This window comes from Xenopus tropicalis, chromosome 5 (genome assembly GCF_000004195.4).
Source record: "Xenopus tropicalis strain Nigerian chromosome 5, UCB_Xtro_10.0, whole genome shotgun sequence".
NCBI lineage: Eukaryota > Metazoa > Chordata > Amphibia > Anura > Pipidae > Xenopus > Xenopus tropicalis.
In genome coordinates, this window is record NC_030681.2 from 52,964,888 (window position 1) to 53,032,660 (window position 67,773).

General features: G+C 37.7%; 2 protein-coding genes across 2 annotated transcripts; both read right to left on the reverse strand.

Moving 5' to 3' along the window:
• Nucleotides 1-2,417: 2,417 nt before the first annotated feature.
• On the reverse strand, nt 2,418-36,780 carry capn9 (calpain 9). The gene is made up of 20 exons (NM_001128011.1): nt 36,427-36,780; nt 30,179-30,248; nt 28,389-28,507; nt 27,943-28,076; nt 26,323-26,491; nt 24,227-24,310; nt 23,082-23,167; nt 22,335-22,412; nt 20,168-20,328; nt 18,287-18,444; nt 17,408-17,616; nt 14,058-14,094; nt 13,009-13,089; nt 11,094-11,151; nt 9,820-9,884; nt 8,498-8,566; nt 7,211-7,289; nt 5,499-5,615; nt 4,180-4,241; nt 2,418-2,773 (listed from the first exon to the last, which is right to left on the reverse strand). The coding sequence occupies exons 1-20, from the start codon at nt 36,637-36,639 to the stop codon at nt 2,747-2,749; spliced, it is 2,076 nt and encodes a 691-aa protein (NP_001121483.1). The 5' UTR covers nt 36,640-36,780; the 3' UTR covers nt 2,418-2,746.
• A 4,473-nt stretch (nt 36,781-41,253) lies between these two features.
• On the reverse strand, nt 41,254-51,122 carry LOC100493251 (Calmodulin-independent bovine brain adenylate cyclase like). The gene is made up of 8 exons (XM_018094073.2): nt 50,592-51,122; nt 48,994-49,175; nt 47,662-47,891; nt 47,431-47,562; nt 45,924-46,135; nt 45,685-45,820; nt 44,007-44,138; nt 41,254-42,063 (listed from the first exon to the last, which is right to left on the reverse strand). The coding sequence occupies exons 1-8, from the start codon at nt 50,709-50,711 to the stop codon at nt 41,804-41,806; spliced, it is 1,404 nt and encodes a 467-aa protein (XP_017949562.1). The 5' UTR covers nt 50,712-51,122; the 3' UTR covers nt 41,254-41,803.
• Nucleotides 51,123-67,773: the final 16,651 nt, after the last annotated feature.

Genomic DNA, 67,773 nt, shown 5'->3' on the forward strand with positions numbered 1-67,773 from the left:
TTTTAACATCACAGATGACCTTACATTTATCAACATTACATCTCATCTGCCACTTAGCTGCCCAGTTTGCAAGGATGCCACATCCTGGATGGAATTGACTGGGCTGCAGAGTTTTGTACCACCCTCTGTACCAGATCCTGTAGCCAGTTTTCTATCCATGTGCAAATTACTTCACTAAGACTAATAGACCTTAGTTTAAAAAGCAGTAGTTTGTAGTTTGTGGTGAACAGTATCAAAAGCTTTGGCAAAATCCAAATAGATTAAATCTACTGCATCCTCACTGTCCAGCTTCTTACTTCATCATAAAAGGCAATTAAATTTGTCTGACATGACCTGTCCTTCATAAAGCCATGCTGATTACTGCTCATAATGGCATGCTCCAGAACATAATTCTGAATGTGATCCCTTAACAAGCTTTCAAATAACTTGCCCACCACAGTTGTCAAGCTTACTGGTCTATGATGGCTTAGATTGTAATCCCTTTTTAAATAAAATAATTACATCAGCATTTCTTCAATCCATAGGTAAAATACTCAATGAAAGCGAGTCTGAGGATATCAGAAATAGAGGCCAGGCTAAAACGGAACTAAGCACTCTCAGTGCCTGAGAGTGTATTCCACCTGAGCTAAGCCAACAGTGCAGCTATTGGGTGGGTCCAGGCACTCTGGCTCCTCTATTGTATACACTGAAGAAAATAACTGGTTTAGCACATTTGCCTTTTCTGTATCGTTTATAACCATTTTGTTACCATAATTCAATGGAGCCACACTCTCAACCTGCATCTTTTTACTATTAATATACTTAATATTAATTTATTATTAATATAATTAAACGTTCTGGAGACACTCACAAAAATGCTATATAAGTGTAGATTTACTAAAACATTTCTCATTTTTTTACTTTTAAAAATTCCTTTCCACGAATCTCTGACATTTACTAAAACATCTGAACTAAAAAAGTCTGTACAGTAATTTTTTGAATTGTCGCACAAAAACCAGCGTCATGTTCAAACCCTTTAAAGTTTCGAGGCAAAAGAAATATCATTCAGAAAAGGGACATCTGCCATTGATTTCTACATGATCTTGGCATGTTTTAGCTGGCAAATTGTCGGATTTGGGTTTTTAGCCTTTTATGACACATAGTCATAACAAGCACTTTCCTCACTTTAGTTCTGTACAACTCGTCAGTTACATGGGCAGAGGCTGGTTTAAATACTAGGGCAGAGATCCCAAATCTTTTGTACTTGTGAGCAACATGCAGGTGTAAAAAGTATTGGGGAGCTACACAAGCATGAAAAAGTTCTTTGCGGATGCCAAATAAGGGCTGTGGTTGGCTATTTGGTAGCCCCATGCTAGCCTGCAGGAGGCTCTGCTTGGGGTAAAACGGTGTCTCTGCTTACAAAACTTGCCTCCAAGCCAGAGATTTAAAAATGGGCAACTACATTAAGGCCACTGGGAGCAACATCAAAGCGGGTTGTAAGCAAACTGGTTGGGGATCACTGCACTAGGGGATATCACTGTAAATTGAGATTGGAAGCAATTTAAGGTACAGTAGTTAGTAATTAATGTCTTATTTCAGCCAGTATGTACTTATGGTAGCTGCAACTGGTGCACACCTTTACTTTGCAGTTCCTGAGCAGATGAATTAAAGTAACCGAGACTATCTTGAAGATATATGTTCACTAATCTGAATTGTTTAAGTTCTAAGTAACTTATATGTACATTATTCTTATACAATCAAGAACTTATTATCTAGCCAAACAATAATGATGGCAAGATATAAGATGAAATGTGGAAGGAAACCTTGAATTGGCCATTTCTGCTAGATATCATATAAAGGGCCCCTTTTTAACACAGTATCTCTCACTCCTCATAGACTGGGCATGATATAGGGGTGCCACACCTATGCCCTACTTTTTAATGCTGGTTGCATTTCTTCTACTTTTGTCCAGTAATTTGAGGATTGTGGTGGGAACTCCCAAGTTACACTGGAAGTGTTTGGCTCCCCTAAATATATTGTTTCTTGCATTTAGTTGCCCTGCTAAATTTGAAGTGGTCTGAAAGGTATGGCTAAGGGCACAAGAGTTTGTGTAAACTGGCCCACCTTGTGCACCAAGTAGCCTTTCCAATCCCTGACTTTTTCTTCTTCTTTTTTTTCCTTTTTCTGCCTTTTGGGGTTATTTTTTTTGCATTGTTAGAATTAAAAACAAACACAAAATAAATGGATCTATTTAACAAATTGGACCTCAGAGATGTCCCTGGGCATGCAAAGGCTACATATTGCATAATCAATAAAAGTTCTTCCAAATGTATTCTCTTTGGTTACATTTGTAACCCCAATAACAATCTTGTCCTAGTGTCTGGCAGCAAACATAGAAGACTGACATTCTATTGATAAATGCACAATCATACAGATCATTAAAAAGTTCCTTGTACAATATTTATTACAAAAATTTTCACTAGGTGTGTTACAAAGGCAAAATAATGATAACATGCAAAGATAGATCAGATAGATCTCATATAGACCTCTAAACAAGCAGTGCTGCTACCATATATAAACACAAGATTTCCTTTCCCCTATTTGCATGCTTTACGTGTGCAGACATTTAAAGACACTTTTTGTAGTACCTCTAGAAACAAAGATGCTTTTGTTAAACAATTTTTGTGGTTTTATAAAGAAAAACAAAGACTAACAGAGGAAGATTTACACAACCAGGATCCATTATTTTGCTTGATGAACAGTTTCTTTAAATATTCATTGTCAGGGCAATAAACTGAAAAATTCAAAATAGAAACAGATTAGCATGGAATGCCTTTTTCATAAGGTAATTGTAAATTTCAAGGCAAACCGATTCCTTTCAGACATTAATCAAAAACTGTAATGAGAAAAATTCAGATACTGTAGAACACTAATTTAGGGGTATATTTCTTATGCTGTGTAAAAAGTTAATTGAAGCATCACCGGTGATGTTTCTCAGGGCAACAAACAAGCAATTAGATTGAACAGTTAGAAAACCATAGCATAGCATCTGATTGGCTGCTATGAGTAACCGGTAATGAGTTAGAAGACATGTTTCCTGTATGTCATAGTGGAATGTGATGCTATCTGAATGTGATGTGGTGCATCCTCCTGATTATCAGTATTACAAGGCTGGGTGCTAGAACGAATGCTGGGAACAATACAATCTACTTATCTATATAAAAAATGGGGCTCTCTTAAAAAGCCCCACATCTTTTTCTGATGTACTCATGACTGCAAATATTGCTTCATTTGAAGCCTATCAGATAGTATGGATGGTAACAAGCAGGAGCTGAAAACTGGCATAGAATTAGGCACTTATAATACCAGCCCGGTACTGCAGAAAGGCTACTGAGAATTGCCTCTGCTTAAACACACGTAGAGACAATTAGGGCTCTGGCACACGGGGAGATTAGTTGCCCGCGACAAAACTCCCTGTTCGCGGGCGACTAATCTCCCCGAGTTGCCTTCACCTGCCATCCCACCGGCCAAAATGTAAGTAGCTGGTGGGATGGCACACGCGGCGGCGCGATTTTGCGCAAATCGCCGAAAAAGCCTCGCGAGGCAACTTCTGCGTTTTGCGCGAAATTGCGCCGCCGCGTGTGCCATCCCACCGGCGACTTACATTTTCGCCGGTGGGATGGCAGGTGAAGGCAACTCGGGGAGATTAGTCGCCCGCGAACAGGGAGTTTTGTCGCGGGTGACTAATCTTACCATGTGCCAGAGCCCTTATCAGTAAATGATCAGCATTGTCTGTTTTTGTAGCCGTGACAAGTAGCTGCTACTAGTAGCTCCATGTGTCTTTACAGTTCAGCTATCAAATAAATGTTTAACTTAAATAAGATAAGTGGCAATGTTTGATCAGTTATGAATTTCAAACACTAAACTATAGAGAATTGTGGAATTACATTTTTAAAAACATTTGGTCTGCAGCTTACCAAATTGATTAGGATTTAGATTTATAATAAAAAATGACTTAATCATTCCTTTTAATCCAGGAACACTGCATTCAGCAGGGCAAAAGCTGATTTGCCAGAATCTGCTTATAATATGAGCAGGTAAATCTTTACTGATTCTAGGACACATAAGCAGTAAAAGTATTTCATTCATGCCACAAATAATAAACAGATATGGCATAAAGTTATATTTAATTTGTATTACCTCTGCTTGGTTTAATTGGATTGTTTCTGTTGTATCGCTTCGGTTTAGCTGCTTGAAGACCCCTAGAGAATGAGTTTATAACAACAATGTTAAAATAATGATATTGCACTCTTTTTCTCTCTTAGACTTTAAGAGTATTAATGATCATATAGGTCCCTGAAAATAGGATGGATTAAGTTGGTAAATGCATGATCCCTCAGACATGTAGAATAAAGTATTTTTACTAGACGGCCCTTTAGCAGTTGAATATGACACAGTTGCATGTGAATGTCCGTGGGATAATTTTCTCTCCCAATTAACATCGCCTCTCACTTGAGCACACACAGGGTTGCTTCCTATGAGTTATTTTTGAGTCCCCTTTGTCTGTTTTTCTCCACATCCAAACCACTGTCCTGTTGCCAAATACACCCTTACTGAAGCCACATATTGCTTACAGATATTCCAGTCTACTGTCTGTAACCACTTCAGTCTGTCCTAAATGCTTCACCTTTCCACTTAATCTTACTGTTCCATAGCTGCTGCTCGCCCAAGGAAATTCTTTCAATGACTCCTGATTTCCTCTTGGATTACAGAAAAACCTTAACTTTACACTTTTGTTTTATGGTCCCACCACTATATACTGTCTAATACATTTCCCTGATTTTACATTTTCTGAATTTTACACCATTTTTTCCCTGGTCCCCTGAAAAACATAAAATGGGGGTTCTACTGAAAGTTCAAACTATTCACATGTTTCTCAGCTCTTTTTATACACTCCATGCTCCCTACGCTCTTTGTCTCTTTTCTTCTCACTTCACTTCATCCTATTCCCGACTGCAAGACTTTTCTCATGGTTCTATTTCTAGACTTCACTAGCACAACCTACAGTATAAGAGGAGTACATCGTTTTTATTTCTACATAAGAGAGGAATGGTAAGCTGTACTTTCACTGTTTAACTCAAAACTATAATGGCTTTTATAACAGTCCTTTATTTTATTACTCCTTTATTTGTTATAATAGTTACTTACCCTTCTAATTAGAACTGGATATTAAGCTGGAGGGTAATGGTAATAATCAAAACTTCTTTATTGTGGAAACAATATGAGGGGGATGGGTTGCAACTGGATGTATTAAAACCATGTCATGCATGGCTAATAAGCAATAAATTAAATTGCAGGCTACAATTTCTGTGCATCCACGTAGCGAGCATCTCAATTCCTCAGGCATGCAGGAGTTAGCAACATAGTAATGGGGTCACAACACAGACAGGATCAGTCTAACATGTTTCTCATTAAGCATACTGCTGACAATTCCTGCTAAAAAGGAAAAATATACTTACTGTAAGAGTTCTCCAGACGAACCAAACAGTTAAGGAAGTCATCAAATTCTATTTGGAACTGATCATCTGCGTATCTCAGGACAATCAGTTGCAATACAATATTATTAAGATGAAAACCTTAAAAAAAAGAAAAAAAACCCAAGAGTTTTATTTTCATTAATAATACACCATGGAAACCTACTTGTAAATGTAAATGTCTCCCATCTTTAAATTGCATTTCTTCAGTTGTGTAGCCCATTTCATACATTGTGCAAATAAGGGGTTTATTTAATAACATTCAAGCAAAAGTGAAAAGCTGAAGACACAGATTTGGCAGGTATTTGGGTATTTGCAAGGAAATAGCTTCAGAAAAACAGCAGGACACTCTGAACTTCTGCTCCTTCTAACGTTTTATCTTAAAAGTTCTCTGGTAACTGCAGTTCCAGAGGGGGGATTGCTGAGCAGAGCGGACCTGAAAAAGTATGGCAGAGTGAAAAAAGTATCGCAGTTCTTCAGGACACAGAACTTCAGCTTACAAACTGGCCAATGAGGGAGGCACTTCAGGTTTACAGCGAATGGTGGAATGTGGTACTGCTTGTGGCTCCCTGATTTCCCAATTTGAGCAGTGACGTCTTCTGCGCAAGGACCTCTTAAGCTGGCTGCTTGAATGGCTGCTGATCCAGGGAATTCACAGGTTTTTTTTTGCCCCACGGGGATGGCAAACGGGGACAATTGCCACAGGGATCCCTGTTATTGGGGGGCGAATAGTAACCATACCCTAGAAAGCATGCAAAATTCTTTATTTATTGATTAAAGACACCACAATCTTCAAAGACCCTGGTGACTGGATCCTGGAAATGAAACTAATAACATATAAATTATCAAAAAATTATCCAGAAAGCTCCAAATTACGTGAAGGCCAGGGTCCGACTGGTCTCTGCACCCCCCCCAAAGGTTCCCCCACTGCACGCCCAATCCCCTTCCCCGATAGCACGTATGTTTTTACTTATCTTCGTTATGTCCGGGGGAGAAAGGTCAGACAGTGGGGAGTGTCACTGGGATTGGGTCTGGGTTGGTGGGGCCCACAAGGGCCTGGGACAACCAGGTTTTTAACCGGGGCCCTGTTGGCCCAGTCTGACCCTGGGGAAGGCCATCTCTCATTTTGTTTTCAGCAAACAATTAAAAATTTTAAAAGTCTCTGCAGTAATAACACAGTACCTTGTTCTTGATCCTAACTAACCTGCACAGATCCATATTGGCAGCAAAACAGTGCTATTGGGTTTAAATGATTTTAAATGATTTTTTTAGTAGAATGATCCCAAGCATTCTAGGTCCCACACAGTTTCTGCAGCTCTAATGAGCATCAATCAGTCCAGTTAGCTGGCAGTTATGCGAAGATGTTCTGGAGGCATGGCAGACCTGTATTACACTTTTGGGCTACTGATTTACATTTTATAATGGGCATCTAAGGGTCCAAATATTTCTGTATAGAGTGTTTTATATTACTTCAGTAACCTGTCTCTTTATGTGCAGCTTGAGTTGTTTTTTTTTTGTTTTTGACAGTTCTAATACATTGTTCTGTCGCACCAAACTATTTGACCTAGTTGTCAATCAAATTCTGACTCCATCCTGCAAGGAGACAGATTGCTAAAAATTAAACCTTAAAAGGAGAAGGAAAGGTTATGCACGTCTCATAAACCACATCTATAATAATAGTACTACATATTTTATACCTGCAGATTTCAACGCCAGTCGGAGTTCATATGAAGACATAGTGCCTGACTTGTCTAAATCATACTGCATGAAGATACCCTAAAGCAATAAATTGGAAATAAAGTTAAATCAATATAATATAAAATAGTTGCATATAATCTAAACAGCATGTATGTGTTATTGTAAGCAGACATAAAATATCATAGATAGCTTTTAATACAGCCTTAGAGATCTATGCTTGTCATATGATTCTCTCTGAAATTGGATTTCTATTTTACTTAGCTTATAGAGGGTAACAAAAAGGTTTGACTTATATATTGCATGTAATGTATATTTTTCACCAATAGATGGTAAAAGTTTTATTGTAAATATTAAAGGGTGTAATGAATACAAGTCACCACCAAAGGGAGCCTCCCTTGGGAAGACAGGTTCAATGGTAACATTTAAGGAAGCAAGTTAGGAGTAGGGTTGCTTTTTTTTTCTTTCCTTATACCGGCCCTCGAATCAGGTGGGCCATGATGTAACTTGGGGCGGGGCTATGATATATGGGGTGGGAAAATAGGTGGCCTGGGCAATGCCCAAGAAGGTTTTCAAAGGGATCCAGTAAAAAGCCCATGGTGGTACCATTGGGTTAATCCCTATGAAAAGGGGTATGAGAGTACCCCCAAGTAAAGATGGAGGGACTGAAGGCTGAAGGTGGAAGTGAGTAAATTAACACATGGAAGCATGTAAGTAAATGTGAGTAAATATTTGCAACTAACTGCAATTTGTAAAGTGTTCTCTTTAACTGGTTTGGGTGATAATTTACCAACTATAAAATCAGCATATTAATGCTGCCTTGTAAAGTATGTGATATTTGTGGGTGCTTGGGCAAAAGCTGAATAAAGGTTTGTGTGTGATGCAACTCCACGTTTTGCGGTGACCCTTGGAAAGATTGGACAACTTTATTCATGTGGGCACAGTTCATCTAAGTGCTTACAAACTCCTCAACAACAATTTTATGGTCCCTTAACCTATGAGGAAGAATATCTATTTCACAAAGACACAAACTCAATTTTAGTTTTAACATTTCTCTCTCTTCTTACATTGTTTCATTATGGTTATGTCTAGTTAATATGATCTGAAACAATACACAAACTTTCAAAAATACAGTTAACAGTTTTGCTAAAAATTATTAAGGACCACAGGTTCTAGGTTCTTATGTACAGAGAGCCATAGTTATATCTGTCATATTATTTCAGTCACTTACTTACTGATTAAATATATACAGATGCTTAAAGAGAAATTATTTTTATATCTGTACTTACAATCCAGGTCTTCAGTTTGTCCCAAAATATCTTGAATTCATCAAACCCAAGTTTTCCATTGCCGCTGGCCTATTTACTTAGGTTAAGGCTAACATACATCCCTTTCCTTTCCTTTGATTTATTTTTAAATAAATATGACCCCTGAACAGCCTCTTTTAAGACATGCACACAAAATCTATCCTTCATGTGTACTTTTGAAAAAGCTGTGTGTGCACTGGTATCATAAGCATCATAAGCGCACTGCTTAGGAGGAACATTAGGGAACATGTGACCAAGAATTATTATGCAGTGTTACACTGTGATTGTGGCTTTGGCAGATAATTATCTACTATTTGGGTGAAAGCCTGGCAGGCTGAGAATGAGGCAATGACAGATAAGCCGACAATTTAGGAACTGACAAAATAGGTCTGTGTGACTAGTAAAAAAAACAACAACTATTTATCATTAATTAGGGTAGTGTGTGTGCTTCATACACCAAAATTGTATTGTACAAGCTCAACATGGCAGAGACTCATTGGAGTTATTAGTAAAAAGACCCAAACAGCAATAGGGAGAAGCTGAACATACAGTAAGCCTAATATAGCAAGTTGCAAAACAACTCTGTTTTGAACCATGGAGATCCTGTCTATTGGTAATTGTCAGTTAATAGGCACTTGGTGAGGGCAGGGTATATAACCTCAGCCTCAGGGCATATAATATACCGTACTTTATTTTTAAACCAACTCTGTACAGACCTCACTTTGCACAGACCTCACTTTACACAGAGTGGCAGTTTAGAAAATGACAGTGAGTGTTTCAGTTGAAGTCCTGTAATTTTATAAAGGGTCTTGATACCTTTGGCCAGGGATCCCCAACCTTTTATACCCACATTTAAATGGAAAAAGTGTTGGGGAGCAACACAAGCATGAAAAAGGTTCTTGGGGGTAGCAATAACAGCTATAATTGGCTAATTATCCTTGGTTTTTATGCAACCAAAACTTGCCTCCTTACCAGAAATTAAAAAATGGGCACCTGCTTTGAGGCCACGGGGAGCAACATCCAAGGGGTTGGGGAGCAACATGTTGCTCACGAGCCACTGGTTGGGGACACTGCCTTTGACCATATATATAATATAGAGTAACCACAGTTACACACACAGACACACATAATGTGCAGTAGATTCAATTTTGATTTAGTACTAGTTGTCCAATTTTATTTAATTATGTTTATTAAATTTTTAGAATGTAAAACAAATTCTTACAAATAATATTTAAAATAACATATATAAAATAGAAACAATTACCTGAAGTAATACTAGAAAAAAAAACTTTTTGAAAGGATACATCCATTAGAGAAATGATGTTGTTACATGATAGAAGGCTCATTTCCTTGAATTTAATATTTTTTGCTGAAACAAAAACGTAAATTAAATGCAATCAATTCAGTCCTGCTGGCTGCATTCTTAAAACTAAACCTGATTTATTAGATAATTGGTCAGGTTATCATAACTAGAAAAGACTTGCTTTTTGCCGCCCTGGTAACCTGCGGGTGCAAATTTCTTAACTTGGCTGGAACGGTCGTGCCACTGAAATATGCTGCTTTTTCTGAGCAGGTTAATAATACAGGGCATTATATGAAGTCTGAAACAGTGTGGAGAAATGGAGAAAGCAGGCCTCTCCAGGGAGATTAACTTGTAGAAACTCCTTTTGTTCTCCTTCAAAACTCTTCAGTTATCCAAAGGCATTTGTTTTTCTAAAAACCAGAAGAAACTGTTCTTTTTCCCATGCCCAAGGTCAGTACCATTTCTGTCACGGGGCAACTTGAGAAAGGCCCCTGCAACTAGAGAACCTGATACCAAAAACTACTGAGCCATAAATGCTGAGAAGGAAAACTGGTTTGCCCTCGTTTGAGAGATGGTTATATGGGATGACAGTGTCATCATGCTGCCAGCTAAATATGTGATATTTGAGAATCAAAATGTAAATTAAAGATAATAATATTGAACTAATGCTCTTTAGCTGACACGCGTTCCATAGGAAGGGTCTGTTAGGATGGCAAGTTTAGAGAACATTTAGGAGAGTATTTCTGAGGTGGAGATAGTGGAAATGATTTACTAAGTGCAGGGCAGTTGCAAAATGCAAAAAATGAATACAGTGGAATGTCTTTTGCACTTGAATTGCACCTTTCCCTGCATTTCTGCAGGTCTTTGAGCTCCAAAATGGAGTGCCCCCTACGCTTCCCCAAACTTGTGTGTCATTTGGACGAGTTTTGTGAACAGGGCAACCTTGTGCTCATGTACCTAGTGTTGAGTTTCTAGTCCAGTGCTAGGGGATGGGCTTTTGCACATGGAAGTTATGGGGCCTTACACACAGGTATTTCTGCCATGTGGTGGATTTCTTCTGCATAGGAAAAAAACAAGCCTCCAATAACCGATGCAAATGACCCCCAATGCATGTACAGTGCTGCAGAATATGTTAGTTATGTACAAAAATAATTCTTAATGTAGTTCAAAATACTAGGTTAAAAACCCTTATAAATATAAATCTAACAGTTAGATTAGGCTTTTGCACCTTTATTGAACTTAAACCCCAAAGGACATGAAAAATGCTCCACTTACTTCTCCGAAGAACAGCATTTAGAACATATTGCAATTCCTCAGCTGATACTTCCAAGTCCTACAGGTAAATCAAGCAAATGATTAAATTACAAAGCATTATCATGTAGACATGATGTGTGATTAAATAATAAATAGGGTTCCCCTTATATATCTATGTACAGATGTACAATAAATGGGTGTATACAGTAAACATACAAAACAACCAATAACTAATACTTAAGCAAGTTTGCTCAGTTGAGAATAGATGCATTAAAGCGGACCTGTCACCTTAAGAAATAATTTCAAATTGTTTTCTATTGTGTTTGGCAAACAAAATAAATATTACTTACACTATATAAATTATTTGAATCTTATTTTCTTCAGCCTTGGAATTCACAATTGCAGCAAGCAGGCAGGGGCCATTTTGTGGACACTGTTATCAAAGCAGGCATTGCATCCTGCTAAAATCTTGTTTCTGTGCCAGTATGGGGGGACCTAATGCCCATGTCCATGCACTGGTTACATAATTACATGGTGAGGAGGGGGAATGTGAGGAGGGCAGCAACATCTAAGAAGTTCTGAATTGAAAGTGAAAGTAACTGTCTGCCCCACCCCTATGCCTAAGGCATAGAGGAGGGGCAGGCAATATATGATTGACAGCTGGGATTTTAAAATGCTTTTATAATGGGTATGGATGTGGTAATAAAAAAAAATATTTTGGGTTTCATGTTTAATTTGAAAAGGACTTTTATTATACAGCTTTTTATGTCTGGGTGACGGGTCCTCTTTAAGTAAATATGTCTGGGAAATGGGGATCTTGCCATTGTGGTAAAATATCTAAATCGTTTTTTACTAAGATTTAAGTCCATGTATCCCTGTCTATATCTTGATCTACTGACAAGCTGATTAGTGGAACAGAAAAGAGACTGCCTCAAGTATGCCTGTTTAAATTAAAGGTATTGAAAAGGGTTTAAAGCTTGAATGCATAATAGGTGGGTGGCAGGTAGTCAACACAGCATTTACTGCATATTTAGAGCATTACAAAATGTTGCTGTAAGTATGCAATAAAGGATAATGGGCAAAAAACATCTGTAGTTTAAAAAGAGTAATATAAATCCAACTTGATGCTAATATCTGCAACCTGATCTTTTACACTCACTATAACCAACATTTGTCACAGATGTGATATGTGAAAACAAATTGCTGATTGGTTGCCATTGGTAACTATACATCTATAATTCAGCACCTATGTTCATAAATCAGTCCCCATATACATAGATTAGTACATCATGCTAAACACAAACTGCAACATATGATTGGTTGCTATTGGATAGTAGATTCAGTGCAAGCCTCGACACATTTATTACATTACCCAATAAAAGTCCCTTTAATAATGAGGAAGTTATGTTATTGTCAATGGTAGAGAGCGCCCAACTACATAAGTCAAAGACTTGGGCATTTGGAACAAACATTTGCAGTATTCAATCTCAGAGGCCAGTTCAGAAATAGCTCCAGCTTTGAAAGAATTTAAATGTAATTTAGGTATGGGACCTCCAAAAAGATCAGTTTCCCAGATAAAGCTGTCTTTCCATAATCTTGGTCACCATACTTTGTTTACTAAAAATCATGTAAACATTAAATAAACCCAATAAGGATTAATTATATGTAAGTGAGGATCAAGTACAAAACAATGTTTTATTATTACAGAGAAAAAATAAATCATTTTTAGCATATTGAAGTATTTACAGTAATTAAAATGGGGTCTATGGGGGATGGACTTGGATTTGGAGCTTTCTGGATAATGGATTCCATATCTGTATTCTTATAGCATTTAAACACTCTACATTTTTTTGCTAATGAGGTGTCATTTGATTCACAACAATTTAGAATCTGTTTTATCTTTTCTGACATGTTAGCTATATTGTGTTGTACTTACTTGTCCAGAAATTTGTTCAAACAAAGTACGAAATTGTCTTTCTTCTTCGGTTTCTTTGTGAGGAGGAGTCGGGGCAGGTGGCTGAAAAAAACAATTTTAAAATGAAATTATTTTTCTACATAGACTATATACTGATGAAAGGAGTATAAATCAATGCTAGACCCAGGGTAAATATCCAGTGGGTGAAATACACGGACCTGCACCCATGGGAGCTGATGCTGGGGCATGGAGCAAAGTGATTCTGTTTTTTTTGTTCTTTGCACCTTGCTCTGGCATCAGAAATGCGCCCTACTGTGCGCTTGTGTTCCACCAGAAAGAACCACACAAAAAATAAATGTGTTCTTCTGAATGACTTTTACTCATGTACAATGTACTCACTTTGCCTCTGGAAAGTGGTAAATGGAGGTGGAACGCAACTTCCACCTCAGGGGAAGGAAGGCCCTTAGTGCTAGGGTTAGAGGAGAAAATTCACAAACCTGGAGTCATTTTACTCCGATGTAGCAATGCTTTAGCAACAAAATACTTAATTAGCAATTAGCCACAATTACCTTTGCTCAGTAGTAATTTAGGGATGACAAAAAACTGCCCATGGGTAACTTTAAAGGTGGCCACACACGTGGCGATTTCCGACCATCGGTCGCACGAAAGATCGTACAATCGGTCACTAACCGTTCAGGGCTGAAACGGCAGATAAGGCTGATGCCACACGTGGAGTTTTTAGTCTGATGCCACACCAGGCGTAGGGTTGATTTTTTCGGCAAGCGGAAAAATGCTTGCCGAAAATTCAGCCCTACGCCTGCTACTTGTGCCTGCACCCGAATGAATGGGATACGCTCGGGTGCAGGCACATGTAGCCGATATACGCATGAAAACGCGAGAGAATGCAAAGTCTCGCGTTTTCATGCGTATAGCATGTATTTACTGTACTATAATGTCTTTTTAGTACTGTAGAGATCCATGAATGTCATCTGACCCCTGTACTGAGAAAGAACAGGGGTCAGAAAGAAAATAATTATTACAGAAAGAAATAATGTTATTTTGTTACTTACATCTGGAAGATCAATATTTACTTCTCCATCCATCTCTCTAGAAAAATCAAACAGTGTACAATATTAGTAAGTTATAAATACAAGATTTATGTCTGGCATTTTCGTTAGTAGTCTAGCAATGAAAGGGCTGTGTGATTCCTAGGCAGTAATTAATTGGGCTATGAGACAACAGTGCTGTAAAGTGAGAAGAAGCCAAAGTATTTCATACTGTGTAATGGGTAACTTGATGCAGCACAAAAAATTTACAATGATTGGCATTGTTGAAAATAATGAATAGAATGTGGGATTCAGTGGGATTTTCTGAGTTTTCAAGATTCGATTTTTTTAATACCTAAGCGTACATTCAAGTTTTTTGGGAATAATAAAAACTTGCAAATTTAAAATTTTGATAGATATGCAATTTAACAATTGTAAAGGACAGTACAAGCATACCAACTTGCTGGTAACTCTGTGCAGTCTCTTTTTACACCACAAAACATTGTGCCTATAGACCAGTTGCACAAACCTATGAGAAGGTAATACAGCCACCAGTTATAGGGGCTGATTCACTAAGGTCGTTAAAATGAGCCCTATTTATAGCATGCGTTAAAAATTTTAATTATATTTAATTTTTTGCGACTTAACGCATGATTCACTAAAAGGATACTTGCGTTAATTTAGACGCAATGTTGTTTGCGTTATTTAAGTCACGATGAGCGGTTTTTTTGCGTTATTTTACACGCGTGCGTTAATTCGAGCGTTAATAATTTCGCTGCTTGCTATATTAGCGCACTATTTAGCGCACGATTTAACGCACGTAACCATTACGTTTGTAAAACTACTTTTCTAAAAATAATCATTTCCCTGGAAACTGGAGGCTGCATCACTTTAGGGCCAACACATACTTGAAAAAATCCCACTGCAAAGTCCATGTTGTGTTGCCAAAAGCTCACGAACCACAATTTTCTTTAAGTACCGCCTGCCCCAAGTAGGTGTTAATATTCGCACAGACTAATGCGATATTTAGCGCGTTTAATGCTTCATATGTGTTTGTGAATCATGCGTTAGTATTATTTCTATGCGCGTTTTAACGCAATGCGTTAAAATGAACGGATTGCAGTAGCGCGCGATTTAACACATGGGAAATTACTTTGGCGAATCAGACGTTATTTATCGCGTCAATTTTAACTCAAAAAAACATGCAATAATGCTTATCGACCTTTAGTGAATCGGCCCCATAGTGTCTACATTCTGTCATGATTTTTATGGAATTCTTTTTATTTCTAAATTACACTATTTACATAGCAAGTAATTCACTCTACCATTTAAAATTCTATTCTTGAATCAACAAACGTATTTATTTTATTTTAGTTGTAATATTGGTGTGTAGGCAGCCATCTCAGTGCATTGTGCCAGAGTCTGAAAGAGCCAGTGCTACACATTAGAACTGCTTTCAGATAACCTATTGTTTCTCCTACTCCCATGTAACTGGAGGAGTCCCAAGCTAGGACTGATATCTACTGGGAGCTGCTCTTCTGCTCCCTTCCCATTGTTCTGCTGATTGGCTGCTGGGGGGAAAGGTAGGGGGTGATATCTCTCCTACTTGAAAGGCAGCAATAAAGTATGACTATAGTAAGTTTATCAGAGTACAAGTTACATAGCTGTGGTACCCTGGGAAATGACGAATATGGCTAGCCCTTGTAAAATGTTAAAATGAAATATAAACAAATCTGTTCTGTGCTTTTAAAAAACAGATGTCAATGCAGGATTCTGCTGGAGAAGCTCTATTAACTGATGCATTTTGAAAAAAACATGTTTCCCATGACAGTATTCCTTTAAGTGACACCAAAGTGAGTGTCAGATCATGGAAAAGTTTAGGACTTCGGGAAGCCAAACATACAAGAGTACATATTTCTACTTGTCCTTTTAAAGAGGAAGATTTACATCTCCATTTTCTTGGAGAATATTAGCATCTTCTAATTATCTTATAATGACAATGTAGTAGCTAAAGGTAACACAATGATGCCTCCCACTGTCCACGCCTGACAAATGCAGACTGAACTGTATGTATTTATCACCATGAACCCTGCCCACCGTCAAAAAATCGGTGCGCAGATTTATTGAATGCTATGCAGTAATAGGCTTTTGTTTAATTGTACATCTGCCTTTCCATTCAACAACTGACTTTAAATATGTAAGTGCCAGACAAGTGGACATGCTTCTCTGAACCAACACCCATTTGAAGTAGCACAGGTATGTTAAACATGAATGTTTATTACAGCCAAAGGGAAAAAAAACACGACTAACGTGTTTAGTGCGTGACTGTGTGGTTACTTATAGCCTGTAAACTATAACATGTTCTATTTATGGCAAAGGGGTAAACTAAGCACCACTCACTTTTACTACTTCTCTGACTTTGCCTGATGTCCAAACATCTAACTGCCATAGGGCAGAACTGATCAGCAAGCTAACCCTAGCAGGGGTTTAAAACCCAGTTGGTAAACATCAGCCTCTAGGATGTATAAGCAGTTTAACCCATGTAGTAACTGTGCCATTTATTTCATCATTTGGTAAGCAAGTTTTTCCCTTCTCTGCAAGAAGTACAGATATAGAATGCAGAAGCTCTCAGGAATATATGTTCTTAATGTATGTTTTTAATCATTCTGTATGATGACTAAAAATAAAGCTTATGTGTTTCTATGTTTTATATTTAGCAATTATATCATTTTGGAGTGAAAGTTCCAAGCCTCAACTTTGTGGTTTATAGTTTCAACATTTGTTTTGTGTTATTTACATGTGAGGGTGAAGCGCCACAGAGGCTGATCTTGGAACCTAATTAGGTTGCTATAGGCAACACACATTTTTTATGCATTGAATAATACAGCTAATTACTACATAGCAGCTCTGAAAACAGTACAATTAGCATCAGAATTTAATGTCAGTCCTGCAGCATCAGGTTATAACCTCATTTTCTGCTTTCTGAATTGAGATGAACCCTAATTCTAACTTCTCAACAGCTGCCCAGAGCTCACTGAGTATGTGAGTGTCACTGACACTTCTAACAGAATCCAAGATGGAAAGCTCCTGTGACAACTTTAAAGGCCTGGATCATTACTGCTATAGGGCTGCTGGTGTAGTAAGTTCAGAATATAAAATATGGCATTTCTAGCCATAATCATGTCTAGGGTAGTTCTTTTTAAGAACATGCTGCGCTCTAATGACATTTATAATGAAAACATTTCTTCCCTGAATCTAAATTTCTATCAAATTGAATGCTGCACATTAACCAAACATACATTCAAAGCTAGCCATTTCTCTTCCATTTTAGATACTTACTGTATATCGTTGAAATATTCAACAAATACCCTTACTTTATGTCTGCTTTCTTTTCTGAAAATATTCTGAGGCAAAAATCAGCTTCCTGATGAGGTTCAAACGTTGTTGGAATGAACATGTAGTCCCCTGGTGGAAGCTTGAACCTCTGGGAGATCTCTCTCAGATTAACGTATGTTTTGCTTCTTGCCTTAGATGGATTAAACTTAAAGAAATCTTTTGACAGGATTGACTCAGATCCAGGACACTTGAGGGAAAAAAAAACAAAACGTTATTTCAACTGAAACCACCCTGGGATGTTGGGTCCCTACTGCCCAGTGTTTCCCCAGACCCCATTGCCAGGCACATGCACTGTTTGGCAGGTTTTTTACACTGCCCATCTCTGCTCCAGCCACACCTTGTGCACCATAGTAACATGTTTCTTGCAGAAGCTGGTAGAACTGCACACTGTATTTGCAGAAATGTACAGTTCTATTGCCTTCTCTGAAAACTATTATTTTAGGAAGGGAGAGGTGGGGGGAGGAGTACATGTGTTTATTTTTCTCAAACGAGTACATTTCTCCCCCCCCCCCTGCCCTGTAAATTTGTTTTTTCTGTACCCAATATGATTCAGGTCTTTGATAAGATTTTGTTTTTCAAGAGAGACTCTCAGGAATCCTAAGGCTAATCCCACACAGGGGCTGATCCTGGCCTGCGGAAAAGTGCAGGCTGAAAATCAGCCCCTGTGTGGTATTAGCCTAAAGCTCTTTTGGTAGAGTAGAATTAGATAAATTATTATGCAGGGAAGATATTAGCTTCCTTGTCATTCCCTTCATTTTCAAACCTAAAACATGCTAGTAAGGTCAGCACATAATTAAAGCTCTCTAAATGGCATCTCTTTAATTTAAGTATAACATGTAGAAAGACAAATAACAAACCTGATAAATAGTATATCCAATTGTAAGCAAGTCAGCTCCAGTTTTTCTTAACTTTCTTCTATTCTTTTGCATTAAGGCTGCAATAAACGTGCATTCCTTTTGACCATCATCTTGCTCAGTGAGACTCAACTTGATTTGTGGATTTGACCAAAATGTTTCTATATAACAAAATAAGCAGTAATTGATATGCAAGATAATTCACATAATTAAAAAGTGCCACATTGCATTACATTCTGAGCTTCTCACTTCCCCCCTGTTTAACAGCGCTACACATACACACCACTAAGGAAAGTCACTATTTGTGTAATGGCCATAAAATGAAGTCAATCTTACTCTTAGACCACTGCCAGATTTACATGGTGATAGGCCAGATGGTTGCTGGACTTGCCAAGGGCAGCCTTTTACACGGCATTCTTCAGCAGGTGTAAAACTTGGCCTTACTTTCTCTTTTTGACAGTACATTTGTCTGGCATGTAACTATTTGCCATCCCTGCTAAACTCCCTTCCTAGCTGCAATTTCCACAGCTATATATATATATATATATATATATATAAAACAAAATTTGGTATTTTGTTTAAGTTTGTTTCTTTTGACTGGGCCATATTATAGAAGAGTAGCCTCTAGTGACGGGCGATTCGCCATGCATGAATTCGCGGCGAATTTCCGTGTTTCGCCATTGGCGGATTGTTTCACAAAACGGATGAAAAAATTCACCGCACGTCCAAAAATTGTTGTGGGCGACAAAATAATAGCCGGAGGCAACAAAATAATAGCCGCGCAACAAGATAATAGCCGCAGGCGACGAAATAATAGCCGTGGGCGACGAAAGAATAGCTGCGCGACGAAAGAATAGCCGCGGGCGACAAATTTTTTTTTAACGTGCAACATTTTCGCCGTTTCGTGAATCTTTTGAAAGATTCGCAAATTTTTCCGGCGAAGCGAAACAGGACAGATTCGCTCATCACTAGTAGCCTCCACAACACTGGAAGGACTGAGGCCTTATCTGAGGGGGAAAATTACATAAATTAGAATATCCAGCCTGCGGCACTCCAGCTGTGGCTAAACAACAACTCCCAGAATCCCACCAACATCAATGAGACAGGGCTGAAAAAAAATCATTCCTGTTATACATACAACGTATATAGATAGAAAATTGCATTAAATTCTATTGGTTAATTTGGAACTGAATTAGTTGCTAAGCTTTTTTTTTATCACTTACCTAGATCTAGCCCCATATATTCTATGTAATTGTATCTGTGTTTTTGCACCAAGATGCCCCTTTTGATACTGGCGCGGGGTAGAGCAAATACCCTTTCTGCCCTTCCCTAAAATTGCCCCTACTGTTAGGAATCATTACAAATATACATCAAATACAACATTTTCTACTGTGATTGAGGAATCTGGCATAAAAACTGCTGTAAACCTGGAGAACTGTCATATTCAAAATGTCTACCAAAAATTCCTAAAATCTGGGACTCATCGAAAAAGTACTGGAAAAATGTTTTTAGCAACAGCTTTTATTTACTCACAAAATTTGCACAACTTGGAGGATTCTTCATAGAAAGATGCATTTTTAGGGTCGTGACACACAGGGAGATAAGTTGCGCCGCAACAAATCTCCCCGCAATGCATTACCACCGGCTAGAATATAAATCGCTGGTGGGATGGCATACGCAGTGATGCGAGTCACCACAGTTTCCTCTCAAGGCAACTTTGGCGACTTTGGCAAATCGCGGCCCCGCGTATGCCATCCCACCAGTGATTTATATTCTAGCCGTTGGGATGGCATTGCGGGGAGATTTGTCGTGGCGCGACTAATCTCCCTGTTAACCTCTGCCCTTAGAAATATTCTATTCAGACTAATAGATTAACATTTTTACCTAAAAAATTCCTGCATCCTCCAGCAGTGGAGCCTCTGATCCAGCTTCCCTCATGTACCGTCACTTCCCACTTATGTTTGGCGTCGTCATCCAATGAATCGGGAGTCAGATTACAGATCTCAAGTTTGTCAAAGTGTCTTTTGAAGTCCTCAAAGTCCATCCTGATCAAAATTAAATCTATTAGTCTCATATTTATTCAACACCACATGTACACCACACACCAATTATCATCAACACCACACATCCAGCAAGCTAAATAACTAAAATTATTTTACTGACATTCATTATGCAGGCGCCAACAGCACCTGATTTACTGTGGCGGGTATTTTCCTTCAAGCAATCTTTTGGATTTGGATTTTTACCGCTAAAAAAAGTTGTGACTTTACTATGGGGGAGATTCACTAAGACCCGAACGCTCCAAGGGTATTCTCGCCGTTTTTTGCGTGGCCGCGCGAAAAATTCGAAAGGCTCTGCCGCTGTTTACAATGGTCAGTACGAAAATTTAGTGAGTTTCAAATTGCCAATAAGATATTATCGTGAATAATACAATTTTTTCATAAGTATTTTCGGGATATTTGCAATCTTCTATTTTCTTTTCCAATCCGAATTTTTCCCATTCGTGATTCGAATTCGTGGATTAGTAAATCTGCCCCTATGTGTCTAAACAGCTAGAAATCTGAATCTGACAATTCGCCAGCTAAAACTTGCTCAGATCATGCGGAAGTCAATGCCAAATATCCCTTCCCTAGAGTTTTCTTTTGCTTCAAAACTTTGACTTTGACAGTTTTTTTGTGGGACAATTGAAAAAGTTGCAGTTTTCATGCAACAAGATGAAAAATTTCATTTTTTTTGCGACCTTTCTGCAACTTTTCCCATGCAGACTTTTTTTTAGTTCGGACTTTTTAGTAAATGTAAGACATTAGTGGAAATCAGTTTATTTGAATTTTTCAAATAAATAAACAAAAAAAAAAAAAGTTTTAGTAAATCTGCCCCCAAGATATGATCAATGCTTATTGGAAGCAAAACAATCCTGTTGGCTTTATTTAATGTTCAAATTATTGTTAGCAGACAGAACAATTGCTTATCTGGAAAACCCAGGGTCCTGAGCATTCTGGATAACAGGTCCCATGGCTGTAAGAAATGTTTGCTGCCAGAGGGTAACATTCCACATCCCATAGCATTTTGATCTCCGCTGTTCTACACTTTCAGCCCATGACTACTAAGCCCGAAACACATTCTCAGTGGAAAGGCAAATCAACTTAACACACAATAACAGTTTGTCAAAAATAAAAGAAGGTAGTAACAGGAAGAAGCTGCAAAACAAGCCTTTATATAATGGCACAGTTTGGGCTTAGACCCTTTTAAGGGATAATTTGCCTTAAAATTAAGTTTTAGTATGAGGTACAATCAGGTAAAATGAAAGGCATTATTATAATACACAGAAGAGTGTGTTCCCATACCGAGACGCAGTAAGGAAAGTGCAATTTTAAGAGCAATTGCCATGTTTTTTTCCGGCGTTATTGCAATCAGAAATGGGCAAGTTGTACACAATTGTGTCTCCCTGGAATAATTTCTGGTGTTCGCTGGTGTCATTTCCTGTGTTGGGTGTGTGACATGTGCACCCTAATTTTTAAGAGCAAGTGTGCTGTGCTTAGGCGCAGTGCCCGATTTAGAATAGTGAGCAGGAAGAACTGACCACCAATGAGCGCAATTAAAGGGAAGAGCAAGGAACCTTTAATGAAAGTGGTTTTAGGCTCAAGCCTAAAAAAAAGCACAAGTTACCCAGTGCACTTGCGGTTGTAAATTAGCCCTCATATATGGCCCACTATGCTGCTTGTTAAAGGAAAAGTAACACTAAAAATTTTTAATTATCGAGCCTAGCCTTCTTTCTGTATAGGAAGGAGTCAGGCTAGGCTTGATCAATCGATCGTCGCATAGTGGATGCAGCGCCTTCCTTTGCCGTAGTAGTTCAATTGACAGGAAGCCAAGTTTTAGCAGGTATTTTCTATTAAAGCATTTAAAATACTAAGTGGTTTGCAGGATAGGGCAGTTATTGGTGCAGAGAAGAATAGCTTTTTTACTTAAAAAAAATTTACTGTTACATTTCCTTTAAAGCATTTGCTGGTTTCCATTTAAAAACACAAAACAAAATGTGTAATAATTTTACCAGAATTCTCCATCATCGAGAGATGCCTGAGATAGTCGGTTTTTTTCAGCAGCACCAATAATGTTCCACTCTGAAGAGCTGAAATAATGAATGAAAAAAAATATATTTTTAATAACTCAGCGTTTTGCCCATTTTTTATTTAATTAGGAAATTAGGAAATATGTATAATTTTTGATATTTCTTGCACCAAACAGGGCAAAATCGGAAAATCAAAGTTATGTAACAAGGTAACATTTCTGGTTCCTATGAGAACAATCAAAACAAACCATCAGTCTATGGAGAAGCCCTTGACTAAGTCAATTGGACAGGTTAGTAAAATTTGGTAGGATAATGATAAAATCTGCACATGTATTGTGTATCTGACACTATCCTTGGGGGACCTACAATGGAAGTCGCTTTCGTACGATTGGTGTCTGCCAACAATTTTATGTTCAGAACATTCTCCGATTTGTTATTTTTAGGTTTTTATCCTACAATTTTAGTCTGAATTTTAGTTTTAGATCGTTGCATTTAAACGTATGATCGATATCCAAACGTTCGTCCGAAGAAGACGAAGACGAAGAAGAATCTGAATGTGTATGGCCTCCTGAAGTGCAAGGGAACTGCCAGTAATCAAAAAAAACCTAGTGCAACTGATTATTTCACACTTTAAATACTTTGTATCACGGGGGAAATCCATTGTCTGGCCTGCTTTTCTCTGTGCAATACAAACATATATGTAGGATATAAATGTAATATTATACTTACTTGTCACTCCAAGCCCCATTCCACTCAACTTGCCCCCATGGATTCCTGATTCGAATGAGTTTTACCTTCTGACCTTTGAAATTTACCTTTAAATAGAAAGCAATTTCAAAATTGTCAACAAGTTCTCTAGTAGGCTTTTCTATCAAACACTCCATGGGTGTATTATAAAGAGGGCTTAGTGAGGTTTAGCCACAAAAGAACTATGGTGGATTCTGCATATATCATTTAGTGGAATACTAGTTAGGAATTGTGGGTAGTTAAGAAACAAATAACCAATATGAAAATGAAAATATATAGTTCAAGACACAAATATCCCTTTTAGAAAGTCCCTTGACACAGCTGGAAATGTTGGCAATGGATAAACTGCAGGAAGCACCTAAGCACCAATTTAATATTGTAGATCAGTGCTGTAACTCTTCATCTTCTTCCATGTAGTGGAATTAACATGCAATACAACATTCCACATGTTGGTGGCCTGGTCTTTAGCTGAACATCACTGTTATGAAAGCAGAAACTGGGGGCACTTGCTTAAGTCCTTTAGTCTGGGATTGGACATATATTTTCCTCACTGGAACAAATAATTTCTGCATAGAAGCTGTAACTGTTGTTAACACTCAGTAAATGTCACCAAAGTTTAGTAAATAGTTCCTTTAGTATGAGATTACATTGTGGCTTTAGTCTTTTGTTTTTTATCATTTCAGTGTTTTGTTATGAGGCCTCAAGATTTGAAATCCAAAAACGTATCTTGTTTGTCTAAGCCTTAACCACCCTAGCAACCAGACAGCAGTTAGGAAGTCAGAATGGAAGTTAGGAGGCCTGAAGATAAAAATAATCTAAATAATAAAATATTACAATAATAATGACACGTAAACCTTATAGTCAATTACTGATTTGATTGCCAGAATCAGTGACATTAGTATTTTTTAGTATTCATTAGTATTTTTATTTGTAGACTTATAATATAAAACTAAAATATAACCAAAAATACAATTGCTTAAAACAGAAAAGACCATTCATTTCATGTATATATTAATTACATTTCATGTAAAAATTATAACACATGTACAGGTACTTTTATTGTGCTATATTAAAGAGTTATACAATAAATTTTAGAAGCCCTCATATAGAAAACAATTGATACATACCACATCTGCTCCAGTTATTGAATAAGCGTGGCCTTTCACAAGTCCCTGAGGTGTTTTAGCTTCTGTTTCAGCAGAACTTGTAATCTGAAAAATAACAGTAGATTTAAAACATTTTCTAGCTAACCATTAATATTTTTTCAAATGAGTTATTTTAAATCTGTTTGTATTGATGAAAACAATGGTAAGACATAGTCATATACACTAAATATGAATCTGTAAGGATATATATATATACCAAATCAAACACAACCAGCACCAAGGGTCTTGTGGTTCAAACAAATATTAGTGTATTATAATTGCATGTACAACCAACGTTTCGGTTGTACATGCAATTATAATACACTAATATTTGTTTGAACCACAAGACCCTTGGTGCTGGTTGTGTTTGATTTGGTATCTATTTGGTATTCCGTGCACAGGGGCAGCTACATTGTAGCAACTTTCGGAGTGTGGTGCTGTCGTGTGGACTTTTATATATATATACATATATGAAAACAAGCACTAATTTGACACTCTAATTAGTGAACCAACAATGCACATGGCACATATCAGGATCACCTATAAAATAAAAATTAATCTTTGACTTACATTATAAAATGTATAAAAGTTACAGATCTCATGTGAGGACATGAGCACAGTTTAATAATCTGTTACTAGTAGCAGTAGTAACAGTAGACTTTTAAAATGCCGTAAATGTGATTATACATAGTCTTAGGGGCACATTTACTAACCCACGAACGGGCCGAATGCGTCCGATTGCGTTTTTTTCGTAATGATCGGTAATTTTGCGATTTTTTCGTATCTTTTGCGATTTTTTCGGCGTCTTTACGATTTTTGCGTAAAAACGCGGGTTTTTCATAGCCATTACAAAAGTTGCGCAAAGTCGCGATTTTTTCGTAGCGTTAAAACTTGCGCCTTTTAAGTGTTAACGCTACGAAAAATCGCGACTTTGCGCAACTTTCGTAATGGCTACGAAAAACTCGCGTTTTTATGCAAAAATCGTAAAGACGCCGAAAAAAATCGCAAAAAATACGAAAAAATCGCAAAATTACCGAAAAAGTCGCAAAATGTTCGTTTCCAATCGGAATTTTTCCAATTCGGATTCGAAATCGTGTCTTAGTAAATCAGCCCCTTGATGTTACACTTTTAGAAATTTTGCATCAGAGTTCTAGAAAGGTTGATATTTCTACATAAAATCAACAAAGTTTCTGTTTTTAGGATTTCTGGATACCGGTTAGTGAAGTGCAGTTTGGCAAATCACTACATTAGCGGGTCTTTGCCACATATCTGGTTTTGACCTTTTGTAACTTGAATAATTAGACAACTCAAATAAACATTCTAACATGTACTTGCTGTTGTGCAATAGAATCATTATAATACTAGATACTGAATGAAGCATGTAGTGACAATAATAACATGATATTACAGGTATGTTTTCCAGAATGCTCGGAACCTGGGGTTTTCCGGATAAGGGATCTTTCCGTAATTTGGTTCTTCATAACTTAGGTCTGCTAAAAATCATGTAAATATTGAATAAACCCAATAGGTTTGTTTTGCCTCCAATAGGGATTAATTATATCTTAGTTGGGATCAAGTACAAGGTACTGTTTTATTATTACAGAGAAAAAGGAAATCATTTTTAAAAATTGGAATTATTTGCTTATAATGGAGTCTATGGGAGATGGCCTTTCCGTAATTCAGAACTTTCTTGATAACTGGTTTCTGGATATGGGATCCCATACCTGTATATGATAGATGTTTTATAAAACCATAAGGATGGTTTAATATCATGTCAATAGAGTCATTTTAATTAATGGGCAAAAGGGGCATTTTCCCAGAGCCCACCAGGTTAAGGGGCCTACTATCACACCTTTCAACTGGGATAACTTTTGGCAAAAGCAGAGATGGCAGACCCCTCATTTTAATCAGCTGGAAGAGCTCTACAGTATGGTTCTTTTAATTTATTTGCAGAATGACCCCTATGAGATTCCTATGAGTGCATAAGTGTGAAATGCTTTAAAAGTATTATTTAAATGTATTTTCAAAGTTTAGCATATTATGGTATATTTTACTAATTAGAAACCATCATTTCTTACATCAATGGAACAGCCCAACATCGATCCTTTCTTAATAGCTTTGTCCAATATATCAAACAGATTGGCAGGGGCACTTCTAATTTCATAAGTTTCTGTAACACCTCCAGTGAAATCTTCCATAGCCTCTAAAGTACTTCCGCCTTTTAAAGCTTCATAGCTTCCATTCAGTCTGAAAGAAAGCACATTTTTTTTTAACAAAAAAAAACTATAAAGAATGATACTGAAAGTTATTTTTAAACATTTCGCTGGTATAGCTGGTGTTGCAAGCCAATGGATAAAATGCACATTTTGTGAATGATGACACAAATGCTGTGGTGGAACAAATTTTGAGGGGGCAACTCATTGCTATATGTGAGCAAAGAGGTTCCCAAACTGTATATGTCCTATAATCTCTACTCTTATACTATAGATCATTAGATCATTAACAAAGATACAGGAGAAACTTATAGGGGCTGATTTACTAAGACACGAATTCCGACCGAATTGGAAAAATTCCGATTGGAAAACGAACATTTTGCGACTTTTTCGTATTTTTTGCGATTTTTTTCGGCGCCTTTACGACTTTTCGGAAATGATCGCGACTTTTTCGTTACCAATACGATTTGCGCGAAAAAACGCGAGTTTTTCGTAGCCATTCCGAAAGTTGCGATTTTTTCGTAGCGTTAAAATTTGCGCGAAAAGTTGCGCTTTTTTCGTAGCTTTAAAACTTAAAAGGCGCGACGTTTCGCGCAAGTTTTAACACTACGAAAAAAATCGCAACTTTTTGCGCAAGTTTTAACGCTACGAAAAAATCGCAACTTTTGGAATGGCTACGAAAAACTCGCGTTTTTCCGCAAAAATCGTATTGGTAACGAAAAAGTCGCGATAATTTTCCGAAAAAATCGCAAAATACCGATCATTACGAAAAAAACGCATTCGGCCCGTTCGTGAGTAAGTAAATGGGCCCCATAGTGTCAGAAATAAAGTTTCATTTTGAAAAAGTTATTTTTTTTGTGTGGTGGAATCCTTTTCCTGTTAGTAATATGATTATTTCAAATATTTCTGTTTCCTCTCTGGCAAACAACAACACTCCCCTCTTACTCTATGTAAGAGATTCCAGATGCAGTCTTCAAGGATTTCAGGGGTTTCACTTGAAAATGTATTCGGCATTGCCATACAAGTGGATTATTTTGAGCAATTTGTTACTCGTCAGTGGGGCTACTGATCTTTGCCGGGACAAAACACCATGTTCTATTGCCCTTAGATTCACAAAGACAAATCTAACTCACCTATAGCTGAAAATGTCCATAATTCAAATATTAACAGAGATGCCCCCCACTACAATATGAACAATAACACAGGTTCATATATTCACCTTGTTTAGAAAAGCAGTCAAGTAAATTAATATATTAAATACATTAAATATAAAATCATATATAATATATAAGAAACAAGGAAGCATAAAATCCAAGGCTATTGTGAAATCTGCAATTAGTAGTAATGTTGGCATATATAGTTTATGTATGTGAGTGTATAGATAGGTCAGGAAAGGTTTATGTGTGTGCACTGGAGTTCACTTAAAAAGGGTTGAACTTGATTAACTTCGGTCTTTTTTCAACCCAACTTAACTATGTAACTCACTTAGCGTACGCTTTTTCCAATAGTGCACTCCAAAATTCATTGAGATCAGCCGAATGGACAAAGACCAAGCGGTTCCTGAAGGTTGGCAGTCGATCATCAATAACAACATCAAGCCATTCATTGTGTTGCCAAAACTGTTGAAAGAGTTAGAATGCCTTTTTATATATTAACCATGTCATATTAAATGATAAATTCTCTCTCGTTCCACTCTTTTGGAAAAGAGCAAGTCACGAGTTTTGCTTTGAGAATATTACCCCATGCAGGCCAATAAATAAATTATTATAATTCATAATTATTCATCATAATTAAATAAGAAATAAATATATATTATACAAAATGCTACATTATGAAGCGAGTAGAATAGTTTAATGGAATTGTATTCAAACAGGCCAGGAAAAGTATACTATAGGATTTTTAACATAAAAAGCAATATATATGTATCTTACCTGGAAATGAAATATACCAGCATACCCAGTGCTAAAGGACTGATCTGGTGGTACCACTCTGTATAATATCTTATCATTAAGTGTAAGGGAAGCAATAGCTGCTAAAAGCCAACAGTCACCTGCAAAAAAAAAATACTATATCACTTAATAAACAGAAATAGATCATTAGATAAATAGGTCACTATGTGAACTCTGCCAGGTCTGTTCTTTAAATTCACAAGTCTCCCTATTTGCACTACATCTGTAAGCATAGTTTAGGCTATTACCATACTGGGCTGTATAAGTGCAGGCCGAGAACCAGCCCCTCTGCTTGCATCTGCACTCTCCTGTGTCTGCACCCAAAGTTACTGTGTTATTCTGGTTGCAGACACAAAGAGCAGATCTCGACATCGCAACATGTGATTAATCTCGCCCCAAAATGGGACCCATGTGCGTCTTAAGACGGCCACATACTGGATATATATGTCTATAAATCTATAATTTACAGTATGGTCCAAAAACTTGTTAAGCTCAGATTTGATGGCATATACTGGGTTTTCTAGCATGGTAAATAATTGCTGCTCTTTGCCCATCCACTGGGAAAGCACATGATCTGGAATATCCAGAAATATGTCCATGTATGGATAGCGTTCAACAAAAAATGATGTTGAGTGCCAGGTACCAAAGCTACTTTATATAATAAGCCAATGTAATACAATTCTGCATGCTGTTCAAGAAAGGTATTTGCCACCTCACCTCTGAAGGGCAATATATTTTAAAATTTGTCATAGGTTCAGCTTGTCAGAAGAGAAATAATCAATCAGCATTAATTTTTCACTTGACAGCTATTTGCAGACTGATTGCTATGATTACTGTACTGATACAATCAGGGGCTTATCTAATTAAAGAAGATGCCTTGTGCAAGGCTTGTCATTGAATTTTGGGGTGAACATATCAAAAGGAGTGCACCATGCCAGCTCAGTACAGCAAGAAGCCTTATAATTCCAGGTGGATTCAAGAAGCACTAGACTAGAATATGCTACTTCCTGCAGCAGCACTAGGCTCATTCCCACTAGAGTTACCACCCACCTTTTATTCTGTTTTCACACGGAGTAACAACTACCAGACATGCAGTTATAACCACCAGACATGAAGGAAAATATATGGTACCATGTGTAATATTGAGCTAAACTAAAAGGGGACCTGTTACCCAGACATAAAAAGCTGTATAATAAAAGTCCTTTTCAACTTAAATATGAAACCCAAATTCTTTTTTTATTAATACATCCATACTCATTATAAAGGCATTTAAAAATACCAGCTGTCAATCATATATTTCCTGCCCCGCCTCTATGCCTTAGGCATTGAGATGTGGTAGACAATTACTTTTACTTCCCATTCAGCACTTCCTAGATGTCACCATCATCCCCACATTCCTCCTCCCTCCTCACCATCTAATTGCCCATTGCATGAGCATAGCCATCTCGTTCTCCATTCCATCACATAAACAAGATATTGGCATGATACAAAGCTTGCCTTTATAAGTGTCCACAAAATGGCACCTGCCTACTTCCTGTGATTGTGTAATTCCAAGACAGAAGGAAACAATTTATATTATTTAAGTGAAGTTGATTTTTCTGGACAAACACAATAGAAATAAATTTGGAATTATTTCTTAGGGTGACAGGTCCCCTTTAAGTCTAGTAAAAGGGGATAGAAACTATGATACTAGAAATACAAAATCTTTTAGCCAACACAATAATAAACATTAAAAACAGCAAAACAAAAAAAAGCAACATGTTGTGCTTTACCTAGGTCACCTTGACATACATCAGTTCTGGATGCACCGCCTAGAATAAACTCAGGATCTGCAACCATTTCCTGTGAAAAAAAGTGCGAACAATTGACTTACGAAACTAATTACAAAATGAGAAAAAAGGTTGTAAACATTATTGAGGCTATTTTTAGGCATTGATGGTCCAGGGCAAAGTTTCCATTGATGGCTCCCAGCAGCCCCCATTCCCAGGGCCAAATGATCGAATTAGCCTGGATTCTCACGATATCGCCCACCCATAGGTGGGGGATATCGGGAGAAGATCCGCTCGCTTGGTGACATCGCCAAGCGTGCGGATCTTAAGGTGTATGGGTACCTTTAGTTATATAAAAATAATGGGTGACTAATTGTGAGGTAGAAATGCAGATTGCTTCTGTTTCAAGCTATCCAGCTTTTTTAACTCTATAGTTTGTTCAGGCCAGTGTCTTTCAAGCATGAAAGAAGACAATGATTTCATGGGACACATACAGTAAGGGCTTATTAAGTAAAAGGCGAAATGCGGGATCTGCTAAACTTTCAACAAATGGTGAAATATCGGAAATTACAATACTAAAATGAAGCAAATGGTGCGAGGCAAGAATTGGTCTCCAATGAAAAAAGTGGATTATATGCAATAAAGCTGTAATACATGCCAACCACCACATGGTGAGTAATACTTAGTATTTATTTTGCTATCAGGCTCAGGCTTTATTATATAGTTATCATTGCTATGTTTACTGGGTGTGTAATATAACCAAATATTTACCCAGCCTAGAGATGTATTTATGCATACAATAGCTTTACATTTAACATCATGGAGAAATGGGCAAACGCAGATCTTGCCCATCTTGACGTGTGCAATATCATGCTGATCCAACCTCTTGGCGGTATGCAGGCCATTAAGGTGTGAAGCTGCGCATTCATGAACAGGAATTTAAGCAAGGGATTCCTTGGACGCTGTTAGAAGGGTAAATAGGCAGCACTAGCCCAGAGAAAAGATTTTTGTGATCTATTTCACTGAACAATGCCTAACATTTTGCTCCCCCCACCAGTGAAATAAACTTTACATGTCATTTAAGCTTTGAATATATATTAACCCTGTCCGCGCTCCTAAAAAATCTATACAAAAATATTTAAAGTATTATATTCAGTGACCAATAAAAAAAAAAACAAAATAAAAAAACACCCACAGTGCTGATTGCCTTTTAAAAGGAGTGTACAATATTGTGCCCTTGAGCTGCCTTCCTCCACATAATCCTTATATTAACCAATACTTAACCACAGTGAGTTGGCGCCAACTCACTGTGGTTAAGTATTTAAGCTTTGAATGTTAGCGGTAAATGTTTTAATTTCATTTGCAGGGAAACTGTGAGGGGCTTTGATTGATAGAGTAAGTTGTATGTACAATTTTATGGGCAGAACCTACAAATTCCTTGCAGGTAGTGCCCAGGTAACAATCAAGTTCAGGCCTAGATACCTCTCTAGTAGTCACAAAATATACTTTCAGGGTGGGTTAAAATTGGTGACTTCTCTCAAACTCCGCTGTTGTTCCAGTAATGATTTGCTTCTCAATTGTTTGTGAATGGGGGTGGATGGGGAGAGTCCTTCTTTCTTAGTAAGCTGCTAGTAAGTGGCTGCTAGATGGAACCAAAGGTACAGTACAGAAAGGTGGCACATACAGTGCTCTTCTGTCTTTCCTAGTTTATCTATCTTATATCTCTGACTGCATATAATAATGTGTGTTTGATGTCTGTCAGTGACCTGTGTGTTTTACTGTCTGCATACCAGGCTACAGGATCCGTGTCTGGCTGTGTATATGATTGCCTGGTATGGTAAGGCATGGCAACTACACAGTTATCAAAATACTGACAAGTATTTCCAAGAGCCTACACTAGGCAGTTATGAAGTATATATAACTTTGTTACTACAGTATTCAAATAAATTAATTGATATGAAATAGAGAAAGATGGTTTCCGTTAATACACTTAGTTGATATACCAGTTATACATGTTAAAGGATTCTTGTTAAAACCACACCTTTCTACTTTAGTTGCCTCAGGGAACACCACATAATTATGAACCCATAGTCCAAAAAAACTGCAGACTGATATAATGGCCACTTGAAAACCCCTGCCAGGTTCAACTTCCACAGGCTGCATAGGGCAAGCAGATTATGGCACACACAGGCAGCATAGGGCAGGCAAAGTCATACTCTGCCTGCCCTATGCTGCCTGTGTGTGCCATACTCTTGTAAGAGGGTGGAAAAGGGTTAGATAATTTTAGGGTAATTTCTAGCTGTGGCCACAAGGTGAAGCTAGTGGGTCATATAAAAAGGTTCTAAAACACCAGCCTTGGTGTGAGGAAGCCCAGGTTAGTGAGAATGGGCAGCTAAAAAGCCCCACCAAGGAGTGAGTTGGAGTAGCTTCCCAGCGGGTACCCCGCCAGTCAGGGTTGAAGTGGATAGTGAGGGTGTAGGAAGGCCTTCTGGGATTCGGCAAGTAGTGGAAACAGTGTTGGACTTCCACTGCAGAGCACCTGGCAAGGCTGGTGTTTTGGGCTAAGCCCTGTAAAGGGGGGGGGGGGAGTGTTGACTGGACCCCTAGGAAGGCACTGGAGGCTGATGGTGAGAGTGGAAGGGAACACTGGAGGGACCAGGAAGTGAACTTGCCTGGGGAAAACATTTTGCAAGCCTACTGTTACACTTATCTGGCATGGGTAACTGTAAGCTGTATCCCGTTGTGTTATGATCTGTGTGTCTGTGGTTGAAGAACAAGGGCTCCATTTGTGTTCACTTTTGTGAAGAAAGAAATAAAGTGTTGATTTTTACAACTCCCAGCACCCTTTGTGTTTCCTGGAGTAAGAGACTTGATTAAAGGCTAATTACTGCTTACACTCTGCCTGCACTACCTCACCTGTGTGTGCCATACTCTGCCTGCCCTTAGCTGCCTGTGTGTGCCATACACAAAGGCAGCATAGGGCAGGCAGTACATACAGTGACACAATGCTGGCACTGCTCTTACAGTCTGAGGCATGAAGAGGTAAACAATGTGGGTCTTACAGCTGAGCCTGAATAATGCAGTGGGTGAACAATGCAGAGATTAAAAGGTGTGAACTGTACAGGGGATTACATGTTTAAACAACACAGGGGGATTACAGCCTGAATCTTTGGTGAGAACCATGCAGGGGGCCAGTTAATCTCAGTACTGATACCATTTAAAGTTTACACAAAGGCAAGCCATCAAAGCAGCCAGACAGGTGGGGGGGGGGGGGCACACAGACTGGGGTTGCAGGCCACCAGTTGGACAGCACTGCCCTAGAGGAAAACCTAACACCTTCCCTTACTAAAGGATCTACTCCCCATGCTAACTGTAATACAGAGCCCTAACCTCTTACGACCCTAGGTCGGAGTCTCCCTCTCAAAAATATGTCAGTCAGATCTAAGATAATGTTTGGCACGGAGTGTTGGAAATCTTTATCTTACTTCACGACATGTACAGCCTGAACAACCTGTCCTTAATCCAATGTTTGGTCAATTGAATAGGCCCTTTATAATTTCCAGCTCCTGGCTTGTTAAGCAAAGAATGCTGTCCTGCATGTTGGTGTGGCTATAAACAACCTCCTATTTGGAGACTATACCAACTAACGTGCCAGATCAGCCTGCATTTAATTATAGGAACTGTAGCTGTACAGCAGCTCCTAACAGTAAGTTCAGCTTTACCATCCATATTCAGTATTTGGTTCCCTATGGCAATGGAGGGGGTCAGATATAAAGCCTACAAATGAATGCTTTTTAGAACAACCTGTGCTTTACTTTAATCATGCTTAGTACCTTCATTGGGCACAGGAGTTTGTTATTTTTGTTAAAGCTGGAACACAAGAAATGTCTAGAATACTGAATAACATGGTGAGGTTATAATAGCTCCTTAAATGACCAGGGTCAGTGCTTCTCTAAGTTAGGGCCTGTTATTAAGCATACCACCTTGTTCAACTTTAAAAAATAGGTCTTGTGTTTAACATACATTCTGACTGCTTTTTTTGTTTTTCTTGCTCTTTAAAAAGGCAAGGAATAAATCCAAAAGTACATTCTTTTCTTAATTTCCCCACTTCTTTGAAGCTATTGTGAGAGGATACGATAATAATTTAAGATACAAATGCACAGAAAACCCCCTTGTATTATAAACTCCCTTGAAGGGTTAGGGCAAACTTCTATCCTCCTGTGTTTTGTAGGCAGGTGGAGAGAAGTGGATCAGTTCCTATAAGCTTATGTAGCTGCACTGACAGACACAAAATCATACATTTTTTTGCCAAGAATCTGTCCTGTGTGGCAGGAGCCTTAAGGTAAAGCAAAATAACAAACCATTGATCCTTTCAAATCAAAATAAAGTATGATTTTTTTAAGTTAAATTTACAGAGAAAGTACATTTGCAGCACAAGTTTTATGGTTACGAAGCTGTATATAGATGTCTTGAAATCAATAAACAAAAAACATTAAAAACCAATGTTTATACATTTATGCTGAAAGAGAGGTTGGAAATACAAAGAATCATATAAAGGCAAATGAACAAGTTATTACTTTAAAAAGGATAAGCATGTTAGAGAACAATGGTGTTCAAAGTGCCCTGGGGATTACCTCCACAAACCATAACAAGAATAGTAATCAGAGCCCAGAACAGGGAATAGCATCTGCCATTTGCTTTACAAGTGCGTAGGAATGGTGAATACATAGTTTCCCCTTCGGTAAAGCTAAAAGTAACATTTTAGTTATGAATGACAGAGACATAAAGGCTATAGTCCTGGAGAAAGGGAGGGGGTTGTGTCAGTTTAAATCATCCCTACACCTTTATTTTTATTTTCCTTAAAATAGTATTATTCCAAGATAATTGTATAACTGTTTTCCTTTTTGCTTTTCCCCCTGACTTCCGTGACAGTGCTACTGACTCTGCTTGCAGTGTTAGCTTTGCTTAAGAAGCCTGACTATATTCTTAGTTATAGTCTCTTTGTGTTAGTGCTATAGCCCATGTAGCATTTTGATCCCTGTTACTTGTAACACTGATTAAAATGACAGTTTCTTGCTATGGGTGTCTTCTTACTGACGTCAATGGTAAGCCCAGAAGGACACCCTGCAAAGCCATTATTGTCTGAAAGCTTTCTGTGCATGTTTCTGTGCAGTAGGTCTGTGACAGATCCTATTAATGTAATTGGGAAGTGACCTGCAGAGAGTAATCCCAATATACATTTATAATCGAACATGTTTATCTCTGCTGTAAGAATATGAGAAGTTTGTGAGGAGTACGGTGAGATTCGCAGTTAAGCCAACCCGAATACCACCATTCAGCTGTTCTAACCTTCATCTTCCCCCCCTTGCCATACTGATCTACTATGGAGGCATAGTTCTTTCCGCACTGGTGTCTCTAACTGCATATCCCAATATATATTGTGAGAGATGAATTCACATAAAAGCAGAAGGGATAGTTAAAACTTGTAGTAAGCTATTGCTGCTTCATTCTGCATTCCGCTATAATCAAAAACTGTGCAGTGTTTTTTATTTACAGGGAAGCTGCAGCTTCAATAATCCTAGCCAGTTAACTCCTGCTGGCACCTTTCAGCAGGGTCGGACTGGGGGGTGCAGGGCCCACCGGGGCTCCCGCCCCACTGGCCACGTCCTTAGGGGCCCCCACCCGGCTTCCTCCCCTGACCGTGCGTAAATTTAACGCGTCGGGAGGAGCGGTCGGGCAGAGGGAGTGCAGCAAGGGGCGGGTCTGGGCCGCCGGGGCCCACCCGACCCTGCCTTTCAGGTTTTATGTTCAAGGTTCTTATAAAGTGGTAATTTTGTATGCATTTTGATTCCCAAACTACACCAATAACAGACATTGCAGCAGAAGTCAGCTGCTTAATGATCACATGGCCACCCAAGCAAACAAACAGCTGTTGTGGAAAGCAGTCAAAAAAGTGATGTTATAATGAATGAAAATATATTTCTACCACTAAATAATTATCTGTCTGTTTCGGCTATTCTCTGTGCTGCTGGTCCTGACTACCTGACTACTCAGCTCCCCTCCAGCCAAGACTTTAGTTCCCACACAGGCTGGGATGATCTCTGTCAAACACACCTGTCTTGGCTGACAGAGAAGGTAACAGCTTAATTTACATGTAGTCAGAACCAACAGTAAAGGCAATTGCAAGGCAACATTTTATTTTTGCATTTACAATTCCTTTAAATAAATGCAATACTAAGATCTTATCTTACCTTGGGTCTTTTCCACACAAAAGGAACACTGGGTTTTTCACTGTAGAATAGGGATGAATCATTTGCAGGGAAATCAACATCTTCAAACAAAACCCCTTTTCTGAGGCAGTCATTTTTGAGCTGCTCGTAGGTTTTCCCAGATGAATGAATGCTTCGTGGTGTTTGCTGGGCAATGCTTTCTTTAAGACTTGGATCTTGATAGATGTAAGGCATATTGGATCTTTCTGTGAAGCAGCTTGGAAATCTGTGTGCTGTATGGGAGCTGCAAGATCCGAGCTTTGAAACAAACAAAATTCACAAACAAAATTCAAAGCTCAGGCCCACAAGGAGGTATTTTGCTGTAAGCTAAATGACAAGAAAATGCTGAAGAACTTGTATTGTTCAATTCTGCTACAATAAAGCAAACATTTCGAGAATGCTCTACCCCTCCTTTCCTTCCACCTGTTGCCTTTTTTTTTTTTACAATTGTCAGGGACCTACCTTTGTCAAAGTTAAATAAAATAAGTTGGAAACGCCCAGTAAGCTAACAGCTATTGGCAAGTCAATTGAATCTGTATCTTATCTTTAAGACTTAGGAGATGGAAATGTAAGAAAAAAATTAGAAGGCATTGAAAAACTTTCTATATAATGCACTCTCAGCCTACAGTAATACAATTGTTATGTTTACTTTACTCTTATACATTTTATAGGAATAAGCTCCACTCTTACAGGGATGGATGCCATGCAAGGTCCCAGGGATTAATAAGTATGAGCCAAATAGAATGCAAGTATTTTACTGCTAAATAGGATAAATGTCTTTCATGTTTTTTGTATACCCGAAGTATGATACACTTTGTAATTAAAAAGTTTGCTTATGTGTGAATGTATATATCAAGAAGGTTTGGTTGCATTCAGCAGATTTATCTTTACAAATAAATTCACTACTTTGCTACTACATATTATATAGTTGAGTTGGGTTGAAAAAAGACCAAAGCCCATCTACTTCAACACCTTCAAACAAACCTCAGTGCATATATATATATATATATATATATATACTGTATATATATACATGCTTTACTGCTATAGTCACTTTATGGCTTTATGGCATGTGTGCACTGATGTCACTTCCTATTTGCTGGTTCACTATGGATAAATAGTTGGTTAGCATGGTTGCCTTGGGAAAAGTCCCAATGGGGACCAAAACGTAACGTTGGCTGTTTTTAATACACAATTGATTGTTTTTGGAATATAACTCGGTGTTGCTGGTCTTTTTTGGATATTTAAATCATTTACCTTGCACCCGAGCTAAGAGCTGAAGCAGAGTGCCACCCTGGGTTTGCTGCTGCTATATATATATATATATATATATATATACTGGAACAAGGACAGCACTCCTAGGATTAAAAGAATTGTGAGCAAAATGTAAATGCAAAAATAGAAAGGTTTATTACCTATCTATACATTGGTTTTCTAATTCCAAATAATTCCCTCCAGGGTTTTCTTTGTTCAGTGCTTATAATTCATCCATGCAGGCTGAAGGGCCACACTGGCTCTTGCTGCAGTTTGCTTCTATAAAAGTTGTGGCAAAGGACCTAATAATATTGGCACTAAGCTAAGTGCAGTGCATATTTTGGGGGCCCAATGTTTCAGTTTTCCCTTAGCAACAATATTTTGTCAAGACAGCCCTGCTCATCTGTGTACATAGTGGTGTGTATGGCAGGTGTTCTTATGTGTTTGGTGGTGCTGCTTTTGACATAAGCTATGCATAAACTCTTCCCTGGTTCCAAGCTCTGGAAGTCTGTCATTCCTGGGATGTGTAAGCCTTAGCTCTGAGGAGATAAAACGTGATACAAGGTTAACACTGCCTGATATTTACTCTATACCAAAACATATTTCTTTAGTTGTCTCTTTGTAAATATTACACAGGCTAGAAATGTTTCCATGTCATTCTCTATTATATTTAGCAGCTTTAAAGGATATGTAAACCCCCACAGAAAAGTTTTATCAGCCTCTTTGAAATGTTTAAATACCTGCCACGCTGGTTGTTCAAAAGGATTCCTTCTCCTCCTCTAACCCACTCAACCCCCTCTCTTAGGAACTGACTTTGGCTCTTGGCTAACTGAGCATGCTTAGTTGTTATCAACTGAGGTTACCAAACACACCCTCCAGTCTAGCAGCCAATGAACAGATGGTACTGCTGGTTTCCATAAAAAACTCTGCTCTAGCTATGCACTCTGCTGGAGAAACATGTTTTTTTCTTCTAATCTCCTCTTCTGAGTTGCTTAACCATCACAGTGCTCAATCCAAGCAGAACTTTTTAGTGAAGTAAGTTTTGCCTGTGTAAGCCTGCATTCTTCATTGTATGAACAGTGCACATGTGCTGCTTGCAGATGTAAATATCACTGAAAAATGGGCACTGGATGAAATGTGATGGTACTTGCAAGTGGAGAGGAAATACTGTAAGCAATACAAATGGTGTGGTTTGGGTGGGGGAGATGTGCCCAACTTATATGTATGTATATCTTTATTTATAAAGCGCTACTTATGTACACAGCGCTGTACAGTAGAATACATTAATAGGGGTTATTAAGATAATAGATAAATACAAAGTATTACAATAAACACAAATAAATAAAAGATATAGTTGCAATAAGATAAGAGTAAAATAAGAGTCAAAGACACAAGAGGATGGAGGTCCCTGCCCCACAGAGCTTACAATCTATATAAAATCTTATATAAGGTGTTTACATGTATTGATGAGCAAAATTTTTCGGCAGGTATGGATTCGCAGCAAATTTGCAAATTTTGCTATTGGCGAATTGTTTAGCAAAACTTCAGAGAAAATTTGCAGACGTTGCGCATCACAAAAAAGTCGTGGACGTGTCAACAGTGGGTGCGGTCGCATAAAAAAAGACGACAAAAAAAGGATGTGGGCGATAAGTCGTGCAACAAATGTGTTTTGTGGATTTTTTGCAAATTTTCCAGCGAAATGGAATTTGCATGTCCTTTTGCAACTTTTACCATCCAGGAAAGCCATATAAGTTAAATGACTGCTTTGCCTTACAAAGTAAATACCAGGCCTACAACATATTTTCAGAAGAGAATTGGCTGACCCATTACTTTATAAGTACTCCATGGTGAAGTTGCCAAAATAAACGTGTGTCATGCTAATTCCTGCTGACATCTAAAACATAACCTTCACTTTTCATTCTGCAAATAACTTGTAATACCATCCTGCTCAGTCCACTTTCTTCTACTGTGACTCATGCTTCTGGAATAACCTGTCTGACAACAACAAACCATTTACCACCTTAAATCCTTTAAAATGTGTCAGATTTAATTTCAAATCAGATTTCATTTAATAAATGTTAGGAAAAAGTGTCTATTCTTTTTCTAAATCTTGCTTGATTTTGAAAAAATGTGTTTAGGAATGGTGTGCCCTATGGAATACAGACAAAGAGGCAAAATAGACTTCTTTGTTTATTAGGTTGGGAAGGGCTTGTATTTGTCCATATATTGAATGTTCATTAATTTCTGACCTTCATCGTGTATTTTGCTGGTTATGTGACAGCCAAACATATTCAGGTTAATGCAAATAGCCTATATTAATGACACTGGAATTAGTGGCAATGTTGATTTATATTGCAACATTAAAATAACCTATTTATTTTTATTTTTGGTAGGTTTAGAGGTTTGTGGGCTAGGTGTTGCCTTCCAATGTAATTTACAGCCATCCGACTGCCTAAAACCTGCACAGACTGCTGTGTATCGCATCATTATTTTCGTATAATCTGGCCCATGACCACTTAGTATATCAGCAAATTTGCTTACTAAGCATGAACACATCCATATAGTTGTCTCAATCCAAATCTAATTACCGTTCCATCCTGATACTTTGGGCCAACCCCCTGGAAAGCATTCACCAGCAAGGCTGACAATTCTTAAACTTCATTTTCAGGGGCCTCCGGGCTGCTAATAAATATATGGCTGTACTTTTTCCATTAGTATCTATTTGTTATCACATGGACAGCACATTTGGAACAAGAAATACCTGTTGTCATCTGTAGGCAAAACTGCAGGGGCCCTAGGAAACAAACCAGATTCCCACCCTTATAGGAGGCCCATAGAAAGCAAGTATTAGCATACTTTATATTTCCTCGTTTAAGTGCCTGCTGAATTTCCACAGGCCATGATACCAGCAGGCCCACTGTTTTATTACCAAATGTAACTTACAAGACTCCGAACAATTGTACTATATTAAGCGGTTAGATTTGAAAAGACTACAAACATACTATAGCCTATGGGGGGAAGGTAATAGAAGTCCTAAATGGAAACATTATTTTGCAATTGCTTTATTAAATTCTCTTAAAAGGACTATTGTTTGTGCAAACAACAATGTTGTTGTAAATGCTTTTCCAATAACAATTTGTATTACATCACCCCCTACATATGTAGTATTGACTAATTGCCATTATTTGCCATGATGTGTATAAAATTATAGTATAATAAGTCATTGTATATGCTAATTGAAGATACAATTTATATTTAAGGTTGAGCCATAAATTGCTTTAAATATGCTCACTGTATGTTTAAAGGAGACTTAAGTACAACAACAAATTAGGGTAGAAATTCTACTTCTGTGCCTCTGAAAATGCCCCTAGTAGCTCTTCATCTCCTTTTCCTCTGATTTACAGGATTCGCATTTGATTGCTGTTAATTACAGGGCCGGACTGGCCCACCAGGCTACCGGGCAAAAATCCAGTGGGCCCCAACCTCATTGGGCCCTGCCACCTGCCCACATACCGCTCCAGCCGTAGCCGTAGCCACCCCCACTCCGCTGCTTACTTGCTGTTAAAAAATAAAGATGGTCGTGCCTTCCAAAGTGGGCATCTTTAGTTTTTCTTGGTAAGCAACGTGGGAGAGGCAGTGGCTGGCAGTGATTGATTACAAGTAAGCAAAAAAGAAACAATGAGAATTATTTCTTTAAACTTTAATTTTAAAATTTGTGGCAATCCATAAAAAAGAAGGGAGGGCTTCAATTCCAGAAAGTAAAGGAAACAACACCATGTCCTGTTATATGGTTCCCTTTGGCATCAGTGGGAACCATAACAATTTCCTGGGCAGGGCAATGCATGGTGCTTCTCATTTATTTAAATAAGACTTGACCTATGGTAGACAACTGGCATTAATATTGCAGGTACTTCATGACACCTTGTTTGCACAGGCATAACATACAGTATAAAGTAAATTACATAAATAATGTATTCCAGTATGTAATGTGTTACACACATGTAATTTTTTGTTACCAGATTAAAGGAACATAATATACAAAATAAATAGTTTTATCTGTAAATAACACAATAACATTTCACAGAAATTATGGGAGCACCTCTGTTTAGGCTGGGATGGCCTCATTTTCTTTTGGTCCTTCTTCAGCAACATTAGGTAAATTTCTATGTTGCGTATGCTCAATATATTCCACTGTTCCATAAAGTAAAATTCCAATCACTACCACACACATTAATATGTATAGTTTTACATAAACACAGAGAAACGAGCTGTATCCAAAGGCTATAGCGAATCCAAGAGATTCCCAGAGAGAGAAATTGGCAAAGGCTGCCTCTTTATTTTTTTCAAACAAAACACCATAGAGAGCTGCAAGAAAGAAAAAACACAATGAATGCATTTAATAGAAAGATTATCTTGAAGTATTCTACTAAATATTGTGGCACAGTCACGAGGAGAATTCTCTTAAAGGAAAACTTTAATAGAGCAAATGGGGAGAATTACAAGGGGTATTATTACTGAGGCTGGAACAGCTACAGGAGTTGTCAGCTGCCGAAAAGGGGAGGGGCAATAAGTGAGCTCTCTGACATAGAAGAAGGAAGCGGAAAAAGAACTCATGTAGTTAAGGAAGAAAAAAAGCACTATTGTGAGTTATAATTTTCCTGGATTCAGCCTAATAGTGGTTCAGGTGCAATACAAAGAGCAGGTAACTAGCGTAACTAGATGTGACTGGGACACACTGCAAATTCAATTTAGGGCCCCAAAACACTGGCAAGTGTTTTGAAATTGCCCATTAATTAGGCTTATTGTCCCCCTACACTCCTGGCCCCCCCTGGTTCCACTGTAGTTATGCCCCTGCTTGGGGCAGATTCATAAGCGCTCATTCACACAGATCATTTATCACAAATATTGTATAAGAACAAGACAAATCAATAGACTAGTTTAAATGATCTTTTAAAATTCCAGAAAAGATTTAATATCTAGGAATCCTGCAGGATATCTTATATGATCTTTGGTAAATCTACAGTAAGGGCAATGGTCGTGGGTGACTAATCTCCCTGAAAAGCCTTTCCACTGGCAATAAAGTGAATCTCCAGTGGAAAGGCATAAGCGTTGCTTCGTTTTCCTGCAGAAGGAAACTTTGCACAGCTTTGGAAAACAAAGAGATGCATATGGCTTTTCACTGGTGATTCAGTTGTCAGTTGAAAGGCTTTTCATGGGGGTTAGTCGCACGTGGAGAGATTTTTCCATGGGCGACTAATCCCCCCATGTGCCATTAGCCTAACTCTTGTTTGATCCTTCACTGCTATTTTTGGATTACTCCAGCAAAACAAGGATTAATCTCTGCACCTTTTACAGAGTGCAAGCAGTAACAACTATTTAAAAGACTGGTAAAATGCACCTGAAGAAGGGGTTATCCCCCGAAAGCTTGTGCCACTCGTTTCTGAAATATATGTGTTAAAGGCATTGCTGGCATATTGGTGTGATTCTTCCCTTCACAAAGGTATATTGAATGCAGGGCCGGATTTGTTGGCCGGGCGCCCCGAGGCCGCCCCTCTCTGTCGCGCCCCCCTGTGCATGCGCGAACGGTGAACCTCCCCCCGCGCATGCGCGAACTCACGATTGCGCATGCGCGGCCCTGGTGTGCCGAAGATTTTTTTATTGTGGAGTTTTTAACAATGCCAACATTAGCAGTTGCAGTTGGGAAAAAGCTGGTAGTAACCCTACTTACACTCCTAGGTAAAGCAACTGTCTGTTTATGTGTCATGTGTGCCAATTCTGTTCTACTTGGGCATATTTATTATAGTGGGTAAGCCAACATCACTGGCGATGTTACCCATAGCAACCAATCAGTAGTAATGAGCGTATCTGTCCCATTCTGCTGAAAAATTTGTGAAAAATGTAAGAAACGTTGCTACTGCGTGACTTTTTTTATGCCAGGGCTTATTTTGAATCCCAGTCCAGACCTGCAAGAGAGACACCCCAGACCTTTGTCTGGAAGCAGGCTGCTCAGATTGGTTAGAGCACACTCATTTTCTCCTTAGAAAATTAACATTACAGGAAAAGCAACAACAAGCAGATTTAACCAGCAGTATGGACATGAGGTGCAAACATGAGATAAGATCCAGTAGAGGAAGGGTAGTTAACGTTAAAAGTGCAGTTGAATATAGCCATTACATGTATAGCAACTAAATATATATAGGTTATATATGTGTGTTTAGTACAATGAAATTCAACCTGGTTACAAGATTCTAGATATAAATATGCTCTAATTATTTTATTTTGCTACTGTTTGTTTCAGTCTAACTTACAGCTTAGTAATGTCTGCCATACTGCATCTGCAATTCCCCAGAGTCCAGACATTATGAAAAACACTGCAAAGTTGCCAATGTGAGGTTTCCATGTCAAGAATCCAATGATACAGCCCACATTTATAGCTGCTCCTGTCAGAAGAAACATGTAGAAGAGGTGTCAAAAGAGACTGTGTTATTTTTATACACCCTAAATAATTGTGATGGTATGTACAGTAAGGGGTATATTTATCATGCTGTGTAAAAAGTGGAGTGAAGCATTACCGGTGATGTTTCCCAGGGCAACCAATCAGCAATTAGATTTCAACAGTTTGAAAACCAAAGAAAAGCATCTGATTGGCTGCTATGAGCAGCATCACCGATAATGTTTCACTCCACTTTTTACAGTGCATCATAAGTATACCCCTAAATGCTTTCAGGCAGATTGTATAATGTTAATTATTTCTGCCACAAACAATGTTTTTATAGTCTATTTTTTACAAGTTTTTTTTTTTTTTTTAAATGTATGTTTTAAAATAAATTTGTTTCATTTTACTTCCTGTGATATGAGATCTGTAATCCAATTTACTAACCTAGAAAATCTTGGAGAGCATGCTTAGTAGGGTCCACTGCTGAGACATGTATCAAATAATGTACAGGTATGGGAACCTTTATCCAGTCTTTCCATAATTTGGATCTCCTACCTTAAGTCTACTTAAAAAATTATTTAAACAGTAATTAAATCCAATAGGATTGTTTTGGCTCCAATAAGGATTTATTATCTTAGCTGGTATCAAGTACAAGGTGCTGTTGTATTATTACAGAGAAAAAGGAAACCATTTTTAAAAATGTGAATTATTTGATTAAAATTGAGTCTATGGGAGATGGCCTTTCCATAATTTGGAACTTTCTGGATAATGGGTTTCCGGATAAGGGGTCTGATACCTATAGCAAAATGTAGTACAGGTATGGGACCTGTTATCCCAATATACTTAATATTAAAACTTTCCAGGTCTTTTAAAGTTGTTTTCAACTGTCATTTGTTTTATCTGTCTTTCCCTTTATATGCTCTGCACTTTTTCAATCATCAATGTGGAAGAATCCAATTGTTCCCCAGCCCAGACACTAGCTCCCAATGCCTTGCTTTTTCTGTTTTAAACAGACCAGTAAATAAATATACAAAGTATTGTGGGAATTCCGGGCTAAAGGATGCTGAGCGGTACACACAATAGAGTTGACCATATACTACAGGTATGAGATTGATTTTGCAGAATGCTTGGGGCCTGGGTTTTTTTTTCAGATAAGGGGTCTTTCTGTAATTTGGACCTCTATACTTTTTCTGCTAAAAATCACATGGGACTTTTTTTTATTACAGAGAAAAGGGAAATAATTTTCAAGTATTTGAATTATGTAATTAAAATGAACCCTATTGGAGATAGCCTTCCTGTAATTCAGAACTTTCTGGATAATGTGGATAATGGGTTTCCAGATAATGGATCCCATACCTATACTTTCAATAGAAATACATATATAAAATAACTGTAACATAATTTGAAATTTGTAATCATGTAATATACAGAAATGTTCCTTAGAAATACTGTTGGTGGAGTCCCACTTAAATTCATATAACATTGCATTCCTGCTCAAGATGCTGACAATATATTTTAGTCTATAAGATTTTAAGAATAAAAAGCCTTACCAAGGAGAAACAAAGGAATCCTGCCAGTGTACTGGGTAAGTTTTCCAAATACTGCTGCGCAAATTGAATTAGTAACTCCAAAACAAATTATTACAAATCCAACATATTTCAGTCCCAAAATGCAGGTCACATAAGACTATAAAAATAAAAAAAAAGTTTAGATTTTCAGGGCAATATTTCTATAATATTTTTAAATATTTTAGAATACATCCAAACTGGTATATGGTTTTTAATCGTACCTTTGTGAAGTCACTGGCAATAAAACCTTGTTCAAAACCACTAAACATCGTCAGTGGAATTAGGAGGCACTGACGTTTATCTCGCAGTTGCTTAAAGCTTGCTAAAAGATTTGAACAAACTGATGTTTTACTCTGATTTTCTCTATTCTGTTTTTCTGTGTGTGGCTTGTCCAGAAAAAAAATGATCATCAGCACGGCCAGAATTCCACAGGCTTAAAAGAGAAAAGGACAAAAGCAGATCTTTTATTAGTAACAAACAACCAGGAACTCCAGCAAAACAAGAGCTACATTAACCCTAGGGTTGCCACGTGTATGGTTTTGACATGGACAGCCTAGTTTTTGGACTGTCTGAGTCAAAACCTCATGGCTGGTTTTCCAAATTAGGAAAACCGGACAGGACTTACTGAGATTGACGGGGTGATCAGTCAGTTGCCGATCACTGCACCCCGCCCGTCCCCTGTGACATCACTGCCTGACCTCTGCCATTAGACTAAAGCCAGCAGAGGTGGTAACCCTGATTAACCCTCTATGATCACAAAAATTAACATTTAATATAAGTTTAATCTCACTGAAAAAAAGGAAACGTTCTACATATAATCAATTCAAAATTCAGTAGCATTTCAGAAATAACCAAGAAACTCTTTACTAACTTCATTCTCTTCATTCTCTCTTTATGCAGGTGCTGGGAGTCAGATTTTAATGCATGGTTACATTTAATATATCTTTTGGGGGGCTCCTTTCCTAGCATACGTATTTGAGCTAACTCAAATAAATCATTACAGCACAGAAAATCCACCAAAATACTTTCCTTCAGAAATGGCATTAAATTTTTAAATGATTACATTTAGGAAATGTTTTATTTCAGTATGATTGTGCTTATATTTTATTTTAATTTTTACAATAGTTTCCCTATAATAAGAGACAGGTAACAGACAGTTACATTTTCTGTTGTATGTGCACCATTAGCTCCCATTAGAGGTTACCTAAAACTTTTTACTTTTTTACTAATAAAATGTTTGAGACACATATTTTCAAAGTGCAACCTCTGCAGCCACAACAAAACAGGCATGGTGGGACTGGCAGCCTCGATTATTACAAAAGAGCCTATTTTCAAATACAGTATCATAAAAAAGTATTCCACAAGTTCAAAGTAATAGAATTCCACATTTAAAACTATATAAGGCCCTTTTATTCTTTACTGTTACTGGCCCTTTAAGCACCAGTCTACCATAGAGCCCCCTGTTATATTTAGAATTATCTGAAATAACTTTATATCTACCATAAAACGTCTTCTCATCATACACTGTTCTAAATACAGAAGGTGAGAACAGCCTGCAATCTGTTTGTCTAGCAATGTCTTATATGGTTTATAACCCTTGACTAAAAGTTAATTGGAATAGTTAATGCTGATGGGCTTTTAACTTTTTTTATTATTAAAATACTATTTGTTTTAATATTAACATGTACAGCAACTTAGATAATGGCATAATGGTTTATAAAAACAAACCGGTATAGGAGCCCAGAAGAGTGTAGAGAATGGTTTTTGAAGGCTGGCTGCCAGTACTATTCCCAGATTGTGATTGCTCTACTGGACAGTCGCCTGCTCCACAGACTGTCTGATTGAGAGCATCAAGGCCTCCTGATAAAGCAAAAATAAAAACAAAAGCAGAATACAGATGATTAGTTTATTTGGTTGATTACAGATTTTGTTTTATTAACAATTAAATGCTCATGATACCTGAATTATGTGATAGGTTAAATATCAAAGATGAAATTAGGTTTCCCCAAACACGACAGGTTTGACAAATCAAAAAGAAAATGCCAAAATATTGGTTCACTACATCTTTAGCTAGTTTTCCAGAAGTCTCTGCATATTTGTTTCCAATGATTGTAATATAAGTACTTTTGCCAGCCCAAAGTGGTCCTCCTCCTAGTCCCACAAGTATAGAGGAAATAATCAACGTCGGCCTGGAAAAAAATGTATTCTTTTATTTTTCTTATAATTTCTTTTATGTGAAAGGCTCAGGCAATAACAACATGAAATTGAAGTGATCAGAACCAAATATTATTATGATATATACTTGAATAGCACTCAGTACAGTATATAATCATAACAGAACCAAAATGTTTTTTACATGGTTGCATATACACTTACACTAGAGTGTAACTAACCATTGAACCCATTATAGTAGATTGTAAGCTCTTTTGGGCAGGGCCCTCTTCACCTCTTGTATTGGTTATTGATTGCTTTATATGTTACTCTGTATGTCCAATGTATGTAACCCACTTATTGTACAGCGCTGCGGAATATGTTGGCGCTGTATAAATGAATGTTAATAATAATAGTAATTATAGGTTGTTTCATAAATTTTTCTTAAGTGTAAAGGTGTAATTGAGTTTACTCAATAATATGTGGGGCCTTCTGTACAAGGCAACAATTATATGCATATTTATTGTTCACCTTTGACTTTACTTTTAGAGAGTAATATTCTGAGACAATTTGCAATTAGTCTTACTTTTTTATTATTTTGAGATTTTTAATGATTTCACTTTTTGTTCAGCAACTCTGAAGTTTGAAATTTTTAGCAGCTATCTGGTTGCTAGGGTCCCAATTACCTTAGCAACCATGAAGTGGTTTGAATGAGAAACAGAAGAGGTCCTGAATAGAAACATAAGTAATAAAAAGTAACAATAACAATAAAATTGTAGCCTCACAGAGCAAAAGTTTTTTGGCTTCTGGGGTCAGTGACCCCCAATTGAAAGCTGGAAAGAATCAGATGAAGAAGGCAAATAATTCATAAACTATAAAAAATAAATAATGAAGGCAACGTGAAATGTTGTTTAGAATTAGCCATTCTATAACATATTAAAAGTTAATTTAAAGGTGGACCACACCTTTAAGCCTTGATCTGAAAGATCACTGATACTGGAAGAAATCATTTTTTATGTGTGGGGTTTCCACTTTGCATACTATCTTACTTCTGTGAGGTGAATTACCCCTATACGTTTTCATTGAAGAAAGCAGCTTAATTTGTTAATGTATATTATATGAAAATGAATACAGTCTTACCAGCTTGCATAGAAGTTGCACAAACTATAGGAAATAAAACAGAACATGGACAATACAATGGTCCACTTGCACCCAATTCTCTTTATGAGCAGAGGAGGTAGCAACAATGATGAAATACTGAGGGAAACATACATGACACTCAATGATGCGACACCAAGTCCTTCAATTTTATTGAGACTGCTCTGTGTGCAAAGAAGGTGGAGAGAAACAATGAGAACATTGCAGGATATGATAGCATTGGGGACATATACACATATAATGAAAAAAAGTGTTAAATGTACAGTGCTATTTCTTAATAATTGTTACTCTCTGATGTGGCAAATATAAGCATCAAGTCAAGTGCATTCCCTCCAAAAAGAATGCATGGACAGCCACCTAGCCCCCACACTTTTAGTCTACCTCTCCATTCATGAAATTCCTATACCAGAATGCACCATGTATTACCTTGAAGTTCCATTTAAGGGCTAAGACCCACAGAGCTACTTAGTAGCAGCTACTTGTCATCGCTACAAAATGCCAGAAATACCCTGCCATAGACAATACTGAAAATTGCCACAGCTAAAACACACCTAGAGACAATTATCAGTAAATTATCAGCATTGTTTATTTTTGTAGCTGCGAGTAGCTGCTACAAGTTGCTCTCTGTGTCTTAGTGCCTCAAGAGGAAACTTTGGCGATTTCTGCAAATCACCACACCGCATATGCCATCCCACCGGCGATCTACATTCTCACTGGTGGGGTGTCATATCGGGAAGATTAGTCGCCCGCGACAAGGGAGATTTGTCGCAGGCAACTAATCTCAATGTGTGCCACAGCCCTTAAGGTGGCCATACATGTAGCAATAACGATCATTCCTGCGACCATTGGTTACTTAGTTTCCCCTATTGATGTTAAGGGTTGAATCATCAGATATGGAGGTAGAAACAATAGAAATTCTACACCACCTGCTGATTCAGCCTTAAACGTAGGTTTTGCTCGGACGCCTTTAATGGCCCCCCTTCTATTTTTATTTATGCTGCTGTCTAAGTCCTTCTATTTTTTGTATACAAAAGTAGAATTCCAAAAGTTCCTTTCTGTCTTAGTAATAATTCTAGTGATAAATCTAGTGATCAGGGGCGCTGGCCCATTCAATTATTATTAAAATGTAATGTACTTGTTTACATACGCATTATATGGCTGGTGTCTGCCTGCAGGGAGAAGAAGAAGGAGAAGAGTGGTGTGTACATCTGTACAGGGACATGTATAAAATGAGATGCAATGTCAGGGTGCATGGACACACAAGCCACTTGACTTCTGCTTCTTCTTCCTGCACGGACATACGCGCTACATTTCTTCTGCTTTTTCTCCCTGCAGGCAGCCATCAGCCAGGTACCCAGTGTGAGTCATGCGTCTGGCATTGGGCAGCAGCTGCACAAATGAAAAAAATAAGGCAAGTACAATAGGCCCCCTCTTCAACCTGGCTCACTTGGCTATAACCTAGGGATGCCTAGTTATGAATCTGCCCCTGGAGCTGCACAGTATTAAAAATCTTGCATTCTTAGCTTTAAATTTGAGACTTCTCATGATATCTATAGAGGTGTTGGAAGCACAAGCTTTACCTGTAAAGTCTGAAGTCCCATGTAAGCTGTATACAAAAGTAGAATTCCAAACGATAAAACAAGGATATTTTTGAGATTCTCATTACACACTGCGCACTTCATTGAACGTATTTTGAACATGTTGCTTTGCAGGCAGTTATTGGAGTTATTCTGAGGTACAGCTAAGCACAGGCTACAGAATAAAGGAAAAAAAACCAAAGATTATCCTGAAAAATACTGCTAAAGGTACCAAGGAAATCTATGAATGAAATTCTGTTTGACAAAATGGTAGTTAACAAAGATGGGGAAGAAGGGCAAAAAGGGGCAAGAGTATACTCTTTCAGGCAGCACTTCTTCCCCTTTGTCTTGCTGCACTCTGCAACCTCATGCTGGTAAAAAAATCTAACACAAGGTGCAGGCCACACTTTCAGGGGGCACATTCCGGCGCTGGATGTGGGCAGCATTGCAGCCTCATCCTCTGCTGCTCTCTAATATGCTTATCTGAATGACACAATATTTTGTGGGTAAGGGAGGGGGGACTCCTACATGACTCTTCCCTGATGCTCCTCATGAATGCAGAGCTGCTGCACAAAGGCAGATCTCTATTTATTGGCTCAGCCACAGTTCTCTTAACTCCGAAAGCACAGAGCAATTTAAGGAAGCCCATTTTTTGTACTTTGCACACTGCCTTCCCAAACCGAAAAGTGTAAAAAAGTAGGAAATATAGGAGTTTATTCTTTCAAAGGACTTGTGAAGTTGACAAATGACAACCACATTTCTATAGGTGCCACATTAACATAACAAATGACCTTAAATTACAAATTAGGAGCTCAGTCATTTACAGTATATAGATTGCATATTTTATTTTTTTTATTCAGAAGGCATGCAATCCATGTTCAATGCTACACACAAATGACTTGAAATTCTTGGACTTTAAATAGAATTTAAATAGATAATTCTGAGTAGGTAAAAACTTTTCCACTTAACACACAAATAACATTTGCAGTTTGCAGACAAACTTATTACCTGATTGTCTAAACAATAAAGAATTCCTTCTTACACTGAGTGTGGGTGCTACATTCCTCTAGTCTCCATGGTTCTTCTTGTTTGCTGTAGAAAAAAAAGATAATTTATAAACATTTAATTTTTAAGCACTTTGATAGTTTGTCCTACCTATTAAATCAGCTAAACATCAGCTACTATTTCTAGTAGATATTTAGTCGGCAGTCCATTATTGTGGTTTAGAGGTACAGTGATGCTGCTGTACCACAATATATATAATATATATAATATATATATAACATTTTATAACATTAATATATATATAACATTTTTTCACTTCTGTCTTTTTTTCAGGGTTTCCAAAATTATACTCATTATGTAATACCAAATATATACAAAATAGTAGAAAAAGCTCACCAGTGTATACGTTGAGTGCCAAGCCCCCTACTTTTAGCTGAGGGGAGCGAAAAAGAAAAATTAGGCTTATCTTTTTAAAAAACTTCAACATATTAGGCCAAGTATATAAAAAAAATTATGTTTTAGGATTTGTGTGATGAAGATGAGATGAAGTGCTTTGCAGGCCTAAAAGGCACAAGTCTATTTCTGGACATGTTCTTTTGAGAGTGTGAGTCCAATTTTTTCATTTTATACCCCTTATAAAATATGTGGTGTAAGCAATTATTTATTTATAGGCAAACTTATAGTTACTACTGGCCACCAGATCATGCACATGTTATTCTTTGGCAGGCCATGAAGACATCCTGCAATCAGTTTATCTTATTATGTTTTCCTGCGTAGCATCATAAATGTCCGTATATAACCCTCTCACATTGCTGCTGAATATCAGTAATTTCTTGCTAGTGATATTGTTTCCGTTCTATATATTAACACCATTAAATCTTTAAGTCATCGTTTTGGCAGCAAGCCTGACAAAGAGTTGGTCCTTGGGCAGATACAGGCATTATTCAGGACTGTAGGCGAGACACATTTGTTCTGTTTTCTATTTCCTCAGATTTGAACAATGTGCTTAGCCCCAATGCATGGCCACCTAACCACTTCAGTTAAATTTAGCTTGAAAATATACTGAGATCTACAGAAAGCTATTCAGCCTAATTTGAAATTTGTCAAAAAAACACAAAGCCTTTAAAAACATTACTAAAAATGATTTGCCTACTTTTAATGTATAATAAATGCCTTTCTCACAGACACATGACTAAATGGACAGACAAGCTCTACCAAATATATACTTTTGCTTCTTTACTACCCATCTATGCTATGTTTAATAAGGGTTCCACCTTGATTTTAGTAACCCACAACATTTTTAGTAGCTTTATATGCTGGCATACTTGAAGGCTTGTTTAAATAAATAGTGTGTAAGCCAACATCACCGGTGATCTTGCTCATAGCAAACAATGAGATCTTTTTTAATGCTTTCGTTTTTTGACTTTTTCATTTAAACAACAGGTTAGTATTAAACCGAAGAGGAAGGGACAGAGAAAGGAGGAAGAAGAGATAGAGGAGGAGAGGCGAGGAAGGGAAGTCAGATAAATGCAGCTTACCTCAATATATATTCAGTGTTAACCAATCAAATCTTTACTTTTGTTTTCTAACTTGTAGGTGACCATTCAAATCTAATTGCTGAATGGTTGCTTTGGGCAACATATTGACTTATACACTATAATAAATAGCACTACATGTTTTGGCCAAACTGGCATTACTCAAGTGCATGTGATCTATACCAGAGGAAGGCTGTTGTGGGTGAAACATGTAGTGATTAAAATTCCTGCAATTAAACACTATGGTCAAAATATAAGCTATTTTGGTCGATTTTTCTGTATATTTGTAAGAAAAATATTTGGAGCCACACAGCAGAATTTTGCTGTTTTTACCAGAAGAACAAAGATTAGCACTGGTTTACAAATGACACAGAAATGGGAAAAGGCAAATGGATGCAGACAGGACAGGGCATACACTTACTCATTATCAGTTGCATGTGATTCAAGTGCCACATTAAAAAAATGCCCAGACAAAAGCACAAGTGTGCACTGTGTCTGATGCACCAAAAGAGGTAGTGGACTATTGGCAAATGGTACACAAGTAAAAACAGTCAAATGCAAGGGCAATAAATATAGCATCTGCATGTTTGTGCCTAGCACTATGCCTAGAAACTATGAATAAATCCTAGTATGATATCTTAGCAAATATTTCTTAGAATGCTGGGATATCAGTACCTTAATTTTAGAGAGGAATTACATGTATTTTACATTGGGTACATTGACATACTTTGGCAAACAAAATTGACAATTGACAAGCAAGGGCTTACTAATTCTATTAGCCACTGAACAATTAGTTGTTCTTTGCTGTTTTGCCATTAACAGTTATTCTTCTCACATATATACATCAATAATATAATTGGATATTTAAAAATTCTCATTTGCATATGAGATGCTGGCTGGCTGATATTATTACAAAGTTAGAACATAAAAGTAAAATTGGTTGCTATTGGCAACTGTACTGGTGCATTTTAGCATTTATAGTAAATCTGTCCTGCTGTCCATGGCACACACTTATTCCAATAGGCGGTATTGCTCAGGAACACTGTCTTCATTAGTGACACTTACCGTCCAACACAAGTATGTGGCACTAACAATCCATTATTAATTTAAGGGAAGGGAAAGCTAATGTCTTCTGCAGGGAAAGACTGTGCTAGTTGAATACCTTATGCCCTGTGGGGTTTGCTGGGGCAAGTAGGCAAGGATTTTGCATACTTTATGGCTGTAAACATGAAAACATACTATATTTCCATGGAGCAAAATAAAAAAATGGAAACCCAGCACATAATACAGTCATGACATATACAAGAGGTTAGTACAAAGGGCTAAATAATTTATACTGTAAGGATACTTACTAGGGGCTAAGTCCTTGTTTGGACTAAATTATGCTGATATTCGTGGCGACTTGTGCAACACTGCTAATATTCATCATTATTTAAAGAAATGGATCACTTCTCACAAATCTTTCCACCCCTCATCCTGAATCCTCAGTTTTATATATATATATATATATATATATATATATATATATATATATATATATAATATATATATAAAATATATATATATATATATATATATATATCACCACAATGTGGTTACAATCTAGGTTATAGTAAAAGAAGTAGAATGCAATCAAAGGTACAACAATGCAGCACTGGCCTGCAACTGCAGCAACAGGTCTGGCCTGTGAGTGCTGTCCCGTTAATCTATATGATGTATATGTATATCTATATATACATATATGCACACACACACACAGATATATCTAGATATAAATAACAAATCAAACTCACTGTGTTATAGTTGAGATGTAATTTGGAGTAATGTGTAATCCACAGCACCGTAGCCTTCTTATTTCAACTTTGCAATTCTAACAAACAAACTCTTCCAAAATCTCTTTTCTGGTTTAATGTGGTAGCAAGTTAGTTCCTGGCGTTTATATTGCAACAGCTACACAAGTGCCCACCCGAAAATAAAAAAAAACTGCTCTAAAGTCACTCCTTTCTTCCTTTTAGTCACTGTTTTCTTTACCATGAGTTTTCTTGTATTTAATTTTTATAATTGCTCTGCATAACATAATTTGTGCTTGCATTCAGATAATGCGATTGCGAATCCACCGTCTGACATCTTTCTCAGAAGGGATTTACTTATACCTTTTTATATCCTATTTTGAGATTTTTAATAATAAGTCCAAATGTTCATTCTGATTAGGCTAGGTCTGTACATTATACTAATTACGTGTACTGTAATAAAAGTTTATAGTATGTGGAAACTGAGTTATAGCTGTAGGAAATTAAAAGGATATTTCACCGTCTAAGAAAGGATTTATATAACCATAATATTTTGTATGGCTTCTCTTCTTGTACAAAACAAGGGAACTCCCATGTCTGACAGATGCTTATTTCAAACAGCATTGCTTGCCAAAACTATAATAATGTATTCACTGGAGGGTGCTGTTTCATTAGAGTATATCACAGTTCTAAATGTGTTTCCATATCTCAAAACTAATTTCTGATTAGTTGCTTTAAGTAACTGCACTGGTAAAATTTAGCACTTTTGTTAGTAAGCGGACCTTAGGGCAATGGCATACAGAGTGAAACAGGACAATTTCCATCTCAGAGCTGTTTTTTTTTTTCTAAAGATGCTGTTATTAACTTGTGTGAAAATAACATCACATTGGCCCTTTCAGTATCCCCTGATTTCTGTTACCAAAGTCTTGTGATTATTCCAAAGCTCCAGTGATTATTATCACCTATCAGATACCCGCGGCCTGTGTTTCTGTGGAAAACTGTACTGGCCCATGGTACTTCTTATCGAGCTCCACAGATGAATCATCTTCTTCCATCTCTTCTTCAATGACCCCGGGCCGAAGCATACACAGTAAAGCAAAAAAGCTTTTTGTTTAAAGGAGAACTAAACCCTAAAAAATGAGTATGGCTAAGAATGCCATACTTTATATACTTAACTTACTGCACTATCATAAAGTTTCAGCATCTCAGTAGCAGCAATGATCCAGGTATTTACATTTGTCACAGGAGCTCCCCATGTTAAAAAGTGTCAGTGACACTCCTATACTCAGTGGGCTCTGAGCAGCTGTTGAGAAGCTAAGCTTAGGGGTCTTCGCAAATTATCAAGCAAAAAACGAGGTTTGTCTGTCATATAAGCTGATGCTTCAGGGCTGATTATTAAATTCTAATACTAATTGCACCTGTGAATCTGAATAAATTACTAATCTGCCATATATTGTGACAATAATATTTTGTATATTATATTATATGTAGATCCCTATGCTCAGTAACTTACAGCAGCACAGAGCATGTGCAGGGTGTCAGCAGAAAAGAAGATGGGGGGCTACTGGGGCATCTTTGAGGCCAAAGATCTTCTCTGCTAAAGGGCTGTGGTTGCCTTGGGGTGGTATAGAAGCCCAAAACATAATGTACAGGTATGGGACCCCTTATCCAGAAACCAATTATCCCGAAAGGTCCGAATTATGGAAAGTCCATCTCCCATAGACTCCATTGTAATCAAATAATTCACATTTTTAAAAATGGTTTTCTTTTTCTCTATAATAATAAAACTGTACCTTGTACTTGATCCCAACTGAGATATAATTAATCCTTATTGGAGGCAAAACAAGCCTACTGTGTTTATTCAATATTTAAATGATTTTTAGCAGACTTAAGTTATGGAGATCCAAATTACAGAAAGACCCCTTATCCGGAAAACCGCAGGACCAGAGCATTCTGGATAACAGGTCCCATACCTGTACAACACTTCTAGCCTACTTCTTTAGTTAAGCTTTAGTTCTCCTTTAAAGCATTTTAAAGTCTTATACTTTCTATGGGGGCACTGTGTATGGGGGCTACTGTCTATGGGGTCAATTGGGGGCCCTTTCTATGGGGGTTACTGTGTATGGGGGTACTGTCTATGGGGGCACTGTGTATGGGGGGTACTGTCTATGGGGGCACTGTGTATGGGGGCACTGTCTATTGGGCCATAGGGGTCACTGTGTATGGGGGATACTGTCTATTGGGCCATTGGGGGCACTGTGTATGGGGGTACTGACTATTGGGCCATTGGGGGCACTGTGTATGGGGAGGCAAAGCTGGTACATAGTTATAACTCACTTATAACTGACTGCCTTCTTTCTATATTTGTATTTTATATGTAGGAGTTGCTATATTGTTTCCTTAGGTAGTACAGTATCAGGGTATAGCACATTTTGCATCTGATGCCGCCATTTCAACTATATAAAAGGAGTATTTTTTGAAAAAACAATGGTGTGTGGTAATTGGGGTGTGGCCACTAAAGTGGGCGTGGTAAAAAAAATTGCTGCGCTGCACGCGCCAAATCTTTTTGTCCCTCTTTTCATTTTTCAAATGTTGGGAGGTATGGCAATATTATCTTAAAGGTAGTTGTATTTTCCGGATATGATTTTTTACCTGTGGGTAGGAGGGTTAATGGAAGGGCCTTTTCTTTTAATGCCTTTAGTAGTTTCTAACTTCCCAGTCAAGTTCAAAAGCATGATTTTACAGTGTGGCGCCAGTGTAGACATCTTCTACTGAAGAGGAAGATATGAAAATGAGGAAAACCCCTCTCTGAGCAATGTTACCTAAACAAGTTTGCAATTTGCTGAACTACTTAAAAGAGAAGGAAAGGTAAAAATCACTGGGTGGTGCCAAAAGTAAGGGACACCCCAGTAATTTTAATCGCTTACCTTTTACCCCGGGCTGGTGCTCCTGTTAGGAGAAAACAGCACCAGCCCAGGGTAGCTGCGAGTGTCTCCTCTTCCTTCTTTTTTCTGTATTTTGAATCCCAGGCCGGCACATGTGCAGCTGACTTTTTTGTTAAAATTCGGCTTTTTACTCTACTGTACCCTGTACCTGGTACCCCAGGCTGGTGCTGTTTTCGTCTCACTAGAGCATCAGCCCAGGGTAAAAGTTTAGCGATTAAAGTCACTGGGGGGTGCCTAACACTTTGGCAATTTGACTTAGCCTTTCCTTTTCCTTTAAAGGGGTATTTAACTTTAATTAACTTTTAGTGTAATATTGGCAATAATATTCTGAGACAATTTGCAACTGGTTTTCATTTTTATTTTTTGTGGTTTTTCAGTTATTTAGCTTTTTGTTAAGCATCTCCACAGTTTGGTTTTTTAGCAGCTCTCTGACTGCTATGGTTTTGTTTACCTTAGAAACCAGGCAATGGTTTTAATGAGAGACTGGAATATGAATAGGAAAGTGACTGAATAGAAAGATATGAAACAAAAAGTAACAATAATAATAAAATTGTAGCCTCACAGAGCAATAGTGCTGCCGGGGTCAGTGACCCCTGTTTGAAAGCTGGAAAGAGGCAGAAGAGAAAGGCAAATAATTAAAAAACTATAACAAATAAATAATCAAGACCAATTGCAAAGTTTCTCTAGGAATAGGATATTATATAATATACTAAAGTGTTGAACTTGTGAACCAACACTTGTTTCAACATGATCTCTTAGCCTTCTGCGGTACTAACATATGACCTTTCTTTTCAAAGAAATTTACAATGAATTAACAAAGAAGGGTTACACAATGAAATTGAAGTGTATGAATGAGATCTGAGCTCACTGGAAATAATTAGTAATTATTCTTTATCTGATCATCATACCTGATAATCTAGGGTGCAGATAGTGCTCTGGCTGGAGTCAAACTTAGCTCCCTAGTGAGGCATAAACATGAGAGAAACTTTGCAGTGGAGAATGGAATGTGTTTATGAGAGGAGATTTTGATAACTTGAGATTTAGATAATACTATGACCTGAGTCTAGGAATCAGAGAGGCATTGTACAATGTTTTCTACATCCAGCCCTTCATGTTTAATTTTCACAAATGTATTTGTATAATCTCTACTACCTCAGTGTATATTCCCCTTCAAGCCTCATTTTTAATCCTCTGCATATTTTCCCACACATTCCTTTACATTCTTCAGCATACTTTCCCCTACATTTCTATCATCTTTCAGAATTTTTCTTTTATGCACACATGTTGACTTACTCCTGTCTCCTCTAAGCCCTAATGAGCAGGGGCATGCTCCTCTTGGTTCAGTCAGTACTTGTATGTAATTAAAATAATTGATTTATACAATCTTCAATATTGTACATCACTGCAAAATATGTTGGCGCATGTGCTGTACAATGGAGTTTCCTATATTTTTTTACTGTTTAAATTATATGCAAATGTATATATTACAGAGAACAGTTACTTTTTTATACATATGTTATTGTGTGCCTTCACTCTGAGGTAAAAAGGGCTAAAATAAATCTATAGTACGAATAGAATATATTTTTAGGAGTTTTAATACAGCAGTTTCCCCTATGGAAAGAGTACAGTTTGCTTGTGACTGCAGGTGGCTGTGACACAAGTAATGTACTGCTTGCTGATTGGCTGAACTTTGTGACTTGCAGCATAAGTGACAGCATCATATAATGCCTGTTGATTGGATGGTCTTCGCTCTGTCAGCCTACAGGAAGTTAGAGTCTGATATATATATATATATATATACAGTTCAAAATGTACAGCACTCACGAAATAGATGGTTACCGATTGCCTGGGTGCAGTCCTCATTAGCGTAGACAGTAGGTGAAAATGGATCGCATCACACAGGACTTATAGAAAAAATATAGATTTTATTTGGGTGCAAAGCAAGAAACTGACGTTTCGGCTACAGCAGTAGCCTTTCTCAAAGTTACACGTAAGCAAACCAAACAGAACTTAAATACACAGTGTGGCGGGAAACTACATAGTGACGTGGACACATGACGTATACATTACAGTGTAAACAACCCGATACCTTTTCCTTTTGTGCAAAAGTATATGGACATTATTTACATAAATGAAAATAAACTCATTTACAAGAATAAAAAGAAAAAGATTTAAAATAAAAAGATTTTATGTACTCAAAGTATGTTGTGTCATGATTATTTCAACGCCAATGTTTATCTAATCGATTCATACATAAAGGGCCCAGGGAACTGAGCTGAAAAAGACCAGCAACTCCGGGATTTCTTGTGAAAAATCAAAGCATGTATTCAAAGTAGCATAAACTGCCGACGTAACGTTTCTTCACTAAGTCACTTTATTATGTTAATGCTGCTTAACACTTTATTAGGCTGATGTTGCCTAGCACTGAACACTTTACAGCACTTTTCAGCACTTTCACTTGCTTTATGGCTTCAGCCACTTTATGGCAGCACACTGTGATGTCACTTCCTATTGATTTACTGGTTTTTGGTGATTTAAAGATGTGTGTTACAAGGCATGGATGCCCTGAGAAAGGTCCCGATGGGGACCGAAACGTTACGTCGGCTGTTTATGCTACTTTGAATACATGTTTTGATTTTTCACAAGAAATCCCGGAGTTGCTGGTCTTTTTTATACTATTGGAACCCTTTACCGAGCACCCGAGGTATGTTATGTATATATATATATAGATGTAGATGTACACAGTTTATTTTTTTGCTCTTTTTTCTTTTTTTACCAAAGTGACATTAACTCCTAAAGGACAAGAAGACTTTTAAACAAAGGTAAACAGATCTTAAACAGAAAAAAATTGTTATAAATAAACTGTTCTATAATAAACTGAACTTAAAAGTGAACTACCCCTTTCATTTGCTCTTTTTCTGATTTATTGCAGACAGAATCTGCCAGCGAGAGCATCAGGGTTTCCGGCAGAGATTTGCAGTGCGCCACGTCTTGCCTTGAAAGATGAAAAAATGAAGAGGACTGCTAAAGGACAAAAAGACTTTCAAGTGAACGTAAATAAAAAAGAAATTCTCAGATGTTTTTTCTTTCCTCAGGCAGTGCTCCTTTAAAAAAAAATGCACCGACCTGGAGAGAAAACTAATGCAGCACCACCAGTTTCGCAGGATTTAGATTTAAATTAAAACATTTTCCTGCTATAACTATACATACACAGGACTCCTGGGAAAAACAAACACGATGACACTGTGGTGTTGCTTTGTTTTCCCTGGGTTGGTGCCTATTTACTGTAAACAGAACCTGGCAACAAGAGCTTCAGAACTGCACACAGCGGCACTCATGCCATGAGACCTTGGGCAGCAGGGACCAGCTAGTTACCAGGGGTGGCAAAAAGCCATCTCCGGTAACTTTAAGAGGTGAATTTTTGTTTTTTAAAATGAAAATTTAGCTCTACTAGTGCAGAGAGCACAATAGCGCTCTCTACACTGGCCCCCTCTAGACCTGCTCCGATGCTAAAATTGTAAGTGCAGAATGGGAGAGAGAGGCAGCATCTAGAGCCTTAGGCGACAGCAGCCCCAGGATTGCCACTGACTGCACAGGGTCCTGACTTGTCTTTCTGTCTTCCTGAGGGGAAGATAGAAAGAGTACTGCTAAAGCATAGGAAAACTTTTAAGAGAAGATAAAGAGAATTTTATGGAATTTAAAACTATAGTTTGTTTTTTTTCCTGATTTTAAGCTTGACAATTAATTTTGTCCCTCTTTACTGTTTTAAAATGTTGAGTGTGGTATAAAGGTTTCTTGTCTTTCTGGCCAGCATTGCTGCAGCTATTTTTCTGGAAGTTTCCTTGGCCTTTCTGATCATTCCTTGGCTTCCACAGTTTCCCTTAGCTGCCGCTTCTTTAAGACATTACAGACATTGGCAAGTTGAAAGCATTTTGCAATCTTTCTATGGCCTTCCCCTACTTTGTAGGTATAAATATACTTCATTTTCAGATCTCACTTAGAGGGGCCCATGGTTGCTGAGTGCCCAATGTTTGGGATGTCACAATCTTGACAGGTGACAATTCCTAAAGGAAGGTCATTAGGGTCAGGGATCCTGAAAAAACAGTGTTTATCACTGGACAAGTGAAACAGTGTCAACATTTTTGCACACGCCACAATGACTATTTTCTTTGTTTCTGTCTTTTAAAGTTGGTGAAATAAAATGTGTAACTGTGCATAAAAATTTGCAAATATATTGCTTTAACACGGTAAGTTCTGCAGTAGTCATTTCCTATTTTTCACTTATATAATTAGCAGTATAGTATGTGATTAGCAAATGGTGCCAAACTTTTGTATTCAGCTGTAGGGTCCTTGCAAGGTTCATGGTTCATACTGATGCTTGCCATTTCTTCAATTACTATACAAGAATGTGTTCCAGATTAAATGAAAGGTAGCAGAGTGCCTAAGCTTACAGGAATGCAAACCTTCAATAAATTGTACATGATAAGAGGCTGTGGATATGTATTATAAACTAAACAAGTCTGACTAATAACCTCATACACAGTAAGTGATGCATTAAACAGAGAAAACTTGGGAACTACAGAGAGTTTTCCCTCCAACTGAGGTAACATCCACATCATTTCAGTGTTTGCTGTTATCAAAATGTTGCAAATGTGTCTGTAAACATTCCAACTTGTATGGTACACAAGTTAAGGTACTAAAGACCCTTAACTTGCTGTAGATTAATGTTCTACAGAATTATAGGCAGTAGAGAGCTGAATGCCCTTAATATTCACCATCTTATAAACAGACCTTCCTTTAGGACACAATTTCCAAAGTGATGATGATAGGTAGGGTTGGCACTTTTCTAGAAAAAAATGCCTTCCTTTCTCTTTTATATTTCTGTTAAGCCTCATTCTACTTGTCAGGTGAAAATTTTAATGGTGACAGCCATTAAGTAATGTATATTTTGCTTGACTAACCAGAAAGAAAAGGATTTAGGAAAAAATGTGCCCTTGTGGACCAATGCCGACCAGTTCTGCTCCCGGGGCAACTATTGGTAGGTTTTGGTAGGTTTTTGGTTGGTTGAGGGGGCTGGCTCTGCTGCACTTACTTGAATAGCAGGGCCCCCTGCTGTCAGTAAGCTTATATCTATTACAAGCAATGTAAGGAAACAGAGCAATGCAGTGGATACATAAAAACTACTGAGAATAGCACAAACAATGTGCAGCAGCAGTGTTTCTAGAGCTAATGCTGCCTGAGGCAGGTTTCCCGATGCTGCCCCCTCCCTTCCTCTGCCCCCTGTGCTTACCTTTACTGTGCGGGAAGGGGCCTAGGGTGGGCCACATTGCTAATGCAGAGAGTGCAATTGCGATCCTGCTCTAGAAGAGCCAAATTTCTGGTTTAAAAAACAGAAATTCGGCTCTTAAAGTTACCAGAAGTGGCTTTTTGCTGCCACTGGTAACTTGCGGGGTGCTGCAGCCTGAGGCGAGAAGCAGCTCCCCTGGTATGCAGGCTAAACCTCTCTATGCTATGTGCTCCAGAAAGGTCAAAGGGCCCACCAGGGAAAATCTTGGAACTACAGCAGGTAAATATTTAGGTTTTTGATAGGTTATTGGTCCATTGACAAGAAACTTCATTCTGATTTTTTTTTACTATCCTGTACATGTAATGATGACTGCTGATATCCCTTCCATGGGGTATGACCAAAAGCTGTGAATTTATATGCAGACTGCTATGTAAAGCACAACTTATAGAACTAGGATATAACATAATGATGTCCCAACCTCTCCAATTATGATGAAAATGCAGGTGTAGGGGTTATAGTGCCCTGTGTTGGGCTGTCCTCATACTCAGGAGTGTTCCTTCCAGTGTTCCCCTGCTGTGCATTCTCCTACATTCTACCACAGGGGATCACATGAAGTAACGCATTTCATACTTCTGTTTGTGCCTGTACTCTCATAGGTGCAAGTAAGTGCCGAACACAGGTGAAACACAACATTGTGCCTTCCACTTGTGTTCCGCTCTTACATGCGCCTGTGTGAGTACAGCCACATACGGAGGTATGAAATACGTTACTTCATGTGAACCCCTGTGGTAGAATGCAGGAGAGCACCACCGCAGGAGAATGCAGTAACAAATGTTTGTGAGTACAAGTCCTAATGATGGCGCTTTGCCTAATTAGGAAACATTCTCAAAACTCCTTAATGGTATTTCAGTTTATTTTTCAATTCCTCCCTGCTGGTTAGCCATACAAATGCATGTTGCTGGTTGCACTGGTTTCTTAACAAGAAAGACAGCATGTACAGTATCACAGCTGATTATCACGTGGATTCTGTATACAGCCAAGATTCCTGATATGAGGGGACAAGCCTCACAAAATTCTGGGTGGTGAGTTTATTTCTCCTAACGTACCACGTGCTAACCATGTGTGTTAACAGATTTAAATCGAAATAGTCATTAGTGGTAGACTAAGATAATGCACCTGCAGAACCCAGAAGATAAATGAGAGATTGCCAGGGTGTGTACAACATTGCACTAAAAGCACACCCTGTTTCAGCGTAGAGGTAATTGTTTTACTTAAACGAGGGACTTATACCAACCTTGTTCAACAACACAGGACAATAAAAACCCATTTGGGTAGTAAATCCTCATCATTAAAACAAATTTCAGAGAAATAGTGCATATTTCCTTTGAAGTTGAGCTTTAGGCTGATTCAGGTTTTAAATGCCTCTAGTAAAAATACAAACAGACAATAGTATGCTTCGTGAATTCAATATGAAAATATGAAACTTGCTGCAATTTTTAACTGGGCATTGCATATTTAAATAATATTTTAGGTGTTGCCAAATGAAATATGATGACTCTGCAATAGGGATAGGTTTGCCAACTTGCCCTATAATTTAACACCAGGCACATATTTTAAAGGAGACTACACATTTTTAAAAGTCTTCTCTTTGTATTTGCTTAATTGAAATATAAAGACATGAATGTATAGTTAACATCTTTATTCTATTTTTCACACAGCATCCATAAAGATGTTACTGGACCAGCCTGCAGTTTTATTCTTGTCAAATCTGCCACTGTTTGACATGCCTTTGAAGTGTCTTGGGGTTGAGGAGGAAGAGGACCTGGTAGGTGACTGAGGCACCTGGCAATGCTCACAAGACACCTGGCTTTGTTGTAACAGAAGTGGTAGTGGAACTTGCTATTATCTACTCAGAGGCATGGACAGACAGAGTGGACACTGAAAACCTCCTGCTGCTGAGACTCTTGCACCCACAGCCACCTCTGATTTAAACAAAATGCAAGAGCCTCAGGATTCTCCTTTTAACATTTTTAAAGGACTATTAGGAAAATCTATTTAGGATTACATTATTGATAGAAAACAGATTTTTGAGTCAACATGGTTTTATCATATATCAATGGGCATTCATGGTTTGATGATGTGGTAAGTAGTAACCTAATTGTGCAAGACTGCTGCTTTGGCATATATGCTATACAGGTATGGGCTCTGTTATCCGGAAACCCCATATCCAGAAAGCTCTGAATTACGGAAAGCTTGTCTCCCATAGACTTCATTTTAATCAAATAATTCAGATTTTTAAAATTGATTTCCTTTTTCTCTGTAAAAATAAAAAAAAGTGCTTTGTATTTGATCCCAACTAAGATATAATTAATCCTTACTGGATGCAAAATAATCATATTGAGTTTAATTAATGTTTTGTTGATTTTTTAATAGACTTAAGGTATGAAGATCCAAATTACGGAAAGACCCCTTATCCAGAATAGCCTTGGTCCCGAGCATTCTAGATAACGGGTCCTATACCTATACAAAAAAATGACAACAAAAATCCTTCAAAATGTAGTGAATGTTTAATCAACTATAAACAGAATTTATAAAACATTTGAAAAAAGGCTGCAATGTAAGAAAATACATGGCGAATTACACTTTGCCTTGATTTTTACAGTTTTTCAGGGTCAGTGATGCACAGAAACTAGAAAGTAGATTCCCACTACATCTGTATTGTTATTTCATAATGGAAAATGTTTTACACACTTATATATGACAGCTGTATAACTAATATAATGTTAGCCTGCATAGAAAGGGAATTTGACTGCAAACAACAGCCGCATCCCGGTCACTCTCCTTAAACAGTGACGGGTGGCTATGATGAAAATATGTAAATATATATTCTAGGTCAATACAGGTATGGGATCTGTTATCAGGAAAAAGAAAGCTCTGAATTACAGCAAGGTCATCTCCCATAGACTCTATTTTAATTAAAAATGTTAAAACATATTTCCTTTTTCTCTATAATTAGAAAACAGTACTTTGTGCTTGCTCCTAAGATATAATTAATCTTGTTTGGAAGCAAAACAAGCCATATGGAGTTTATTTAATGTTTAAATAATGTTTTAGTAGTCTTAAGGTCCCCATACACTATAAGATCCGCTCGCTTGGCGATGTCGCCAAGCGAGCGGATCTTTACCCGATATCCCCACCTACGGGGCCAAACGATCGGATTACATTTGCGGCCATGGGGCAGTCGGTTCGGGGACCGCATCAACGAGCCGATTTAAAAGTATGGCAATCCATGTTCCAATCATTCTGCATAACAGGGAATAATGTTAAGGGCATTAATTGTCATTAAAGGAAAGGAATTTACACCTTAAACATAGGAATACATTCTTTACTGAACTGGAAGTCAGGTTATAGAATTCTCTACCAAGAGAATGGTAATGAGTGATTTTACACCTCCAATTAGTAAGGATTAAAAATGGGTTGCATGCCTAACAAAAAGGAGCCTATATTCAGCAGCTATGATTTGATTTATATAATGAATAGTAATGAATGACTGAGGTGAGATTTACTTTAATTTAGATCAACTTCTGAAAAAGTTCTGAAAGGTGTGAATTTGATGGACCTAATCCTGCTCTCTAATGCAGACAGACAGTATGCCACCTATTTTAACAAATTCTACAATTCACAGTTAATGTATTAGAAAATGTTGGTCGATGACATCTTCTGCCAATAAAAAAGGATAAATAAATTGGGGACTGGGGAAACAATCCAGTGGTTTCTCATACAACTATGTCAATTTCCAACCCAACTGTATGATTGACTGATCATCATCATCCTCTGTTGCAATAACAGCAGAGTTGGACTGGCAAAATAAAAAAGTAAAAATAAAACTTGGGTTTATGAGCCATTATACAGGGCAGAACTGCACATGACACACACTTCTCCATATTAATAATATCTGTGTAAATGTTGCAATTTGACAGTCCAAATTGCATCACCTTTCTGGATACTTTTGTCATAGATCCTGCATTTTAGCCTGTGTATGGCCAATGGAAATTATATATATGCATATATTTAGGGGTATATATTTAGTGAATGGATTACCAGGGAACCCTTGGGAAGATTATGCCAATGAGAGGAAGAAATAATGAAGTCTTTGTATTAGCAACTTGCTAATGGCTTGTCTTTCAAGAAATTCATATTTAATAAACCTAATATGATTGCCAACCTAAATCTGCGCTCAAAACAATGTATGTTTTATAAATCATAGATGTGATCCTCCATTAGTTTTTGGTTGTAGGGTTGCTTTTATAAATGGGCAAAAGAGCTGTCCTTTTACCAGGAATGGCAGACCCCACATTTAGCTGTAAGAGATCTACTATATTACTTTTTACATGTATGTTTAATTTCCTTTCTCTGTTCTACATATTTAACTTTTTAAGACCTCTACCTTACTGCTCTTGAACACACAGGACCTGCAGGCCTAGTAAAATTAATAGTGGTAGAAACTGCACACCCACAGCACAGAATGGATGGATCTAATGAAATTCATCTATGTGAAAGAATCTGTAATAATAGCATAACCCTATGCCTATAGCCTACAGCCCAGTTCCAATATATCGGTGG

Bases quoted from the DNA above. Each gene is read 5' to 3' on its own strand.
- LOC100493251 (XM_018094073.2), bottom strand. From the start codon at position 50,711: ATGTTCAAAATACGTTCAATGAAGTGCGCAGTGTGTAATGAGAATCTC. The intron at 49,176-50,591 runs GTAAAGCTTGTG...CTTTGCACACAG, and splicing joins TGGGACTTCAGACTTTACAG to AGCAGTCTCAATAAAATTGA. The intron at 46,136-47,430 runs GTTTGTTTTTAT...TTCTCTTTTAAG, and splicing joins TCTTCTGGGCTCCTATACCG to CCTGTGGAATTCTGGCCGTG.
- capn9 (NM_001128011.1), bottom strand. From the start codon at position 36,639: ATGCCTTACATCTATCAAGATCCAAGTCTTAAAGAAAGCATTGCCCAG. The intron at 28,077-28,388 runs GTAAGATACATA...CTCTTTCAACAG, and splicing joins CTGGTATATTTCATTTCCAG to TTTTGGCAACACAATGAATG. The intron at 18,445-20,167 runs GTAAAAATGTTA...TTTGTTATATAG, and splicing joins AGGATGCAGGAATTTTTTAG to AAACATTTTGGTCAAATCCA.